Below are 71,589 nucleotides of genomic sequence, written 5' to 3'. Positions count from 1 at the left end.
CTGCCTTAAGTTTTTGTCAATGAAGGTTAATATATATCTTGGCTTAAAAAAAAAATTACAGATGATTTAAAAAAATAAAAACATATAAAAGTTTGTTTTTAATTTAAACAGCTTAATTCTTAAATCCAAACCCAAAGACTAAAGGTTGAATTCCAGTTATGTATATTCAAGAGAATGAATGTTATTAAAACTCTCTAACTGAGTAATTAAGTAAAAAGGAAGCAACTAAAATAGAAATTTTGAAATTGCATTCCCACAAAAAAAAGAAGAAGAGACAATTAATCAAGAAAAGATTAGTCTAGGAGTTTTGAACTCACTCTCATGATTTCAAGATCTTAGTACAATTGTAGGTTCTAGTTAGTTCAACTGGTAAAACCTCTGATGGTTTAATAAGATATCTGGGGTTTAATTCCCGCCTACACTAAAAACTGATTGGTATCTTGACCTGATGATAATCATCAGGAGTGAACGCTATAGGTTAAAACTCTTTCTCTTAAAAAAAAAAAAATCTTGGTACAAAATTTTTTATAACGGCTACTATTCAAAAATACAAACTTCAATTAACAACTAATCTTTACAGAGAAACAACATTGACCCAAAACTCCATATAACAAAAAACGAATTATATGATCACAAAATTAATCTTGAATTTCCAATATGATCAACATGCATTATTTGGCATTGGGTATCGGCACAAAGGACAGAAGTGACTTGTCTGCAACCACTTGCCGATACATTTTCCGTGATAAACATGTGAACACGGCATGCTAGTGACTTCGAAACGTATCTGAAACTCTTCCAAGCAGATGCTACATTCTTGAATTGAGTTTGAACTTGGCTGAAACCTAATCTTCTCCAAGGCCTCAATAGAAGATTTAGTTGCTGGAATGGACTTAGGCTTATAAGTCTCCATGGAGTCCAAGATTATGGTATCGTAATCGAGCACCAAATCCACAATAGGCGCCTCTATTTCCGTTAACTCCACGTATATTATGTCCACAACAATGGGCATCCTCGATGTCCCAGCCAATCCAGCAACTTGTTGTACCATAGTAGCATGATCTTCCACTGGGATCTCGAACTCTCTAAGCAAAGAGTACAAGCAATCACCATCGATATCTTGCGACATCACTTCATGTTTGGAAAGCCATAACAATCTTTCAATATCGGATGTAATTTCTTCGTAGGAAGACACTGGTTCTTGGCTGTTGCCGATGTAGTTCTTCTGTTGATTTACCTTAAGCATGTGAAATTCGATGCAGAAGACTTTGGACTCGTCGTCCACCTCAATCTGAGGTTGTTGCTGGTTGGTGGGTTGGCTTGGCCGCTGCCATATCTGGAAATCAAAAATTCTGAAGAAGTTGCAAGGCATGGTTGAATGTTTACTTGGAAAGCAACGAACAATAGGGAAAGGGAAAGAAAACGTATATAAGAGGAGGATGCTAATATGGTAACGACTTCAAGAATCTGAGAGTTTTTGAGACCCAATATATGCCTATGCAAGTATATATCGGTGTTGGGAAAACCGATTTGGTCTCGGAATAGAGTTCCAATTCCTAGTCGGATACCAACTAAAGTTACCAAGAAGGCAAGAAGCAAGAAATACCCACCCGATTTTCTAACTTTATGCTTAAGGAAATAAAAAAAAATTAAAATCCACCAGAATATATTTCCTATCTCTACTAGATTTAGGAAATTAATTAATATACTGTCTTTGTTTTCCATTTTTTTTTTTTTTTATAGGAAAAAGATAAATATTTGATTTAGATTTTATTATTATACTCAAGATTTTGAGTAAGGTTTAGGCCCAATGTGTAGCTGCATTAGACCTACTAAAATAATGACACGTGTTTAAAGATGAACACATAGTTTTGGGCATATATTACCATCATGATAGATTAGTGCAATTGGACACTAGATTTAAGGGAAGTCCTTGAAATTTTAAAATAAATAATTTAGAATCATAATAAACATTAACATCTTAAAAAAAAAAAAAAAGCTTGACTATGATCATTTTAATATATTTATTTAAATATTAATAATGAAACAAATTTAATTACTTGTTTTAAAATATCTAAACAAATTTTTAATAAAGTTACATTAAAATCATCAATACAATTTTATTTAAAAATAAAAATTTTATAAAGAGTACAACAAAAATTAATAGCAATTGTGGGGAGTGGAATAGTCACACCCCGGACTTGAAGCCCAAGGAGCAATTGGGCCATGGGAAAGAATTGGGCCTAACCTATGTTTAGAAGGAAAGCTCGGTGGACAGCGAATCATGCAATGAGAATAGTAAGGTCATCCCAAGCGTCATGGGAAAAATAAGTGAGGCAAAAGATTAGTTCCTGTGAAGATGATGAGGTGCTACATTACCCGAGGTGAGGGGTGTAGGTGGTCCACGAATGGTTACTTGAAGATTCTTGAAACCATGGGAAGGTTCAGGAATATGCAAGAAGGTTGAAGATCTTTACCTTCGCGTCAGTGATGAGGTTCTTACCTTACCTCTGCCGCCTTTAATGCAAGTGAAACAGCCTGAACAATAGCAACAACCCCCAGAAGTCAAAGTTCTAGGATAAGGGAGAGGAAGAATCCGATAAAGTGGAGAAAAATATCCCTGGGGTTCTGGTAAACAACAAGACAGCTGTAACGATAAGAGCAAGGATTGAAACTATAAAAGGAGGAGGAGAGGTAAAGTAAATGGGGATCAGAAAAATCTTCTGGGAGAGAGAAATAGAAAGAGAGAAACAATAGCACTAAGGGTGTCACCACAGGAACAATATAGTTTCTAAGTTTAACACTTGTAATTGTAATCCCGCCAAAAATGGTGATAGAAATCCATTGCTTGTGTTTCCCATTGTGGAGTGTATATTCCTTGTTGATTGTTTAAGTTGTGTTAACTATTGTTGTAGAGATTTGAGATAGCCTCCTCGGGGGAGGGGCCAAAAATCAGTGTCCCTATAGCAATTTTTACACCATAGCAAAAAAAAAAATTCATTGGGCTCATTTGTTTTTTTTTTTGGTCTAGTTAAATTTTTTTCACAAGTCAAGAAAAGAGAGCACGGATTTGTTGTACAATATCTAATAGTTAGGTGTTAGAAATTTGCAAAACAAAAGAATAGAGTTTTTCTTTCTTGTTCTTTTTTCCCTCTCTAGAAGCTCCCATATCTAAAGCCCACACATGACTCTGTCTTCTTCTATATTTATTCAAATTCCTGATTCAAAACCCTAAACTTCAATCTCCCCCAAAATTCTAGGGTTTTATTCTTCGAATTGATCAAATCAAGATCCAAAAAATGGACCATCACCACCACCATCAACAACAACAACAATGGAGTCCCATGCCAATCCCAAGTAACATCTGCCTCACCTGCTCAAATTCCCATTTCCCATTCATTTGTGTTTGCCTTGAGGGAGAGGGGAAAAAAAAAAAAAAACTTATTGGTTGGAGGAGCAGAGGCAAAAACAGATTAGTGGGAGGGATAGGGGCAGAGTGTGTGTTTGAAAGAGGGAAAGGGGTAGAGTCAAAGCCTCTAGTATCAGGGGAGGGAGAGAGTAATTTTTTTCTATTTTATAATAATTTAGTTTAATAAAAAATAAAACGAAAAAATTAAATACAAATAGTGATGTGGAAAATTGTAGAACTTCAAAGTTTATGTGGCACAATATAGAGAAGTCAATAAATAGTCAAAGGTTTCGATTATGTATAATTTATAGATAATGACATAAACTTTGCCCCTTCACATCTCGTTCTCTCTCACTCTCTCTCTCTCTCTAAAAAAAACACTTCTTTTGTTATACAACAACATTTAAACGCTTCTTTGTCCCTTTGAATGGATCAATGGCAAGAATGCAAAGCCTTAACAAAAAGAAAAGGAACACCAATACTTGAGAAAGTCATATTGTTGGTATTCTAAATCCAGTTAAATCTACATCAAAACTTTCCAAAATAATTTAAACAAAACAGTCTACCAAAAGTAATTTAAACTGATTAATTCTTAAATCTGAACCCAATGATTAAAGGTTCAAGCCAATTATGTATTTTCAAGAGAATGAATGCATAATAGTTCATTGGTTTTAACTTAAAATGCTTGATTCTTAAATCCAATTCCAAAGGTTCAAAGCCAACTATGTAATACATTCAAGAGAACAAATGCTCATAAAGCTCTCTAAGTGAGTAAGTTAAGAAGAAGCTACTTAAATACAATTTTTGAAATATTCAATCCAAAAACGAAGAAGAAACAATTTAAGAAAGAATTAATCTTTGAATTTCAATCCGACCACTACAAAAAACATTGCTATAGGCATATCTATAGCAACATTTTAAAACACTAGGCCTATAGTAGTGTTCTACAAATGCCACAATAGGTCTATTAAAAAAAAATATCTTAAAAGACAATTGAGGAAAAAAAAAAAAATTAAAAAGGACCTATAGTAGTGTTTTGGAAACACCACTATAGGTTTTGGTCTTACAATGGGCCTATAGTGGCGTTTGTAAAACGCTGCTATAGTCTAACCCTTAAAAAAAAAAAAAAAAAAATTGAGGGACCTATAGCAGTGTTTAATAAACACCACTATAGGCACTTTTTATTTTGGTTGTTTTTTTTTTTTTTTTTTTTTTTTGGGTTTGACTTATGAAAAAGAATTAAAAATGACCTATAACGGCGTTTTACAAACGCCACTATAAGCCCTGGTCCTACAGTGGCTTTTAGTGGCATTTGTAAAATGTTGTTATAGCCTAACCCCTGAAAAAAAAATAAGGGACCTATAGCAACTTTTAATAAAGGCCACTATAGGCCCTTGTCTTACAAGGGCCTATAGTGGTGTTTAGAAAACGCTGCTATAGCCCAACACTCAAAAAAAAAAAGAAAAAAAAAAGAAAAAAAAAGAGGGACCTATAGCAGCTTTTAATAAACACCACTACAGGCACTTCTTATTTTGGTTATTTATTTTTTTTTTTGGCTGAGTTTTTTTATTTATTTATATATATATATATATATAAAAAAGGACTTACGAAAAAAATTTAAAAAGGACCTATAGTGGCATTTTACAAACGCCACTACAGGTCTTGGTCTTACAATGTGCCTATAGTGGCGTTTGTAAAACATTGCTATAGCCCAACCCCCTCAAAATAAATTTTAGGGGCCTATAACAACGTTTAATAAACGCTACTATAGGCCTTGGTCTTACAAGGACCTATAGTGGTGTTTGTAAGACCAGGGGGGGCCAGGGCCCTCCCGAGTTTTGAAAAAAAATCCCATAATAATAGTACTAAAAATAGATTAAAAAAATACAAATTTAAGAAGAAACTTAATTACCAGGCCCCCAAATTTTTGTACAAAAAATACATATAACAATCCAGTTTTAAAACTGAGCCCATTCTTTGTTCCATAAACAATTTTGGTAAAAAAGAAAAAAAAAATCACTTGTTAGTTAGATTCTTATTCCGAATTAAATTAGGACTTCAAAATCTAATTAAATTAGGACTATAAAATCTAAATAAATACACAAAAATCACAACATTAAAGTCACAACACATGATAAAAGAAAAAATAAAAAACTTCACAAATACAACCCAAACCTCCCAACCCGGTAATCCCAAAGATCTAAATTTCCTTAGCCACAACAACCACCCAAAGCAGCAAGTAGTCAAGCTATCTTCTCCTCTGTTGCTCGATCTATGTTCACTATGGACGTGTGGTAAGTTTCTCACTAGTCTCTTTATTAGAGTCTCTGTCTATCTTTTATCAATTTTTGTAGACAAGTTTTTTGTTGTTAATGGAAGAAGATAAAAGATTCTACTATCTAGACTAAAATATGCTTATGTTTGTGCCTTTGCATGGTGTCCAACAAATATTTGAGTCAAAAAAAGAGAAAAGAAAAAGACTAAACAAATGTTTAAAAGCTTAAAACACCTATACACTTTAGGGTTAGGTCTATAGTGTATACTACTATATTAGAGTCAATAGAATTGGCTTTATGACTAGAGTCAATAGAAGCTTTATGTTTGTTAGAGTTTGTGTTTCCAGCAAATATGGTTTTAGAATAGTAATTTCAAAAAATAATTGTTTTTTTTTTTTTATTCCAATAAAACAGAACCAATTACAAAAGATTTGGGATAACCCTGCTGTGATGTCCTGGAATGGTTGTTGCTAGATTAGCTATATAGTAAACTAAGCCCAAAATGGCTCTAGGAACACAAAAAGTTTTACATACAATACCCTGTTGTTGAAAAGTTCTAAGGTCTACAACCATAGCCATATCTTGCCATCTGTTAGTACATTGAATTACAAGCCTGCACTACACTACTGTTACTACATTGAAACAAAATTCTACAGAAACCCAATCTCTTTGCTGTCAATGCTGCCTCCACAAGTGCCTCCTGTATTGCTGCACTAGTATTTGTTGTTGTTAGGGAAATAGTTAGTAGAATGTGTGATTAGGATTGTAATTGAGTAGCATTGTAACTAAGTAAGGCTGTGTGGTTGTGCTATGTTAGTTAGTAACAGTTTTGTTAGTTAGTAGTATTTGGGTTGTTATCAGTTAGTTAGGTTGTTAGTTTTGGCGGGAAGATTAATGTGTTGTATAAAGATGTGGGATGATATGAAATAAAGAGGAGGAAGAGTATTAATCAAATTTCCCTTTCAGTTCCATTCTAATTTCTCTCTCTCTCTCTCTGCTAGGAGGTGGTTACCCTCGAAGTAATTAACAATCTTTTATTCAATTCTTCCTTTCCTTTTCCTTTCTCTTTCCCATTCTTCCTTCTTAATTTTCTAATTAACCAAACACCTAACAATTGGTATCAGAGCCAATTTTCCTGCAACCATGACTGAGACGAGGTCCTCTTCTTATATCAATGAATCTTTGTCTCTTCTCAAAACCACCATGCCCATTCCTTACAAGAGATCAATCAACAACTAAATGCCAACACTCAGCAATTGAATGCCAACACCCAGCAATTGAACGCCATTAGCTTAGCTCTGCAAAAACTCACTAAAGTTGAAGAACAGAGGCAACAAGTTGCATCTCCAAAGTCTTCATCTCAATCCCCAAGCACTCTAGTGTCACATGCTGTTTCTCTGCCTCTCTCAAATTTATCAAAGAGTGTGAAGCTTGATTTTCCTCGATTTAAGGGGGATGAACCTGCATTATGGTTGTACACCATGGTTTTAAAAACCGATACGGTGAAAGAACCGGAAAAGAGACTAGTTACCGGTTTTTTTGGTCGGACTCCGATAGTCAAACCGGTGGCGTCATAAATAATTTAATTAATAATTTTTTAAATTATATAAATAAATAATAATTTTTTATACTAAAACTAATTAATAATTTATGAATACACATGTAAACTAAAATGCTTTGTAAACTATAATGCTCTATAATTCATTAACTACTAATAATTGAAAAAATAATTGAATATAAAAGTTACTGTGGGGCCCAACAATTCGTGGACCAGGCCCATTTGCCCTTAGAGAGTCCGAAGGCCCAATCCGAGGAGAGCTGTGGCCCAAGCTCTACAACGCAGAGCACAAAAGAATTTTGGGAGGCAGCCGAGGACAGTGTAGTCCTCGGCAGATCCATAGTCCCACCAGAACAAAGGGGTGAAACTGGTATAGGGACGAATTCGTAAGGAGATCCAAGATACCTTGGGGAGGTTATCCTTACTACCCTTCCAGATAAGACCAAGCGCCTGACAGAACCGTACTCTGCAGCTTTATCAAACCATCCCCAACAATTCCGGGATTGGACTGATGGGACAAATGTCAGTGTTTGTAAAGACTGACCCTACACGTGGACGAAGGATAGCGAATGCAAGCTAGTATAAAATAAGGAAGTAAGTAAATCACGAGGGAGAGCCCAGCCTCAGAAAAAAAAGAGAAAGATTACGTGGGGAAACATCTCAACAAGACTGGACTTCACGGAAGAAAGCCCGTCGTTGGGTAACCGGGATAAGATCTCAAAAGGTCCTCGGACCAGCTCCGAGGAGCTCCTTCCCACGGGGTACTACGCCTTAGAGCTTCCTCTAAAGCCATGACCGGGCATCGCCACTTGGCCAGCGGCTAGCTTTTCAAGCCCACTCTCTACAAATCATATTGTGAGGGACCTTTATTGCGTGAGCCCAAAAATGTTAGTGGGCCGCAAAGGAATTGTGTCCTTACAATTGGCGCCATCTGTGGGGAGCTTGCGCGCTGGCGCAGGTGGCGGTGGAATCGACTCATGGGCAAGCAGAAGTTTCTGGGATCTCCTCCGTCTCCGACGACATCTAGTTGTTGCTCCGACGTAAGCTTCTGCTAGGGGCTACGTCTCGCAGTGCTGAGGGCGCGGATGTCTCTAGGGGCTTCCAGCCTCAGACCAACTTTCCCCGTCCTGGTGTAGGAGCTTGTGGTCGAAACATAAAAAAAAATCTTCCAAGTTTTGGACAGAACCAAGGCCTTGCATGGTCCTCGGACTCAAGCCTATGGGGAAACCAAGTACATAAAAAGATCCTAAGTTTTGGACAGAACCAAGGCCTTGCATGGTCCACGGACTCAAGCCTATGAGGAAACCAAGTACATAAAAAAAATCTTCCAAGTTTTGGACAGAACCAAGGTCTTGCATGGTCCTCGGACTCAAGCCTATGGGGAAACCAAGTACATTAAAAAGATCCTAAGTTTTGAACAGAACCAAGGCCTTGCATGGTCCACGGACTCAAGCCTATGGGGAAACCAAGTACATAAAAAAAATCTTCCAAGTTTTGGACAGAACCAAGGCCTTGCATGGTCCTCGGACTCAAGCCTATGGGGAAACCAAGTACATTAAAAAGATCATAAGTTTTGGACAGAACCAAGGCCTTGCATGGTCCTCGGACTCAAGCCTATGGGGAAACCAAGTACATAAAAAGATCATAAGTTTTGGACAGAACCAAGGCCTTGCATGGTCCACGGACTCAAGCCTATGGGGAAACCAAGTACATAAAAAAGATCTAAGTTTTGGACAGAACCAAGGCCTTGCATGGTCCTCGGACTCAAGCCTATGGGGAAACCAAGTACATAAAAAGATCGTAAGTTTTGGACAGAACCAAGGCCTTGCATGGTCCTCGGACTCAAGCCTATGGGGAAACCAAGTACATAAAAAGATCTAAGTTTTGGACAGAACCAAGGCCTTGCATGGTCCACGGACTCAAGCCTATGGGGAAACCAAGTACATAAAAAAAATCTTCCAAGTTTTGGACAGAACCAAGGCCTTGCATGGTCCTCGGACTCAAGCCTATGGGGAAACCAAGTACATAAAAAGATCCTAAGTTTTGGACAGAACCAAGGCCTTGCATGGTCCTCGGACTCAAGCCTATGGGGAAACCAAGTACATAAAAAAATCATAAGTTTTGGACAGAACCAAGGCCTTGCATGGTCCTCGGACTCAAGCCTATGGGGAAACCAAGTACATTAAAAAGATCATAAGTTTTGGACAGAACCAAGGCCTTGCATGGTCCTCGGACTCAAGCCTATGGGGAAACCAAGTACATAAAAAGATCATAAGTTTTGGACAGAACCAAGGCCTTGCATGGTCCACGGACTCAAGCCTATGGGGAAACCAAGTACATAAAAAAGATCGTAAGTTTTGGACAGAACCAAGGCCTTGCATGGTCCTCGGACTCAAGCCTATGGGGAAACCAAGTACATAAAAAGATCGTAAGTTTTTGGACAGAACCAAGGCCTTGCATGGTCCACGGACTCAAGCCTATGGGGAAACCAAGTACATAAAAAAAATCTTACAAGTTTTGGACAGAACCAAGGCCTTGCATGGTCCTCGGACTCAAGCCTATGGGGAAACCAAGTACATTAAAAAGATCATAAGTTTTGGACAGAACCAAGGCCTTGCATGGTCCTCGGACTCAAGCCTATGGGGAAACCAAGTACATTAAAAAGATCATAAGTTTTGGACAGGCCTTGCAAAAAGGCCAAGTACATGATCATAAGTTTTGTCCTTGCATGGTCCTCGGACTCAAGCCTATGGGGAAACCAAGTACATTAAAAAGATCATAAGTTTTGGACAGAACCAAGGCCTTGCATGGTCCACGGACTCAAGCCTATGGGGAAACCAAGTACATAAAAAGATCATAAGTTTTGAACAGAACCAAGGCCTTGCATGGTCCTCGGACTCAAGCCTATGGAGAAACCGAGTACATAAAAAGATCATAAACCTCAAGATCCATCCGAAGAGAACTTCTCGTTAACGGTTGGGTCAATCCCTTAATCGCACGGGTTCCCCGGTCTACCCTTGGATCCCCCGTGCCAAAGGGAATGATGCGATACGGTACAGCATATTACCCAAAAAGCACAAAGTCCTTCGCTACTCAACTATCATCTCGGACGAATTGTTTAGAGTTTATCGTTCTCGGGAATGGGTCTAGCGTGCGTCGCACAGCACTCAACAGCTATCTCGGTTAGTTCCATGAATTTAATCTATTGAGGATTACCATTGTTATACTTGATAATATTTGCGAGTTTAAACTAATAAGGATTTGTGTTAAGGTATTCCTCTGCCCAGAATATTGTTAAAGGCAGGCTTAGACTTAATATTCAGGCCCAAAGTGGTTGTTGCAAAAAAGTATGTATAAAGAAATAAACACATCTTTTATTAAGACAAAAGAACAGTACAGTGTACAATAAAAGCTGAAACAAGCTTACATTAGAGTTAACTGCGTAAGCAAAAGAAAAGTACAAAAGAGTGAGGATGATGCCGAGGAGATATCTCAGAGAAGAGGTTGGCTACTGTTCCAAGATGTCGTCTAAGGAAACTATTCCTCGACGCTTCTACATGCCCATAACTCAGGCAGCCAAAGAACCTGACCTCAGGCTAACACCATCTACAGAAAAGATGTAGGGAGCCAGAAGTTGGGAAGCCCCCGCAGAAATTTGCCTGCTACAAGGCAGACGGCGCTGATGGCGGAAATTCCTTCTTCGGACATACCAAAAATCTGGCATGACCAGAACCTGCTTCGGATTTTGACTAAAAGAGGGAGAAACATCCTTTCCCCTCTCTCGAACTGAAATATTCTCTTGAGTCTACGCCTCCTTGGCCCGTACCTCACTATCTGGAGTCTCAGGAAGACACGACGCTTTTGTGGCGGAGAGAGCTCCTTTGCCCCAATCCTCGCCTCAAACATGATGTACTAGGAGAGGAGACTGAAGAATTTGTGCGAAGGCAAAGCAACTTTCTCTCCTATTTATTTAAAAGATGAGGTGATGGCATTTAATTCACGCAGCGTCCCAAGGAACGCTACAGACAAAATGTCTCCGGCTCGATTTCCAATGCCGTCTGCAACCCTGAGATTAAAGGAGCCTCGTGAAGGCGCACCTCGAACACTGGGACGCCAAAAAGTACCGCGTGACCAAAGACTACGGAAATGCCTCTAAAATCTGTGGGCCTAATAAATTCGCAGCCCAGGCCCGTTCTGCATGGAAGCCCACGGACCATGGCCCACACCAAGGAATAACCTTTGCCGAGGACAACTTCCTGCTCGGCAGCTTATGAGACACCTGAGGAAAGAGCATAAAGTTTTGGACAGAACCAAGGCCTTGTATGGTCCTCGGACTCAAGCCTATGGGGAAACCAAGTACAAAAATTATTAGTATTACAAGTTTTGGACAGAACCAAGGCCTTGTATGGTCCTCGGACTCAAACCTATGGGGAAACCAAGTACAAAAATTTTAATTATTACAAGTTCTGGACAGAACCAAGGCCTTGTATGGTCCTTGGACTCAAGCCTATGGGGAAACCAAGTACAAAAATTTTAATTTTTACAAGTTCTGGACAGAACCAAGGCCTTGTATGGTCCTCGGACTCAAGCCTATGGGGAAACCAAGTACAAAAAATTTTAATTTTTACAAGCTCTGGACAGAACCAAGGCCTTGTATGGTCCTCGGACTCAAGCCTATGGGGAAACCAAGTACAAAAAATTTTAATTTTTACAAGCTCTGGACAGAACCAAGGCCTTGTATGGTCCTCGGACTCAAGCCTATGGGGAAACCAAGTACAAAAATTTTAATTTTTACAAGTTCTGGACAGAACCAAGGCCTTGTATGGTCCTCGGACTCAAGCTTATGGGGAAACCAAGTACAAAAATTTTAATTTTTAAAGCTCTGGACAGAACCAAGGCCTTGTATGGTCCTCGGACTCAAGCCTATGGGGAAACCAAGTACAAAAATTTTAATCATTACAAGTTCTGGGCAGAACCAGGGCGTTGTACTTTCCTCGGACCCAAGCCTACGGGGAAACCGACTGCTCGGATAAAAAAAAGTTTGGACTTCGCAATATGGGCTACTGGATAAAAAGGTCAGGTCATTTCATCCACGGCTTAAACACCCTAAAGGGTTAGGCCCAACGAAGGAGCAAGGAAGGTGGTGGAACGCCCCAGTATACAATGACCTAAGAGGTCTGTTCATTTAGTGGGTGGTATGTTTTGAAACGGTTATTCCTCACACGGCATCAAGCCTTCATTTCTCTCCTCGGCTAGCAGGGGGTAAGTATTACTTTTTACTGGTCTGCTTTATTATGCCGAGCACTTCTATTGAAATTATGGCAACACCTTTTTATTATTAAGTATTTTGGTCTTAGTCGTCATTGATTTAAATGCGATATTATTGAGCCGAACAGCATTTGCAAATTTATAAAAATAAAGAGACAGAACATGCAGAGTGAAATAGAAACAACTTTTATTAATATGAAAAATTATTACAACGTACAAAAAGGGGCTTCAATAAGCCTATACAAAAGAGGGGCTGCCGAAGTAGCACTAACATCCACAGTACAGATAAGCAAACAGTCAAGCGCCTTTTAAACTTGTCTTCGAAGTCTCTCCAATCTCTGCCACATTGTTGCTCATGCTAAGAGAAGAACTCACTTTAAAAAAAAAACGAAGAAGAAGGAAATAGTAAGGAAGAAATCAATGAAGAAGATGGAGGAGATGAATGAAGAAGATGGAGGACATGAGTAAGGAAGGAGGAGAAGAAGAGAGAAGAGATAAAAAGAAAGAAAAGGAGCAAAAGAGGGAAAAGAGAAAGCACCAGAACGGAACTGGTGCTGGGAAGACTATAAGAAGAGGGCGGGGGAGGGCACCAGGGAGCAAAAGAGGGAGAAGCAGAAGCACTTAACCCCTGCCTCAGCCCTGACTCCTAACACGCTGGTGCCATATTAGGTACGCTCGTGAGGAGCCGGGTGGTGCTGGTCTTGGTTGTTCTCGACTCAGTCACGCCGAGAAGTCGACATGACGAGCCCCTGCTTCGGATTTTGGCTAAAAGAGAGGCGGGACAGATCTTAAGTCTGCGCCACCCTTGCCCTGACCGAGCCATTTCAAGTTTTGTCAGAATATGGTGTTTTGAGGAGGAGCGTGTTTCCTTCATCATTCGTTATGGAGGGCGTATGCGGATATGATGTATAACAAACGGGCTAAGTGGACGCTAAAGGGGGATGCGGATTTCAAATTTTAGAAGGAAGGAGAGGAGTCTGTACGAAAGTCACTGCCACCTGCTTGCCTTCTTATAGGAAGGGCAAAACGGATGGAATTAAATGCGTTCAGAGTTTCCAAAAGAATCTGAAGAGAAAAGAGGCGCCCGTTCCGTTTCCCCACCTTATCAGATGAGCCGCCGGACATAAATGTGCCTCGTAAAGGGAATTCATTTAAGGGCGCGTCTGGGACATCCAAGCGGCAGGAGTAGATCACGAGCGGATTAAACGGAATCCCTTGAAAACCGGCTGACTTCCTGGGAAACCGCTCATATAAATGCGGGGTCAAACTAAATGGGCCATATTGAGGGCCCGGGTTTGCCAAAACTTTCCTTTCCAACCCGGAAGTCGGACAGAAGGGTTTTGAGGGGCTATTGTGGGGCCCAACAATTCGTGGACCAGGCCCATTTGCCCTTAGAGAGTCCGAAGGCCCAATCCGAGGAGAGCTGTGGCCCAAGCTCTACAACACAGAGCACAAAAGAATTTTGGGAGGCAGCCGAGGACAGTGTAGTCCTCGACAGATCCATAGTCCCACCAGAACAAAGGGGTGAAACTGGTATAGGGACGAATTCGTAAGGAGATCCAAGATACCTTGGGGAGGTTATCCTTACTACCCTTCTAGATAAGACCCAGCGCCTGACAGAGCCGTACTCTGCAGCTTTATCAAACCATCCCCAACAATTCCGGGATTGGACTGATGGGACAAATGTCAGTGTTTGTAAAGACTGACCCTACACGTGGACGAAGGATAGCGAATGCAAGCTAGTATAAAATAAGGAAGTAAGTAAATCACGAGGGAGAGCCCAGCCTCAGAAAAAAAAAGAGAAAGATTACGTGGGGAAACATCTCAACAAGACTGGACTTCACGGAAGAAAGCCTGTCGTTGGGTAACTGGGATAAGATCTCAAAAGGTCCTCGGACCAGCTCCGAGGAGCTCCTTCCCACGGGGTACGACGCCTTAGAGCTTCCTCTAAAGCCATGACCGGGCATCGCCACTTGGCCAGCGGCTAGCTTTTCAAGCCCACTCTCTACAAATCATATTGTGAGGGACCTTTATTGCGTGAGCCCAAAAATGTTAGTGGGCCGCAAAGGAATCGTGTCCTTACAGTTACCAATAGAGTAGTGGACTGAATCTAATAATATATATATATATATATATATATATATTACTTGAATGTTTATAAAATTTAATTTTTGGTAAAAGTCCATATAATATGTTATGCATCTTTATAAATGATAATAGTAACTAGTTAGTTTATATTCAACAAAAAAAAAAAGTAACTAATTAGTTTATATCTAACTCAATGAAATTATAAGTTATATATATAATTATAAATAAATAAATAAATAAAGGGAAAGAAAAGACTATGAGACAAGACAAGAAAACATTAAATAAGAAATGGTAATGATGGTCAAGCTGGAAGAGTAAAAAATGATTAAAAAAATTAGAAACTTGTGGATTTAGAAACCCAAAACTCAAAAAGCTAGCCTTTTGCCGTTGGAACCATAAAAAAAGTCAGCCGCTGTCAGTCATTTTTATGTTTCCCACATCTTCCAATATTTTATTAAAAGATTTTTTTTTTTTTCTATATCACTTCTTCCTAGTTCCTTGTACCCACTTCAGGTTTTTAAATTTTAACTCTTCATTTTTCAGATCTCTAAAGTCTAAATACACTTTCTCTCTGTTCAAGCTTTCAAGTTTCACGCTTTCAACATTTTCCTCTCTGTTCAAGCTTTCAAGTTTCAACATCTTCCTCTTTGTGTTCATGCCTTCAACCCCAGTTTGCAAATGTCAATGAATCAATGGTGCCACCCACCTACCAACGCTGTCCTAGTGTTAGGTTGAGAACCTAGCAATGCCGTCCCAGTGTTAGGCTCTCGTCAGTGGCGTAAAGACAAAGTTGCCAATAACTGGTTCAACCATACCGGTCCTGGTTTTACGGTTCAACCGTCTGGTTTTCAGTACGTTCTGTTTTTTGTTATTTTTCGGTTTTTGATCATAACCGGACCGGATTAATGACCGATTCTCGGTTGAACCGGTCGAACCGGCCGGTCCAATCTGGTTTTTAAAACCATGTTGTACATAGCCAACCAATATTTCAATTTCTATCAAACACCACTGAATGAGAGGTTATTAATGGCTTCCTTCCATATGGAAGGAGATGCCCTGATCTGGTTCCAAGATACTGATGAGACTGGGTGTTTGCAACTTGGGAGGGATTTGTGGAAGCTTTGTTGACAAGGTTTGGAAGTATTGCATATAAGGATCCTATGGAATCACTCACAAGATTGAAGCAAACAACCAATATTGTGGTTTACAAAGGGCAATTCTAAGCTTTATCAATCAGGATCAGGGGTTTGTTAGATAGCCATAAATTGAGTTGCTTCCTAAGTGGTCTTAAGGATGAGGTGAGGTTACCTGTGAAGATGCTCAATCCCAAGAATCTTAATGAAGCTTTTGGATTAGCCAAAATCCAAAAAGAATACTTGAACAGTAGCCGTAGAGGTCAGAGGTCTTCAATTGATTACACTAAGCCTTCAATTTAGGTCCAAAACTTGAGGTGAAGTTGGAATCCAGATTTAGGCTTCCCTTGCAGAGGTTGTCACTTGCTCAGATGGAGGAAAGAAGAAGAAAAGGGCTTTGTTTCAATTGTGATGAAAAGTTCCAACTTGGACACCGACGTAAGTCTGCTAAACTTTCTTGTTAGAGGGTTTATTTCCTTTTCAAGAATCTAGTTCTAATGTTCAATTAGCGGAACTTGATGATTCTGAGGCTACTTTGTTACCATTGGATGGAGATAAATCTAATGATAGTAAATCTGATATTGAGAAGGGTGTAGCTGAAATCACTTTATATGCTTTGTTGGGTAGTCCCTCACCTGGTACCATGAGAGTTAGGGGTAAGATTAATGGTCACTAGGTTACTATCTTAATTGGCTTTGGTAGCACACACAATTTCTTGAATATTGCCATCCTAGCTATTTTACAACTATCATTAGAACCTATCTTAATATTTGAGGTGAAAGTGGCTAATGGTGCTACCATTCAGACTCAAGGTATGTGTGCAAATGTTAGAGTTTCTATGCAAGGACATGCCTTTGTAGTGGATTTGAATGTTCTGCTCCTAAGTGACAGTGAATTGGTTTTTAGTACCACAGTGCCTTTGGTAGGACTGCACCCTACTGATCACTCTCTACAAGAAGGCAAACAATTCTTTAAACAACCTGTGAGAAAGGGCATTCTTTTGTAGATTATGTCCTTGAGGTCTGTCACAACATCTTCCAAACCTTGTGACCCTGCTATTGAGCAACTTTTATCTGAGTTTGCCTCAGTATTTGCCACACCTACTAGTTTATCTCCTTGTAGAAGTCATGAGTATCAGATTCTTTTGAAGGATGGTATTGCCCTATTTGTTAAAGACGTTATAGATACCCACATTTTTAGAAAGTTGAGATTGAGAAGATAGTAACTGAATTGTTGGAAGTTGGTTCTATTAGACCTAGATAGAGTCCATTCTCTTCTCCAATGTTGTTAGTGAGGAAAGCATATCGCTCTTGGAGAATGTGTGTTGACTATTGGGCTTTGAATTAGGCTACAATCAAGGACAAGTTTCCTATTCCAGTGGTGGATGAGTTGCTTGATGAGCTTGCTTGTTCCACAATCTTTTTTAAATTGGACTTAAGGTTTGGAAATCACCAAATTCGTATGAGAGAGGAGGATGTTCATAAAACTGCTTCTAGGACACATGATGGACATTATGAGTTTTTGGTTATGCACTTTGGCTTGACCAATGCTCCATCAACATTTCAATCTTTAATGAATGATGTATTCAAGCCTTTCTTGAGGAAATATGTGCTGGTTTTCTTTGATGATATTCTTATTTTCAGCCCATCCTTGGAGTTACATCTTCAGCATCTCAAAATTGTATTGGAGTTGCTGTTGCACCATTAATTGTATGGCAGGAGAAGTAAATGTGTATTTGGCAGTTCAGAGGTGGAGTATCTTGGTCACATCATTTTTGGCTAGGGTGCGAGTACTGATCCTTAAAAAACTACTGCCATGGTGTCTTGGCCTTTCCCTACATCTGTTAAAGCCTTGAAGGGTTTTTTGGGCTTAATAGGTTACTATAGAAAGTTCATAAAGCATTATGGACAGATAGCTGCCCCACTCACTACATTCTTGAAGAAAAACTCTTTTGTTTGGTCTGATCAGGATGAGGCTGCCTTCCAACAACTTAAGGTTGCAGTGAGTTATCCTCCAGTTTTGGCTTTACCTAATTTCAATCTTCCTTTTACTATAAAGTGTGATACTTTAGGTTTGGGTTTAGGGGCTGTCCTGATGCAAGATCAGAGGCCTATTGCTTTTCATAGCCAATTGCTTAAAGGAAAAGCCTTACAACTATCAACTTATGAGAAGGAGTTACTTGCTTTGGTCATTGTTGTACACAAGTGAAGGCCTTATCTCTTGGGAAGGCCTTTCATCATCAAAACTGACCAACAAAGTTTGAAGTATATTTTAGAGCAAAGTATTGTTACACCTGCTCAACAGAAGTGGTTAACAAAGCTCTTGGGTTACTTGTTTGTGGTGGAATACAAGTAAGGGTGTGAGAATAAAGTTACTGATGTTTTATCTAGGAGATCAGATTTAGCTTTTGTAGACTAGTCCATTGCTAGTGCAAACACTCCTACTTCATTATGCTTGATCTCTTTTCCTTACCCTTCTTGGATTGATGAACTCAAGACAAGTTATCAGTTTGACCCAGCTATGTTGTCCTTGCTTCAGCAGTTACAAGATGGTTCTGATAGGCTTAACTTATTTTCTCTACATAATGGTTTGATCTTGTATAAAGGTAGGGTGTATATGAGCCCTTCTTGTGGATTGAAGCTTAAGGTCCTTTAGCAGGTTCATGATAGTCCCTAGGTGGCCATTTAGGATTTCTGAAGTCTTACCATAGATTGAAGCAAGATTTTTATTCGGTTGGTATAAAGGCAGATTTGAAGAAGCATATAAGGGAGTGTGGGGTGTGTCAGCCAATGAAGCATGAAACTTGCCATCTTGCTGGCTCGCTCCAACCCTTGCCCATACTTGATAAGCCTTAGACTGCAGTGAGCATGGATTTTGTGGTGGGCTTGCCTAAATCCCAGAGATTGGTTGTAGTTACGGTAATGGTGGATAGGTTAACCAAATATGTTCATTTTATCGGGTTGTCCCATCCTTACTCAATTGCTAAAGTGGTTGCTCTATTTGCTCAGCATGTCCTCAAGTTATATGGCATGCCTACTTCCATTGTGTCTAATAGAGATCTTGTGTTTACTACTACGTTTTGGGCTTAAACTTCAAGGTGTTCAACTTGCCATGTCATCTGCTTATCATCCTCAATCAGATCGGCAAATTGAGGTTGTAAATAGGGCTGTCTGGATTGATCCGGTAACCCGACCCATCCGAAGAACTGACAGGACCGGACCCGAATCCGGCCGACCCGATTGCTTCGGCGGGTCGATGGCGGGTATTCACCACCAGAAACCGATTCTGGCGGGTCGGTTTTGGTTTTCCTCCTCAAAAACCCGAAAAACCCAAACCGATCGAAAGATTTCCAGATTCCGGCAAAAATTTCCAAATCCCGGCCAAAATTTCTAGAATTCGGCGATCATTTTCCATAATCCGGCGAAGAAACCCAGATTCCGGCGATATTTCCCTTAGATCCAGTGAGATTTTGACAGGATCTGGAGAAATCTCATCAAATCCAGTGAGATTTTTGCCAGATCTAAGGGAAATCTCGCCGGAATCTGGAAAACTATCGCCAGAATCTGCGTTTATTCGCCGGATCTGTGTTTTTTCACCGTTTTCTCGCTGTCTTCTCAGATCTATGACTCCGACAGACCCGCCCGCCACTTGTTGATGGTCTGAATCGTCCGACCTGATTACTCCGGCGGGTCGGCGGCGGGTGCATTTTTTTCTCACCCGATTCCGACGGGTCGGTTCCGGGTTGGGCACAAACTCGACCCGGACCGACCTGTGGACAGCCCTAGTAGTAAATAAAAGCTTGGAGTAGAGTGATCTCCTTACAAGTAGCAGTCTATTGCTATAGGGGGTATAATAAGCTTTCCCCTCGGTTTTTGGTCCTTACAAATTTTTGGAGAGGATTAGAGAGGTTGCTTATAGGTTGGATCTCCTTGTTGAGTCTACAATTCACTCTGTGTTCCATGTGTCTTGCTTGAAGGCCAAATTAGGCAATCACAACATTTCAATTTCTATGTTACCTTCTGTCAACTCTCAAGACATCCTCACTCTTGAGCCTGCAGCTGTACTTTAATCCAGATCTCATCAACTTGGGAGGAGGACAATCACTCAGTTACTTATACAATGGCAAGGAGGTTCAATTGAAGATGCCACTTGGGAGGACTTGTTTTGTCTTCAACATCAGTTTCCTCATCTTGGGGGCAATATGTTCTAATGGGGGGAAGTTATGTTAGGGAACTAGTTAGTAGAATGTGTGATTAGGATTGTAATTGAGTGGCATTGTAACTAAGTAAAGCTGTGTAGCTGTGCTATGTTAGTTAGTAAAAGTTTTGTTAGTTAGTAGCAGTTGGGTTGTTATTAGTTAGTTAGGTTGTTAGTTTTGGCGGGAAGATTAATGTGTTGTATAAAGATGTGGGATGTTATGAAATAAAGAGGAGGAAGTGTATTAATCAAATTTCCCTTTCAGTTCCATTCTATTCTCTCTCTCTCTCTCTCTCTCTCTGCTAGGAGTTAGTTACCCTTAAAGTAACTAACAATCTTTTATTCAATTCTTCCTTTCCTTTTCCTTTCACTTTCCCATTCTTCTTTCTTTATTTTCTGATTAACCAAAAGCCTAACAGTTGCTGCACAACTGGTACCACCCGAGAAAATGACAAATCCTTGGAGATTGATGGTTTCATAAGCAAAAGCAATTCTTCTGGTCCTTCTTTTCTAAGTCTAGCAATTTTGATTAACTGATCCCAAAGTCCTCCATCGTTTTGGTTTTTAATTGTTTGTTTAATTGATAGTAATGACTTGGGTAATTAAATTAAATTATTATATACTTGTTTATTCTATCAATTTGAGATATTGAGATTATAAAATTCAATTTGATTAGGATTTCATATTGCAAATAATTTATGAGGAAACTATCTACAATTGATGCATATATATATTTAAAAAAGTGTTCTAGACTTAGAGGTTAATGCTCAATCATCTGTCTCAAATGTTGAAACTTCAAGTGCTGGAACATTGAAATAAAATTTCAAATGCTAAAATTTCAAGTGGTGAAACACCTAGAAAAGGAAATTGCTAAAACCTAATCTTCTCCAAAGCCTCAATATAAGATTTAGAGGCTGTTTGGATGTGATGGAAACTGAGTTATATAGCTCAGTTTTCATCACCCATAATCCAAATATTGTGGGACCTACAGAATAAAGAATGTTTGGCTTGGTTTTTTAGTATTGTTTCCATCACTCAAAATTCAAAATTGATTTTCAGTGGCAGTTTGGTAAATAGAGTGACGAAAACTGGTTTTTTGTTCTTTTTAATTAATTTTTTTTGGTATTCTACTTTAAATGTTAAAATGAGTTTTTTTCCTGTGAACATCAGTTCTGTTTGCTCCATGTGAAAATCGAAGGAAAATAAACTCAAATCTCAAAACTTATATATCTTTCCTTACATACCTTTGTTTGATTATGTAGAAACGAAAAATTAACTCAAAAATTTTCTGTTTTCTCTTTTAATTGACTAAAGTGAACCCTTTTAACTTCTAATGTAAAGGCTTAGTCGCTGGAATGGACTTTGGCTCATAAGTCTTCGTGGTGTTCAAACTTAAGGTATCCAGCACCAATTCCTCAATAGTCACCTCTATACCTGTCCTCATTACCATTAACTACTTGTATATTATGTCCGTGGGCATACTTGATGATCCGACCAATCAAGCAACGTTTTGTACAATAACCTATTAACTTTTTTTGTTATATGCAACTACCCAATTAACTTTACTTATGGGTTATACGACTCATTAAATTGGGAGTTATTTTATTTTATTTTATTTTGTTTATACATGTGTAGTACTAAAAGATGTCTATCCATGCATTGTATTAATTTATGAAAAGATTAAGAAAAAATCAACAAATCAAGAAAAGATTAATCTATGAATTTCAAACTCAGTCTCACGATTTCATGATCATCTTGGTACAAAATTTTTCAATCAACGGCTACTATCTTAAAAAACAAACTTCAATAGCAACTAAGAAGATTGGCACAAAACCATATATAACAAAGAAACGAAAATTATCTAGAAATTATTGGTGATTAATTTCCAATCTCAACAGTCATGTGGGCATTGGGTATCGGCACAAGGGACAGGAGTGACTCGTCTTCAACCACTTGACGATACATTTTCCGTGATAAACATGTGAACACGGCATGCGAGTGACTTTGGAACCGTTCTGAAACTCTTCCAAGCAGATGCTACATTCTTGAACCGAGCTTGATCCTTGTTGAAATCTGAACTTCTCCAAAGCCCGAACAGAAGACTTAGTCGCCGGAGTGGGCTTAGGCTCATAATTCTCCATGGACTCCAAAATTACCGTATCAAGCTCCTCATCCACATGAGATGAGTACTGAGGCATCACCATCACCCTTTTTACCGTGAACGTGTTCAACAAGTCCACAAAAATTGGCATCCTTGAAGTCCCGGCAGATAATGCAATAGTTGCTATTAGTCGTAACACGGTACTGTGAAATTCCTCTGGGATGTTGAGGCCGCGAAACAAAGAACACAAGACAGCACCATTATCATGCAACATCAACTCATGTTTGGTCAGAGAGAACGAATTTCTCAGAACTGGTGACGCTTCTTCGAAAGTCAGTGGTGCTTCGCTGTAGCCGACGTAGTTCTCCGTTCGCTTCACCTTTTGCACACGAAATTGGACGAAGAAAACATCAAACCGGCAGTCCAACGTCGTTTGAAGTAGTGGTGGCACGTCCCCGAATTGGCTTGGCTGCCATACCCGGATATCATAAGCTTCGTTGCAGAAGGGACTGGTTACTGAATGTGATTGAGACATGGTTTGAAAGTGATTACTAGGAAGTAGGAACGAACGAAATTGGGAAACAAAAAAGAGAATTGCTAATACTAAGGCTGTGTATGTTTATATAGCTGCGTGTTGGGACTTGCCGACTTGGGTTACCGAATTGGTTGCGGAATAGAGTTTCCATATTCCTAATAGGTCTAGGAAAGAAAATTTTGGAAACTGTTTTTTATTTTATTTTTAAAAATTTAGGAAACAAATGAAATTAATGAATACTTAAACTAAGTACTTAACAGTTTCTTGAAAACTTTCTCTACTTTTTCTTTATGTGTATTAAAATAGTTAGTATTAAAAAAAAAAAAAAAATGATAACGAATGTCCTTAGAACACTGGTTAAGAATCCAGTTAAAGAAAGTTTTTATGGGAAAATGAAAAAAATAATTAATGTTTTGACAGTTTTTTTGATTTCCTATAAAAATGATGTCAAAATTTTTTTAAAATAAATTATTAACGAGTACCGGTACTTGTTAGCATGAACCAAAAAAGAAAAAGAAAAAAAGTACTTACAGTTAACATAGCCCCACACAAAAATAATTTAAAAAAAAAGAGTATTTTTTTTGGTTAATTCTTTTTCTATTAAGGGTGAGTTTGGTTTAGTTTTTTGTAAAAGTGCATAATGAAAAAATGGAGTTTTGTTAAAAGTGCATAATGAAAAAGTGGAGTTTCAAAAAGCTGAGTGTTTGGTAAAAACTGTTAAAAAGTGCATAATGAAAAAGCTGAGTGTTTGGCTAGCACTTAAAAAAGTGGCAGTTTGAGGGATAAATTACCAAAAATGACAATGTATATATAAGAGAATTTATTTCATATATATATATATATATATATATATTGTAAGGACACAATTCTTTTGCGGCCCAATAATGATGTTGGGCTCGCACATGAAAGATCCCTCACAATATGATTTGTAAAGAGTGGGCTTGAAAAACTAGCCGTTGGTCACGGGGCGGTGCCCGGTCTTGGTTTTAGAGGAATTCATGTAGAAAAAGGAGTTGGGCTTGAACATTTAAGCCCTATGGCGTCGCACCCTATGGGATGGGACTCCTCGGACTTGATCCGAGGACCATTAAGGTCTTACCCCGGTTACCCAACGATGGGCTTTTTTGGTGAAGTCAGGTGTTGTTGAGGTGTTCTCACCCATGTAGTCTTTCTTTTTTTGGAGGTGGGATGGGACTCCCCTACCAGATTCACTTACTTCTTCTTTTATACTAGCCTGCGTTCGCTGTCCTTCGTCCACGTGTAGGGTCAACCTTTACAAGACTGACATTTGTCCCATCAGTCCAATCCCAGAATTGTTGGGGATGGTTGATGAAGCTGAAGAATACGGCTCTGTCAGGTGCAGAGTCTTATCTGGGAAGGGTAGTAAGGGTAACTTCCCCCAAGATATTTTTAGATCTCCTTACAAATTTGTTCCTATATCTCTTTTTTACCCCTCTTCTCAATGGAGCTTTGGGTCTGCCGAGGACTAGACTGTCCTCAGCTGCGTCTCCGGGTCATTTTTGCCTTATATTTTTGAGCTCGGGCCATCACCTTTTTCGGCTTGGGCCTTTGGACTCCCCATGAGCAAGTGGGCCTGACCCATAAATTATTGGGCCCCACAATAGCCCCTCAAAACCCTGCTATCCGACTTCTTGGTTGGAAGGGAGGGTTTTGGTAAACCCAGGCCTTTAGTATGGCTTATTTAATTCAGCCCTGCATTAATGTGGGCGGTTTTCCACCTGTCTAAGAAACTCACCGGTTTACAAGGTATTCCCTTTAATTTGCTCGTGACCCGCTCCTGCCGTTTGGCTGTCCAAGACGCGCCTTTAATGACTTCCCTTTACGAGGTTCATTTACGTCCGGCGGCTCATTTGATGAGGTGGGGAAGCGGAATGGACACATCTTTATTCTTCAGATTCTTTTGGAAACCTGAATGAATTTAATACCTTCCGTTTTGCCCTTCCTATAAGAAGGCAAGTAGGAAGCCATCACTTTCGTGAAGACACCCTTCCATCTTTCTGAGATCTGAAACCCTCAACCTCCCTTAACGTTCACTTAACCCAATTGCTATTCCCCACATCAGAATACGTTTACCATAACGAGTGATGAAGGAACCATACCCCTCCTCAAAACATCATGTTCTAATAAAACTCGAAATGGCTCGGTCAGGGCAAGGATGACGGAGACTTAAGATTTGCCCCACCTCCCTTCAACCAAAATCCGAAGCAGGGGCTCGTCACGTCAAACTTTCGTCGTGACTGAGTCGAGAACACCCACTATCAGCACCACCCGGCTTCTCACGAACATACCTAACATGGGACCAGTGTGTTAGGAGTCAGGACTGAGGCAGGGGCCAAGTGCCTCTGCTTCTTCCTCTCTTTGTTCACTGGTGCCCTCCTCCGCCTTCCTCTCTTAGTCTTCCCAGCACCAGCTCCGTCCTGGTGCTGTCCTTCTCCCTCTTTTGCTCCTCTCTCTTTCTTTTCATCTCTTCCCCTCTTCTTCTCCTCCTTCTCTTACTCATGTCCTCCATCTTCTTCATTCATCTCCTCCATCTTCTTCTTCCTTCTCCTTCAAATTCTTCTTCCTTCTCCTTCATCTTTTTCCAAAGAAGGTTCTTCTTTCGATATGAGCAATACTGAGGCAGAGATTGGAGAGACTTTGAAAACGAGTTTAAAAGACACACGGCTGTTTACTTATCTGTACTGCGAATGTTAGTGTTGCCTCGGCAGTTCACCTTTTGTATAGGCTTGTTTGAGCCCCTTTTTGTACGTTGTAATAATTTTTCATATTAATAAAAATTGTTGTTATTTTACTTCGTATGTTTTGTCTCTATGTTTTTACAAACTTGCAAACGCTGCTCGGCACAATAATATAGCATTTGAATCGATGACAACTAAGGCCAAAATACTTGCTAATAAAAAGAAGTCACCACAACTTTAACAGAATCGCTTGACTTAGCAATGCGTACCTGTGAATAACGATACTTGCCCGAAACAATGCCGAGATTAGAACTGGATGATCTATGCGGTGTAGGAAGTAATCGTTCGAAGACATATCACCCGCAAAAATGAACAGCCCCCTTAGGCTACCGAATAGTGGAGTGCCCCACCATCATCCTAACACTTTTATTGGCCTTAACATTTCAGTATCTGAGCCGGAGACTTTTCCCATCCGAGCAGTTATAAAACTTGTAACTTTCCTCTCTTTCTTTTTTTTTACTTGGTTTCCCCATAGGCTTGAGTCCAAGGACCATGCAAGGCCTTGGTTCTGTATAAGACTTGTAGGATTTCTTTATTGTACTCGGTTTCCCCATAGGCTTGAGTCCGAGGACCATGCAAGGCCTTGGTTCTGTCCAAAACTTGTAATTTTCCTTTTTTGCACTTGGTTTCCCCATAGGCTTGAGTCCGAGGATCATGCAAGACCTTGATTCTGTCCAAAACTTGTAGGATTTCTTTATTGTACTCGGTTTCCCCATAGGCTTGAGTCCGAGGACCATGCAAGGCCTTGGTTCTGTCCAAAACTTGTATTTTTCTTTTTTGTACTCGGTTTCCCCATAGGCTTGAGTCCGAGGACCATGCAAGGCCTTGGTTCTGTCCAAAACTTGTATTTTCTCTTTTTTGTACTCGGTTTCCCCATAGGCTTGAGTCCGAGGACCATGCAAGGCCTTGGTTCTGTCCAAAACTTGTATTTTCTCTTTTTTGTACTCGGTTTCCCCATAGGCTTGAGTCCGAGGACCATGCAAGGCCTTGGTTCTGTCCAAAACTTGTATTTTCTCTTTTTTGTACTTGGTTTCCCTATAGGTTTGAGTCCGAGGACCATGCAAGGCCTTGGTTCTGTCCCTGGGCCCCTATGCTGAACGGGCCTGGGCCGCGAATTTACTGGGCCCATAAATTAGGAGGTATCTCCGTAGTCTTAGGTCACGCGGTACTTTTTGGCGTCCCAGTGTTCGAGGTGCGCCTTCACGAGGCTCCTTTAATCTTAGGGTTGCAGACGGCATTGGAAATCGAGCCGGAGACATTTTGTCTGTAGCGTTCCTTGGGACGCTGCGTGAATTAAATGCCACCTCCTTATCTTTTAAATAAATAGGAGAGAAAGTTGCTTTACCTTCGCACAAATCCTTCAGTCTCCTCTCCCAGTACATCATGTTTGAGGCGAGAGTTGGGGCAAAGGAACTCTCTCCGCCACAAAGGCGCCGTGTCCTCCTGAGACTCCAGATAGTGAAGTACGGGCAAAGGAGGCATAAATTCAAGAGAATATTCCAATTCGACAGAGGGGAAAGGGTGTTTCTCCTTCTTTTAGTCAAAATCCGAAGCAGGTTCTGTTCATGCCAGAATTTTGGTGTGTCAGAAGAAAGATTCTCCGCCTCCAGCGCCTCTGCCTTGTCGCAGGCAAATTTTTGGTGAAGGCTCCTCAGCTTCCGGCTCCCTGCATCTTTCCCTCAGCGGTGTGAGGCTTAAGTCGGATTCTTTTGCTGCCTGAGTTATGGGCGTGCAAAAGCATTGAGGAGGAATAAGGTATCGAGGCAGTAGCCAACCTCTCCTCTGTGCTACCTCCTCGGCTTTATCTTCACTCTCTTGTATCTTTCTTTACTTACGCAGTTAGCTTCAATGTAAGCTTGTTTCAGCTTTTCATTGTACACTGTACTGTTCCTTTGTCTTAATAAAAGATGTGTCTATTTCTTTATACATACTTTTCTTCTCCGCAACAACTACTTTGCGCATGAATATTAAATGTAAGCTTGCCCTCAATGACATTCCGGGCATAAAAATGCCTTAACACAGATTCCTACTGGTTTAAACTCACAAATATTATCAAGTATAATAATGGTAATCCTCAATAAATTAAACTCTTGGAACTAATCGGGATAATCGCTGAATGCTGCGCGATGCATGCTAGACCAATGTCCGAGAACGATAAACTCTAAATAATTCGTCCGAGAGGGTAGCCGAGTAGCGAGGGACTTTGATTGTGCTTTTGGGTAATATATTGCACCGTATCACATCAGTTCCTTTGGTGCTGCAGATCCGAAAGCAGACTTGAGAATTCTCACTATTTAGGAACTAACCCAATTGTTAATGGAGAGTTTTCCTCGGATAAATCCTAAAGTGCATGTAATGTAGTTTTTCCTTACAAGTAGTTGGTTTCCCCAAAGGCTTGAGTCCGAGGACCATGCAAGACCTTGGTTCTGTCCAAAACTTGTGATTTGATTGATTGATTTTTTTTATGTACTTGGTTTCCCCATAGGCTTGGGTCCGAGGACCATGCAACGCCTTGGTTCTGTCCAAAACTTGTGATTTTTTTATGTACTTGGTTTCCCCATAGGCTTGAGTCCGAGGGCCATGCAAGGCCTTGGTTCTGTCCAAAACTTGTGCTTTTTTTTTTATGTACTTGGTTTCCCCATAAGCTTGAGTCCGAGGACCATGCAAGGCCTTGGTTCTGTCCAAAACTTGTGCTTTTTTTTTTTATGTACTTGGTTTCCCCATAGGCTTGAGTCCGAGGACCATGCAAGGCCTTGGTTCTGTCCAAAACTTGTGCTTTTTTTATGTACTTGGTTTCCCCATAGGCTTGAGTCCGAGGACCATGCAAGGCCTTGGTTTGTCCAAAACTTGTGCTTTTTTTTACGTTTGGTTTCCCCATAGGCTTGAGTCCGAGGCAAGGCCTTGGTTCTGTCCAAAACTTGGGTTTCCCCATAGGAGTCCGAGGACCATGCAAGGCCTTGGTTCTGTCCAAAACTTGTGCTTTTTTTTTTTATGTGCTTGGTTTCCCCATAGGCTTGAGTCCGAGGACCATGCAAGGCCTTGGTTCTGTCCAAAACTTGTGTTTTTTTTTTTATGTACTTGGTTTCCCATAGGCTTGAGTCCAAGGCCTTGCTTCTGTCCAAAACTTGCTTTTTTTTTTATGTGCTTGGTTTCCCCATAGGCTTGAGTCTGAGGACCATGCAGGGCCTTGGTTCTGTCCAAAACTTGTGCTTTTTTTTTTTATGTGCTTGGTTTCCCCATAGGCTTGAGTCCGAGGACCATGCAAGGCCTTGGTTCTGTTCAAAACTTGTGTTTTTTATTTTATGTACTTGGTTTCCCCATAGGCTTGAGTCCGAGGACCATGCAAGGCCTTGGTTCTGTCCAAAACTTGTGCTTTTTTTTTTTATGTACTTGGTTTCCCCATAGGCTTGAGTCCGAGGACCATGCAAGACCTTGGTTCTGTCCAAAACTTGTGCTTTTTTTTTTACTTGGTTTATTTTTTGACCATAAGCCCCTATACCAGGGCGGGGAAAGTTGATTTGAGGCCGGAAGCTCCTAGAGATACCCATGCCCTTGGCACTGCAAGGCGTAGCCCCTAGCAGAAGTTTATGCTGGAGCAGCAACTGTATGTCGCCGGAGACGGAGGAAACCTCAGGAATTTCTGCTTGCTAGAGAGTTGACTCCAACGCCACCCGCGCCAACGCGCAAGCTCCCCACAGACGGCGCCAATTGTAAGGACACAATTCTTTTGTGGCCTAATAATGATGTTGGGCTCGCACATGAAAGATCCCTCACAATATGATTTGTAGAGAGTGGGCTTGAAAAACTAGCCGTTAGTCACGGGGCGGTGCCCGGTCTTGGTTTTAGAGGAATTCATGTAGAAAAAGGAGTTGGGCTTGAACATTTAAGCCCTATGGCGTCGCACCCTATGGGATGGGACTCCTTGGACTTGATCCGAGGACCATTAAGGTCTTACCCCGGTTACCCAACGATGGGCTTTTACGGTGAAGTCAGATGTTGTTGAGGTGTTCTCACCCATGTAGTCTTTCTTTTTTTGGAGGTGGGATGAGACTCCCCTACCAGATTCACTTACTTCTTCTTTTATACTAGCCTGCGTTCGCTGTCCTTCGTCCACGCGTAGGGTCAACCTTTACAAGACTGACATTTGTCCCATCAGTCCAATCCTAGAATTGTTGGGGATGGTTGATAAAGCTGAAGAATACGGCTCTGTCAGGTGCAGAGTCTTATCTGGGAAGGGTAGTAAGGGTAACTTCCCCCAAGATATTTTTAGATCTCCTTACAAATTTGTTCCTATATCTCTTTTTTACCCCTCTTCTCAATGGAGCTTTGGGTCTGCCAAGGACTAGACTGTCCTCGGCTGCGTCTCCGGGCCATTTTTGCCTTATATTTTTGAGTTCGGGCCATCACCTTTTTCGGCTTGGGCCTTTGGACTCCCCATGAGCAAGTGGGCTTGGCCCATAAATTATTGGGCCCCACATATATATATTTTTTATGTGAGTTTGTTTCATACTTAAATCAATTACTTCATCATACTTAAATCAATTTTTCTCTTTCTAAAAAAATTATTTTTTTCTCATCAATATTAGCTAATAATAATCTACCACTTAAGATTTATTACGAAAGTATTGTGAAAATATTGTGATAAAAATTGATACTAATTTTAATTTTAACATACTATTAAAATTATTTTTTTCTCTCTCTAAAAAAATTATTATTTTTTTCACCAATATTAGCTAATAATAACCTACCTTAAGATTTATTGTGAAAATATTGTGATATAATTTCTTCTTTTTTTTTCTCTCCACACACATGGGCTCTCCTTCCTCTTTTTTCTTTTTTTTTTTCCCTCTTTTTTTCTCTTCCACACACGTACCCACACTCTTTTCTTTTCTTTTTTCCTTCTTTCCTCTTTTATTCCCTACCATACCAGCACTTCAGTCCATAGCATTCCACAGCTCTCCTTCTTCTTTTTTTTTTTTTCCCTCTTAGAACTTCAGTCCAGAACATTCCATAGACAGCTCTCCTTCTTCTTCTTTTTTTTTTTTTCCTCTTAGCACTTCAAAACGAACGAAGGAATTTTTTTTTCCACAGTCCTTTTCTTTCCAGAATTTTTGTTTTCCTTCGTTCGTTCCACAGTGAGCTGAACCAAACTCACCCAACTCATCCAACTCCAGAACGTAACCTTAAGTGCTTGGATCGGGAAGATTGGATGATCGGAACCAACTCCAGAACTCATCCTTCTTCTTTTTCTATTTTTTTTTTCTTGTTCTTGGATGATCGGGAAGATTGGATGATCGGGAAGATTGGATGGTCGGTAAATCTCCCCCTCCCCCCTTTTTTTTCGTCAGTCTTCTTGATCCGCCAGAGGGTCTTGATCTGCTATTGTTCTAATTTTCTTGTTGTTGTTGTTGATCTGCTGTTGATCCGAAAGAGTTGTTGTTCTAGTTTTTTTTTTTCTGTTCTTGATCTGCTGTTTCCGAAAGAGTTGTTGTTCTATTTTTTTTTTCCTGTTCTTGATCTGCTGTTGTTGTTGTTTTGATTTTAGATTTGTTGTTTAATAGAGGGTAATTTGGTAATTTCCTGTGAACCCAGCGGATATATCAAAACGCCCCATTCACGTTTTGATTTATGGACCTCGGGAGGTCCATAAATTTTGCGCGTTTTGGACGCTATTTTTGCCTAAGTCCAAAACGCAGCTTTTATCAAAAAGTTACGTTTTGGGCTGAGCTAAACACAATTTTTCTACAGCTTTTTCTAATATGCGCGTTTTCAACTCCTAAAAGTGCAAACAAATGCACACTAATTCTTTATTGAAGAAAAGTATAACATCTCCTATATTCCAACCATAAAATTCTTAAACTCTTGGTCAAATCCTTTAAAAGGCAAGTGGGTTAGATTTTATTTCAACGGCAATTATTTTTTTTGAAAATTATTGATTATCATCATTAAAATATATTTAAAAAAAATATTGATGATAAGAAAAAATTTAATTCACTTAAAATAAATGAATAATATTTTAAGTACCAAATTAGTTTAACACACATATAAAAAATTACTTTAACAAAAACAATGTTGTGTTAAATAAAATTGACCCTGGTTAATTAATTCAATTACCCAAGTTGATTAAAAAAGTCAAATTACATGTAATTCGTGGAGCCATCAACAAATGATCAAATAAACTAAATGCAGCGGAAATTAAATTAATAGAGTAATTTATTGACGAATAGGGAGAACCTCTCGATAGGCAAAAATCGCACTGAGGGAAATTCAAGTCACCACTCACAAGAATACACTAATCAATAATCAAGCGGTTACAAGTATGAAAAATCTTACACTACCCTAACTTATCTCAAAATACCAACCTACAGCTGAATATTTGCTCCAATACCCAATTGAACTTGATCTTGTAGTAAACTTTTTCACTTTGCACAAATCTTTAATTTGTGACTAACTCCTTTACTCGGATCCTAGTATGCGACTAACTCTAACAACTTGATTGTTCGTTGTTGGTTGCAAAGTTCTTCATTTTATAAATAATGAAGATCATGAAACACTTGGTTACAAAACCCTAAGGCATATAAACGCAGTAGTTTCTCACAAAGTATATGGGTTATGGATCTCTTTTCCACATTTGATGACTTTTAAAATAAGCCTTTTATATTATTAGGGTTGTAGAGAGAGAAACCCTAATTATTCAAGTCATCATGGGCCGAATTTCAGATCTAAGAATTCTAAAATCGTAATTATCGATAGATCAAGCTTGTATCTAGCTTCTTCATTAATCCTCGATAGCAACTAGAGTCGAGCTAGTGTTGAGCTTTATTGAAACAACCTTTTTTTTCTTTCACTTGTTTCTTAGATCAAACTTCATGTCTTTAATGATACCACTTGATATATTTAAACAACATACTTTTTGATACATTAAACCTTACTTAAATCTATCTAATTACAAGTAAAAGGTGCGTTTTGTCAAAAGATTAGCCAATTATATAGAAAATATGACCCTAACAAACAACAACAACAACAACAACAACAACAACAACAAAAACGACAACAAACAAACTCTTGGTCTCAAAATTTTTAAGTCAACTATGGATCTTCAGTAAATTAATTAGGGTTGACTATATTTTATATTTATATATATCCCCATTTTATTATATCTAGAGTCATTCTCTCTATTAATCCCTTAATTGATATATTTTTTTTATTACTTTTAATAATGTGATTTTTGGTATTCCTCTTTTTTTTTTTTTTTTTTGCTTCCTCAACTTAAGATCAACTCACTTTTTCTTACTAGTGTATTAGTTGCTCTTCATTGAACATGACTAAACCATCTTAAGTGACTTTCCCTCATCTTTTCATTAATAAGCACTACTCGTATGACTCTATCTTTAAGTGAATTTCTTTATTTTGAATCTTACATTTCTGTGTATTTCTATTTATCTATCTTAATATTTTCATTTTAGCTACACTCATTTTATAGATATGTAATTTCTTAACAGCCTAATGTTTGGTATATAGCATAGAGCATGCTAAATAAAAAATAATTTTTTTATAAGGGTTAAAAAGAGTTAATTTAAAATCTTTAATAAAGCTATAATCATGATAAAAATTTACCCCAATTGTACAATACCCTTTTTAACTTCTAGAGTTTCATCTTAAGAAAATTAATCTAATACTACAACTTCTACCACATATTTTCTCACAATTATTTTATGTGGAAGACTATGACTAGTTGTTTCACTTTCATATGATTCCACTATTTTTTCTCTACCACTCATAGTTTGCCATATTAGAGCTATCTTACACGGCAAATTGTCACCATTTACATGAACCCACGATTTTTTCTCTATTGCTCACTGTACCGTTTTGTGGCAAAGTGTGTGGTACTATCATCATTGATATTATAAAACAGTACAACACTACAAAATCATGAATACTTTCTTTCTTGTTTTTTTTTCCTTGTCTATAATATTCCATTTGTAGCTCACACATAATTGTGCCTTCTTCTTTGTTTCTTTAGTTTCTTTATTCAAAACCCTAACTTCAATCTCCTCCAAAATACTAGAGTTTTATTTTCTCCAAATTTGCTAAGAGAAACGATCCAAAATGGACCATCAATATCATCATCAACAACAACAACAATGGTGTCCCATGCCAATCCTGTACTCAAATTCTCACTTTTTATTTTGCTCTCCTTTCAATCAAATTCAAAACCCTAGAACCCATTTGACCCGCACGTTTGCCCCATCCAATGTGGCATAGAGACCCTAGCTTAGCTAGAGAACCCTATAATCAATTACAGCAGTCTTATAGTAATGGATTCACAAATGGTGGTTTGATAAGAACTCTAAGAGACCTAGGGTTGATGATATACAAATTAATAATCAAAATTCAGTTTGGAAAAAAATGAAATTAATGAATACTTCTAAACTAAGTATTTAATACTCACGCATACCTTTAGTGTGATGGTCACTACTCGTATATATATATCCCCATTTTATTATGTCTAGAGTTATTCTCTCTGTTACTCCTTTAATTGATATGTTATTTTTTTTATTACTTTTAAAAATGTGATTTTTGTTATTCCTCTATCATTTTTTGTTTCCTCAACTTAGATCAACTCACTCTTTCTTATTAGTGTATTAGTTGCTCTTCCTTGAACATGATTGAACCATTTTAAGTGACTTTCCCTCATATTTTCATTAAAAAGCACTACTCATATGACTCTATCTTTAAGTGAATTTCTTTATTTCGAATCTTACATTTACATGTATTTCTATTTATCCATCTTAACATTTTCAATTTAGCTACACTCATTTTATAAATATTTAGTTTCTTAATAGCCTAACATTTGGTAGCACTGAGCATGCTAAATAAAAAAAAAAAAAAAAAAAAAATTATAAGGGTTAAAAAGAGTCAATTTAAAATCTTTAATAAAACTATAATCATGATAAAAATTCACCCCAATTGTACAATACCCTTTTTAACTTCTAGAGTTTCATCTTAAGAAAATTAATCAAATACTACAACTTTTACCACGCATTTTCTCACAATTATTTTATGTGGATGACTGTGACTGGTTGTCTCATTTTCATATGAATCAACAATTTTTTCTCTACCACTCATAGTTTGCTATATCAGAGTTATCTTACGTGGCAAATTGTCACCATTTACGCGAACCCACAATTTTTCTCTATTGCCCACCGTACCATATTGTGGCAAAATGTTTGGTACTATCATCATTGATATTATAAAAAACAGTACAGCACTACAATCTATACAAAGCATGAATATTTTTCTTTCTTGTTTGTTTTTTCCTTGTCTAGAATATTCCATTTGTATCTCACACATAATTGTGCCTTCTTCTTTGTTTCTTTAATTTCTTTATTCAAAACCCTAACTTCAATCTCCTACAAAACACTAGAGTTTTATTTTTTCCGAATTTGCTAAGAGAAAAAAAAAAAAAAAAGAATCCAAAATTGACCATCAACATCATCAACAACAACAACAATGGCATCCCATGCCAATCCCGTACTCAAATTCTCACTTTTTATTTTGCTCTCCTTTCAATCAAATTCAAAACCCTAGAACCCATTTGACCCGCACGTTTGCCCCATCCACTGTGGCATAGAGACCCTAGCTTAGCTAGAGAACCCTACAATCAATTACAACAGTCTTACAGTAATGGATTCACAAATGGCGGCTTGATGATATACAAATTAATAATCAAAATTCTGTTTGGGTTTCTTTTGAAACTGATGGTGAGCTCACTTGTATTTGTGGGTTTTGAATTCCAACCCATGTAGCTAAGAGAATATAGGCCGAACATAAATGGGCTAAGAATTATTTGAGTCCATTATTTATACCCAATAATTATTTATATTTTTCCAACCCAATAAAATAACACAAAGGCCAAAAAATAGCCCTCAACGCCAAATATACTTCCAACAGAGGCGAATGAGTATCAAAATGAATTCAAATTGCCTATGGGGCCATTAAGTCCAAGGTTAGCTCGATAAACATAGTTGGCAACCAGTAACTTAATTTGCCTTGGTACAAAGTGAATTTTTGAGGGTGCAATTTTTAAAGAGTACTCAACAGGCTCGGGGATACTAGTTAGAGATGAGAGAGAGTTATTCTTTCTAGCCATGAGTGCATGCACAAGGGCTAAGAAAACAGGATCCTCTTGAAGATGAATTAACATTAGAGACATTATTTTGGAAGGTGACTCATTGTAAATATTTATGATGCTTCAGTCCAAGTGCCCATGGTTAGGGGCACTTGGTTTAAGAAGCTAAATAAAGATTACATTATTTTTGGTCTTGGAAAACCTGTCACACAAGATGCGAAGCAAACCGGGCAGCCCATACATTAGCTAGGCATTCTCAGTATGTTTTTTTTTAATTTAAATTGCTTAATTCTTAAATCCGAACCCAAAAGGTTCAATTCCAATTATGTATATTCAAAAGAATGAATGTTCTTTAAGCTCTCTAACTAGGTAATTAAGTAAAAAGAAGCAACTAAAATAGAAATTTTGAAATTGCAATCTCACCAAAAAAAAGGGACAATTAATCAAGAAAAGATTAGTCTAAGAGTTTTGAACGAACTCTCACGATTTCAAGATCTTGGTACAAAGGTTTCAAAAAAAAAGAAAAAGATCTTGGTACAAAATTTTTCATAACGGCTACTATTAAAAAATACAAACTTCAATTAACAACTAATCTATACAAAGAAACAACATTGACCCAAAACTCTATGAGGCATAATGTGGCATTGGGTATCGGCACAAAGGACAGAAGTGACTCGTCTGCAACCACTTGGCGATACATTTTCCGTGATAAACATGTGAACACGGCATGCGAGTGACTGCGAAACCTGTCTGAAACTCTTCCAAGCAGATGCTACATTCTTGAATCGAGTTTGAACTCGGCTGAAACATAATCTTCTCCAAAGCCTCAATAGAAGATTTAGTCGCTGGAATGGACTTAGGCTCGTAAGTCTCCATGGAGTCCAAAATTATGGTATCGTAATCGCGCACCGGATCCACAATAGGCAGTGCCAATATTTCCATATAACTATTAGGCACCAATATTTCCATTAAGTACACGTGTATTATGTTCACAACAATGGGCATCGTTGATGTCCCAGCCAATCCAACAATTTGTCGTATCATAGTACCATGATCTTCCACTGGGATCTCGAACTTTCTAAGCAAAGAGCACAAGCAACCACCATTGATATCTTGCGACATCACTTCACGTTTGGAAAGAAATACCAATTTAGTATCGGATTTAGTGTCTTCGTAGGAAGACACTGGTTCTTGGCTGTTGCCGATGTAGTTCTTCCACTGATCTACCTTAGTTATGTGAAATTCGATGAGGAAGACATTGGACTTGTCGTCCACCTCAATCTGAGGCTGTTGCTGGTTGGTGGGTTGGCTTGGCCGCTGCCATATCTGGAAATCACAAGTTCTGGAGAAGTTGAGAGACATGGTTGAATGTTTACTTGGAAAGCAACGAGCAACAGGGAAAGAAAACGTATATAAGAGGATGCTAATATGGTAACAATTTCAAGAAATTGCGAGAGAAACTGAGAGTTTTTGATTGAGATTTGAGACCCAACCTATGCCTATTCAAGTATTTATATATAGCCTTGTTGGGGAAACCGACTAGAGTTCAAATTTCCAAATCCTTCTCGGAGACCAATTAAGTTACCAACACGTTTTTTTAACTTTATGCTTTAGGAAATAACAAAAATTAAAAACCACAAGAATATATTTCCTATGTCTACTAGGTTTAGGAAACCAATTAATATACTGTCTTTGTTTTCTAAAAACAAAAAAGGGAAACCAATTAGTAATATTATTTAAACTTTTCTTAAAAAAATAAAATACCCCAATTTACGCTTATAATCAGCCTACTATTAATTGTCACCTACACCGCCACACTAGGGATGGCAATGGGGCGGGGCGGGGCCGAAGGATGGGGTCTTCGTCCCCGCTCCGCATGGTTTTATCTTACCCCATCCCCGTCCCGCCCCGCATGACGATGAATACTTTCTCACCCCATCCCCGTCCCTTGGGGCCCCGCGAAGCCCTGCCCCACCTCGTAATACTCTACTTTTTGTTAATTTGCCCTACAACTAATACAATTTTTTTAATGAAACTTATTTCATTAATAAAAATATACTTGAAATTACAAATTTATCCCATCAGATCAAATCAATTTTTAGAAAAAATTGAATAATCTATCCAAGTGTTTAACAAGACAATCATAAAAAAAAAAAAAAAAAAAAATCTCATAGTATAACACATAACAAAATAAAGACAGAGAATTACATTGGATAGAATAAAATATACTAATATTAATATGTTTTTTTAAATAGTAGGGTTTTAGGGTATGAAAAATTTGCAATTATAACCCTTAGTAATGCGGGGCGGGGCGGGGTGGGGCGGGGCGAGGTGGGTCTAAAAAGTCTAAACCCATCCCCGCCCCGCCCCGTGGTATGGGGCTAAAATCTTGCTCCATCCCCGCCCCACCGCCTTTGCGGGGTGGGGAAAATCCGCGCGGGGCGAAGCTGGGAGGGGCGGGGAAAAATTGCCATCCCTACGCCACACCTAATTTCCCCCCCCCCCCCCCCCCTTTTTATGGAATAGAAAGGTATAAGATCCTAGCTCTTAAAATGTCTATTTATTTAAAAATATTTGATCTAGATTTTTAGTATTCTAAATTTATTTTATATGTACTTGTAAATATGTGTTAGATAGATCAATGCAACTTGACACTAGATTCAAGCTAAGTCTTTTAATTTTAAAATAAATGATTTGGAATTATAATAAACATCAATATCCTAAAAAAAGGTTGATATTATCATTTTAATATATTTATTTAAATATTAATAATGAAACAAAATTTAATAAAAAGCCTCCGCACGTGCGATAAGACTTTTTATTTTTTATTTTGAGTTTAATATAATTTTTCAATGTAAATTTATTTATTGTTAGTGAGATTACAGAGGAAAGGAATTCTAAGAAATTAAAACTTAAGATTTGAAAATGAGTAAACTTATGGGTTTAGTGTGTGTTAGTTTTTAAGAAAAAATGTATCAAACATGTGTGAGATATATTTAAATAAAGAGTGTGTTAATTTTTAGGAAAAAAATTTCTCGAGTAGTTATTTTTTGTTTTTAAATTTTGTTGAATTACAATTTTAACCTTATTTTTTTTTATTTTTTAAGAATAAAGATTATCTAATTAGATTAGAGATATTTTTGACATTTTTGAAGTCATAATTATTTTTTTTAATCTTGTTAATATATAGGGATAATGAAACAAAATTTAATTCACTTGTCTTAAAATATCTAAATAAAATTATAAGAAAGTTACCTTAAAATCATCAACACAATTTTATTTATAAAAAATAAATTTTATAAAGAGTACAACAAAAATTAATAGCAATTTTTACACCACACCCAAAAAAAAAAAAAAAAAAATACTATGCTCATTTTTTATTTATTTTTGGTCTGGTTAAATTTCTTCCCCTTGAATGAATTTAATTAGTGGGCATAAATTCTATCACAACTCACAAGACGAGGACTGTACAGTTAGGTGTTAGAAAAGGAAAATAGTGCACTTTGAAATGCAAAAGAACAGAGTTTTTTCTTTCTTGTTCTTTTTTCCCTCTCTAGAAGCTTCCATACCTATAGCCCCACACATGACTCTGCCTTCTTCTCTGTTTCTTTCTTCAAATTCCTGATTCAAAACATTAAAACTTTCAATCTCCCCCAAAAATTCTAGGGTTTTTACTTTCTCCGAATCGGTCAGATCAAGATCCAAAAATGGACCATCACCACCATCATCATCATCACCATCATCATCAACAACAACAACAACAACAATGGCGTCCCATGCCAATTCCAGGTAACATCTGTCCCACCTGCTCAAATTCCCACTTCCCATTTTGCCGTCCTTTCAATCAAATTCAAAACCCTAGACCCCCATTCGACGCGCACCTTTTGCCCACGGGTCCGCCCCGCCCGCCGTGGCATAGAAACCCTAGCTTAGATAGAGAACCCTACAATCAATTTCAGTTACAACAGTCTTACAGTAATGGATTCGCAGATGAGTATGATAGGAACTCTAAAAGACCTAGGGTTGATGATATGCAATCTAATAATCAGAATTCTGTTGGGGTTTCTTCTGATATTGAGCGTAGGTTGAAGCTAATTCGTGATCATGGTAGCTCATTGGGTGGACCGATGCTGGGGATGAATAATCACGAAACCAACAGATATGTTCAAGAAAGTTTAGGTTTTGATGGGAATTATGGAAAATTTGATGGTTCTTGGGAGAGTAGGAGTGAATTGGGACCAATGGGTGTTAGGAATATGGAGATGAATAATTTCCATGACCCAAGGTTTGGTCCCGGTGATAGAGTAGGGCAACCATATATGCAGAGTAATAGGAATGGGTTTCTCAATGAAGAAGAATTTGTGCATTCTTCTAGATATGGGATTAATAATGTGGATCAGGCGCCTCCTCCTCCTCCTCCTCCTCCTCAGCATATATCTCAGTGCGTGCCACCTTATCCGGGCTCTGAAGTTCCTAATGATCATTATCATAATACCCATAATCCGCAATGGCGGCAAGTTAGTGATTCTGTGCCAGAAAGTGAATTGAGGTATTCTCATATGAATAATTGGCATGGACCAAGTGTTATGTACCCTGAACAAAGAGGCAGTGTTGCAATGGATAATTATGGTCCTAAAAATCAGCAGCAACAACAACCCTATGGAATGCAGTATCCTGTTGATACGAGACAGCCACTTGATGTTGGTTTTCAATCAAAAGATGGCAATCGTGGTCCAATTCGGCATCATAGTATGCCTGGAGTTACTCAACATGGTGCTCCAAATCTGAATGAGCGTGGAGGATACTTTCAATCACCTTCTGGTGGTAGCATGGTTTTTGAAAATACGGGTCAAACGGAGGCTTCTCGGTTTTATAGTGGGCAGCCTCCTATTCCAGCTTCTCCACCACCACCTCTTCCTTTTGACCCGACATTTCGCCCTTCTTCAGAGTTGAAAGCATACTCTTCACCACCTAAAACAACTGCTTCTCTTTTTCCTGTTGCTGTTAGTTCATCGGCCATGGTGCCTACATCTTATCAACCCATTCCCAAGGCCCACTCTTTGAGCCCACCACCCTATTACCATAATAAACCTCTTATGCATGCTTCCACTGGCTTTTTTTCAGAGGTATGGTTGCCTTGTGACATGTGTTTTGTATTTTCAGCACTGCCCCTTGACTCATCTCTTTACTCTTTACTTCTAAGAAATCTCAAACGATCCACTGAATTTTTTCTAAGCAGGCTGTGGGGGATGGGCAACCTTTTTCTCTAAAGCAATTATCTTCAGATAAGCCAAAAGTTATTGATGCTTCCCACTTATTTAAGCGGCCACATCGAGCTACCCGCCCTGATCATATTGTGATAATCCTTCGAGGGCTTCCAGGTATCTTATTTTGATTGTGCACTTTTATGCATCTTTTGCTAGTTTCATTACTAGACTTTGAGGAATGATGTTGCTGTAATTCTGTAAAGTTAATAATGATTAATATACTCTGTAAATTTTGTGAATACTTGTTCTTCATCTGTAAACAAATGTTGTTTTAATCTTAATCCTTTTTTTTTTTTTTTTTTTTTTTTTTTTTTAAATTTTATTTTCTTCTGTATTATTTAACAAAACTCATACCTCGTGTGTGTGTGTGTGTGTTAGAAAATTTGTCTTCATTTCCAGTCAACCAAGTCTCCAAGTTTATGAATCATATTATGGAAAACTTGTTGCATTTCTCATACTTTCAGGTAGTGGGAAGAGCTACTTAGCAAAGATGTTACGTGACCTTGAGGTGGAAAACGGTGGTCATGCTCCACGTATTCATTCTATGGATGATTATTTCATGACTGAGGTTGAAAAGGTTTGTTGTTGGCTTTTTTTGTCTGTTTGATTATCAATATAGAATCATTTGAGTTCTAGCTTGTAATTATTTAGGAGTGGTTCAAATGCACACATGGTACATTTGATATCTCTCCTCTTTTGAATAAAATCATTTTCTTAACTTAAAACAAGAAGGAGTCCCTTCATGCCTTTTGTTTTGTAAGGTTTAAACAACATAGAATATATACTTACCAAAATATATAATATATTAGTAAGATTTTTTTTTTTTCTGCCCTGAAGATTGAGGAAGGTGATGCTTCAAAGAGTTCTGTTAGAGGCAAGAAACCAATAATGAAGATGGTGATGGAGTATTGTTATGAACCTGAAATGGAGGAGGTATGCATTTTGTTTCGTCTGGAACATTGTTTCAACATGTAAAACTTACCAATGCATATGAATAGATTGGCAAATCAAGTTCTCTGAGGTTTATTTTTAACTATTACCATTGTCATTTCTTCCCCCAATTCCTTTTTTTCCCTATCATGAGAGATGGTATTACTTGGTGTGTGGCAATCGCTTTTGTTTTATTTTATTACTGTATTTGGGCTTATCAAGTTACGTATCGTATATGTATCCTCAAACTGTTGATATTTTCACTTGTCTGTTAATGCAAGTAATCACTGATATCTATTAAGCATTTGCCTCCAAATGATGTATTGTGTATATGCATGTGGGTTTGTGCGTCTAAATGTATATTTCTTTATATTTTCTCAAATACTAATGCAATATACGACAGGCATATCGTTCAAGCATGTTGAAAGCATTCAAGAAGACCCTTGAGGAGGGGGGTTTCACCTTCATTATTGGTAAGCATTTTCTATTCTAAATCTCTGATTAATTCGAAGATTAAATAATTATAGCATTGTTTAATTTTTTTATCACTTCCATTCTTTATGGTATGGGTGTCTCTAAGTTTAGTTGCTTTATTGAGAGTTTAGAAGATGTAATTACTTCATTTTCTGTTTTAAATCTTGTACTCAATTTGGTGACGTCATGTCCTCTTATTTAATTATGTTGACGTGTTTCCTACTAGTCATATTAAATTACTTGGTTTTGATGCTAGTGCTGGCACCAAGCCATAGGCTTTTATGAATTTATCTCCTGTAGAGCACAGGTGTATATAGAATGCCTAATAATTCAAGAAAGTGAAATATTTTTCTATTTTCTTTAAAAAAAATTTCAACCTTCGGCATAGATATAAGATAAAGGAATTAAAGGTATAAATGGTTCTGCTGGTTATGCTGGCTTGTTTCAGCATTCAATAAGTTCAATAATATAGTTTGATTATAGATAAAGTGGTGATGCAGTGCCCATGCACTGCCTTCATTTTCACTAACAACGGATGCAGTTTTCTTCGGCTATTGACCCTTTTGTTGGTGGTATGTGTGCTTCGTCTTAGTGGATGACCGCAATCTGCGGGTAGCTGATTTTGCTCAGTTTTGGGCAATTGGAAAGGTATACCCTCAATTCTCTCTTTTTAACAACCTCTGCCATGTGTTCTGAAGTGAAGACTCAATAAAATTGAAATACACCCAACATAGCGTGGATGGTAGCTTATGTTTCATGTACCTTAGCTGATTTTACTGTTGATATATACTTTCTTACTTTGACTTTATCTGGAATGGTTGTTAGAGGAAATTACTGATGTGCCCAGTCTGTGAATATGGGCTGTTTTACTTTTATTTATTTTTATTTTTTATTTTGGAAATTGGTCAAAGTGAGTTTATTGTAGTTATGGTTGTGTTGATGTTTTCAATGCTGTAATATTCACAAGTTCTGTTTTCTATCAATGGTCTTCCTGGATAAATCTTTTTATTATACTAAAAGGTTTTATTCAAGTTAAATAGGAGACTTACATTCCTGTTTGGGGACACATAAAATGAGCCTTATATGGTTTGTCCCGACCTCAAGTTTTGCATCTGATCCATAATTTTCTGCACAAAATAATTCTTTGCATAGTTCTGTAAAAACCATACCTGAAAATCAGTGCTTGCTCTCAGCAATTCTTCTCCTTCTTAGATATTTTCCCCAATGACTAATTTTCAGCCACTAGAAAAATCACACATGCCTTACACTTCCATTCTAGAAGTACGTGTTTGAGATGTTAGGAATGACTTATGAGTGAGTTATGAAAAGTCCCTGTGGCAGTGTGTCAGGTGTAAGGTGGATTGTGCTGGTGTCACTTGTTTTGCCAAGCTTACTTGTGTAGTTTTCAGTGTCTTGTTTGTGTGTAAGGTCTCGGTGTGCTTGTGAGCTGTCATATTTTGAGGAAGGTGTTCTTGTATGTTATTGTGAATTGCTAATTGGGTGCTTTTGACTTTATAGTAAATAGTGCATTTTGTCTTTTGGCATTCTTCACAGTCTTACACAACAAATCATATTGTCCAGTCTTGATATGGTGAATTGTAGTAGATGAAATTGTTTGGTTACATTTTAAACGAGAAGTAATAAAAATAGATTTTGTATTGCATTGTTGCATGGTGTTGGGTCTTGTTATAATTAACCTAGTTATTGGTATTTTGCTGTGCATGAATTTGTTTTGGCTCAAAATTTGCAATGCCTAGCTGCCCTTTGGCCTTTTTTTTCTTCTTAAATTTGGTGTGGCTAGTCAAAGATTTGGTTCAATCTGATAACTATACTTTAAGAAAAATTGATGACAAAATTTCAATGGTTTTTTGTCCCTTGCCAAAATATTAGAAAATTTGGTTGAATTTTCATACAAAAGGATGCATCTTCCTGTACATATCTTCATGCTATTTGATGCAAGCAGCTACCTTGAATTCTGTTTCGCCTAATGTTTTATTTCTTTTCCAAACTATATGATAATGCTGTTTGCATGTTTTGTTTATTAATCATAAGATGGTGGGAGTTGGTGAATATTCAAGGAACTATTGTCTATGTGAATATCTTTGCCTGTTTTAAGGAAGCTGATCCATGCAGGCACCAAATATGAGAATTTTTCATTTACTGTTTCCATCTGGAAACCAATGTTCTTTCTACTGCTATTTCCTACTAGTGTGTTTCTATGTCTTTGAGGATGGTTGAAGCAGTGGTAGCTTGTGGTGTTATTATTTTATTATTTGCTTCACTCATTGCTCCCTTTCTTCTTTATTGCCAGAGTTCGGGTTATGAAGTTTACATATTAGAAGCTACATATAAGGACCCTGCGGTAAGTTTGTGTTACTTGACAGTTACTAGTTTGGTTTATCACCATTTTAAATTATCCTTCATTCACTGCATGCTATTGTCATTCAATGTTTGGTTCTATTATGTCCAGTGCAAGAATTTCAGTTCGTATTCTTGCCAGTCAAATTTCCTGTTGAAATTGGCATACATTTTATTAGGTGGCATCCTGCATGTAAAATCTGTTTAAATGATGCTCTAGCGCAAGAATGGTCTAGTGGTTCAATTGTGTTGCTTGCTTTTTCCTGGTCTTGGTAAAAGGTGTCTTTTTGGGGGTCCTAATGATGGCATTTAGTAATTCTCTGTATGAAGTAGAAAAACTTATCTCGAAATTGAGGAATGATTTTATTTGTATTTTTTTTGTTTTTGGATTTTAGGGCTGTGCAGCTAGGAATGTGCATGGTTTTACCCAAGATGATGTTGAAAAAATGGCCAGGCAATGGGAGGAAGCTCCATCTTTGTACTTGCAACTTGATGTCAAGGTTTGTTGTAATAATGGTCTTAGTTTTTGTTTTGGGGTGGGTAAAAATATTTAATGGAATTCAGATGAACTTAACTAGTTTGGTCATTTTTAATAGAAGAAAATGCTGTATTCTGTTAGTTAGTGCACTAACCGAAGAAGTTTGAAGATTTTTAAGAAACAATTTGTGGTTGCTTCGCTACTTGGATATTGATGCTGTATTTTTGCTGTCTTTACAGACATTATTCCATGGGGATGACCTGAAAGAAAGTGGAATTCAAGAGGTAACTTAGTATTACTTACCTTCTTTTATTCTTTATTAAAAATATAATTTTTTTAGCATATATTCTGGTGTGAAATGCTTGAATAGCTAAAACATGCCCATCAATTCTACCAAATGTAAATGAAAATTTATTTTCATTAGTTTTGTCGGTTATTATATTTTCAAGTGAAACACCATACAAGGCACGATTCTCATTATAATACACACATTCACTGAGCTTTGGGTCTCCCCACCCCCCCTCTCTCCCTATCTATTTCTATACTTGTTGCAGGCTGATGGAGGTATATTATTGTCAAATTCTATGAGAGATATATCAGAGATGGGTGGCCAATTATGACTTTCACTTTTATATTGGGATATTTTCCAATGAGCTATAGCTCAAGTGGCACTTCCTCCTTTCATAATTATGGGATTGAGGGTGAGGTTATTGGTTCAAGAACCACATGTTGCATGTGCAACTTAACAATAAAGAAGCCTTGAGGCCCTCAAACCATGTAGCATGGACTTTTAAAATTATTATGGCCTTTAGGCTGTTATAGTCATCTCAATCCGGACCAATCAAAATTAGTTTCCATACCACTCAAGATTTGTCAGTATGAATTTAAAGCTTTCTTCACTTTTATTTATACAGAATAGTTGGTGCTTATATTCAGTGCAATCTTTCTGACAGATTATTTGTTTTGCTGTATAATTTATAGGAATAGTTTAGCCTTTTAAGGAAAAAAATTGTAAAATCTACTCTGTTTTTGTATCTATATATGAGCTATAGCCTCTCATTGTTTAGTGTTGTGCTTCTTATTAATTAATTTCCTATGGGATAGGGAACTTTTTAGTCAGTGTTTTAATTGCTTTGATCTAAGATTCATTTTGCATGTAATTCTGGCAGGTAGAAATGGACATGGAAGATGAGGATGTTGATGGAAATTTATCTGGACTGCAAGAAAGAATGCCTGAGAATAACATAGTACCTCCTCTAGGAGAAGATACACCTGATGGTATGCATCAATCCTTGGCTTTATACCTTACATAATATTGATTTTATCTGATATGGTTTGACTCGGGGGTTGTATGTATCTCTATTTGTGTGTTTTCCATAGTATTACTGCCTCTGCATTTATATGCATTTAGCAAGTATACTTTTGTATCTTTAACGCCACTCTTTGCTTTACACTTAGAATCCTTATAATAGATTCTTTAAAAGTGTGTCTATTTCTTATGTGCCTTTTTCCTGTATAATGTTTGAGCTTGCATTAAGGCTGGGTTGGATTGATCCGGTTAGGTAAGAATGAATTTTACACAAATGTTCCATAATTTTTCTTTCGTGACTTGTTTTCCCTAAAAAAATTCGCTTTTGTTAATATATCTCTAACCACATTTGACATAAGAAGAAATCAAGGAATGTGGATGTGGAAGATCTGCAATTAAAATTGAAAAGGATAAAAAGGAAAAAAAAAAATAAAATCAAGACACTCATTGAAAACAAGGATTGTGTCATGCCAGTTGGAGTTAGCATTGTCTATATTGATTATTCTTTTTTTCACCTCCCCTTTTCCTTTTGTTTTTAATGTTTAAGCTTGGTTAAGGCTGGGTCAGCTGGGTAAATGATGAACTTTATACGTCTAGGTATGATTTGATCTCTAATGAGTGTGCTTGTTCATTATTCTATACTATCAAATTTAAATTCTAATTCCTTCTCAAAAAAAAAAAAAAAAAAAAAAAAATCTAATTGTTTGTTGTTTACTTTTTAGAATGTCCTCTAGGCAAGTACCAAATTTTTTATAGAAGAAATATCTAATACTAATATTGCAAAATCCTTCTCCGCATTGTACAAATACAGAAGTCATTGCTTAATTCATTGTTCGTAAATCCATTAAGGACTGACTGTGATAAAAAAATATTATTAATGTGCTTGAGTATTTTAATCTTTAGATTCTTCAAAGGATGGGAATAGATGGGACTCTGAAGGAGACCATCTGACGGAAGAAGTGAAAGAATTAGGTAGGAGTAAATGGTCAGATGATTTAGATGAAGAAGATACTGAAAGAACTGAACGTGTGAAAGGTAATGTAAATGCTCTTTCTGGATTGATTCAAGCATATGGCAAGGGTGCAAAATCTGTACGTTGGGCTGACAAGGTATTTGTTTTTAGTTAGTGCTATTATTTTTTACCACTTTAGATTACATATGAATGTTCATGTATTTTGCTTGATCATAATTTTAAACTGATTCTCGCTATTTTTAATATGCGCATGTTGGTATCTGGTGCATTTGTTATGTGTTTGAGAGAATTGAGAAACAGACATGGAAAACTTCAAATTTCTTTGACATTGTATCGTAACGCAATTAGGCTCTCATAAGTGAGTTGTATATTGTTTTGGGTGAGTTAGTTAAGTAATATGCTAGTAGGTTTCAATAGTCAGTGGGGATATATGTTAGTTATTTACGCTTGAATGACTGTCATCTAAACTACAAACAACAGTTGGACATATCTATGCCTATAAAATTACATCGTGAAATCAAAAATTAATTACAACTTGGGTGCTGAATCAGACACACGGTGTCTCCTATCTGATAGATTTATGACAAACTGATTTCCAGAAGCATCCAAATCAATGACTGCAGTGTCACCAGGCCGGTAATCTCCATGAAGGATTGCTTCACTCAAGACATATATCATGGTATATGTATCAAGATTACTGCCACCCAAATAGTGTTTTCCTCTATCTGGTCCCTGTCCGCACCAACAATAACTGTATGATGCATATGTGCAGATATAAGATATGATTTCTCTCTGGAATCTAGTTCTTGAGTATCTTTTGTGATATGATAGGTAGAATACGTTTACATTGTTGATTATCCATGGTTGTTCATGGCTACCACCTTCGATTGCCTAAACATTTTTGATTATCTGTGGTGGTTCATGACTATCACCTTCGATTACCTATGCCATAGAGGCAGTCACCAGACTATATAGATCCTTTTGGATTTTAATTGGACATGTAGCAGTTCTATTGATGACAGTGTGGGTCAGCAACTAAATGGTTTTTTGTTGAGAATGAGATGCGGAGAAGAGATCAGTATGATTAAATTATGTACTGAGTTGTAATGTAACTAAATGGGAGTTTTATCTTCTGTGATGACTGGGTTAGCAACTAAATGGTTATTTTATTGAGAATGACATGTGCATGAGAGATCAATGTGATTAAATTAGGTACTGAGTTTTAATGTAAAGCTCATAACCATATGTTTGTATTGATGAATAAAATCATGATATGTGGCTAAATGGACTTTGTGGTGGAACTATGTGGTGAGAGTTTACCCAAGGCACTTCAAAAATGAGAAATTAGTTGTGCATTTGATGAATTGAGTGATTGGAGACTACATGAAGTGGTTAACTCGGAGGAATCTTAAGCATCTGAAGGCTTGTTCTCTATCTTCTTGAATTCTGCTGGATGACTTCTAGGAACTGCAGCTATATCCCATTTGCGAATGTGAAATTTCTATGCATGTTTTGGGGGGAATTTTGTTTGTTAATTGTGGCTCTGCAATTTTGATTGCCTCTGTATGTATAATTCTTTTGGTAAGTCTTTTTTATTAGGCATTTTATCTTTTTTAAGTGTCAGTGAGAGATGTTTAACAAATGGGATTGATAGAGACCTATTTGAGGGATAATAGTGTTACTCTGTTCTAAGAGGTGAATATGTTATTTCACTTAAATAAAGGAATAAGGTTACAAATGTTTTGATTTTGATTTTGCTTGTGTGCTTAGAAAGTAATTAGCCTCCTATCTGATTGCTTTGCATAATCCTGGTGGCTATCTATCCTAACAGCTGAAGGCTTCTTCTAATTACTTTTGGGTTGGGTTTAGTTGCATGCCTACGCTTTTTAATTTTGCTGCTTGTATCTTTTGTTGCCCCACTACCCCCTCCACAGGTAGGCAACACTGGATTTTCTTTACATGCAACCAAGAAGGCAGATGTGTCATCTTTAGTGATTGGACCTGGCACTGGATACAACTTGGTTAGTGACTGTCTGGATTTTTTAGAAGACTAATTTAAACTATATATATATATATATTTATTTATTTATATTCATATTTTTCTTTCTTTCGGGATAAGTTACTTTACTCCGCATTCTATCATGAAAATATCTGTTTTACACGAATGTGTACTTTTTGTGCTTGTAGCATAGAATATTTTTTTTGCCATTCTTGTGTGTATTTTCTCTGCAAAAATAAATTACTATTTCATTTCTTAATCGTAATTAGTTGTAAGCTTGCCATGTTTGCTTTCAACACTTGCAGAAGTCCAACCCATTACGTGATGAAACCCCAGCACCAAGCTCTGGTGCTGGTGAGTCAAAGAGGCAGAGCATATTCCAAGAGCGATTACGTGCAGAGCGTGAATCATTTAAATTAGTTTTTGACAGAAGACGACAACGGATTGGACTTGGTTTGGAGGAGGAATAAGTACATTTAATGATGCTTACCTAATTCACCTTGTATCATAATTTTTTTTTCTTTTTTTCTTTTTTTTTTGGGGGGGGGGGGGGGGGGGGGGGGGGGGGTGTTGGTGTGGTTAGTGCAGAGGTTGAGGAAAGGGTGGTTCAGTCCCATTTCTGTAATCATATAGTGTCACCGTCAGGATGGGGACTGTTTGATTAGAAGTTGAATAGTTTTCATACACAATCTTTTGATTGCGAGGATTTGTATTTCATGTTGTTGTAATAATAATTTTTATTAGGATAACTAAATGAAAAATTTTGCAGAGTAAAATTGTCTGTTCGTTGCTTGTTCTTACATATATATATATATATATATATATATATTTGACTTTTTGTCATTTTGAACTTTTGGGGTTTGGAACACCGTGAGTCTTTGCAACCGAACAATTAATATCAGTGATGTTAGGCGTAAGGGTAGATCAAAACACTAAAATGTGGGGTTTGTAATTGGAGTGAGGGTTTGGTTGAATAGCGATTGTGTTGTATTCTCGTCCGCATTCTTTTGTTGTAACTTGTTAGCCAACTATTGACAGATGAGTGTAGCCAAGGATACTATAAATTTCATTATGTAATTCTTACAAATTGATGTGCATCAATTAAAAAAAGAAGTAATTCTAATATTTATTTATCATAAATTTGAAATTCACTAATTATATTTATTGTTACATTAGTTTGTAAAAGTGATGTAATAAAATTTATATTTTTTTTTAGCATGTTCGAGTATTAGTTATTTGAAGTTTTGAATATTGTTTTAGAGACTGTTTTAGATTGGTTACTGGAACAGAACATTTTAGTACCGGTGTTGTTTGAGAGTACACACCCGATATTAAGTGATGTGCAATCTTATTTGTTTGTGATTTTTCCTAGGTTAATGTTTTTTTTTTAATTACTATTTTAAAATATTTCTTTTCTCTTTCCTATTGTATTATCTTTATTGACATCAAGTGCAATACTCAATTGTTATCAAGGTTGAGATTAAGAGTTAAAAAAACAACTTTTAATCTCAGTCCTTAAATTAAAAAAAAGTGAAAACAGTTAAAATTAAAATGTAAAAATAGTAAAAATGTTTGTGTGGGGGAGGGGTGAATTGCACGGGTACAATTTCCTATCCATATCCCTCTAACCTACCCACAAATAACACTTTTTAAATGTTCTCTTTTTTCTTTCTTTTATTTTGGTAAAAAAATGTTCTCTTTCTTTAATCTCTCTCTGTGACCGAATGGAGATCCAGACAAGTGCTTCTACAACCTCCCTCCTATCTTGCTACTGCTTGACATATGAACTTATGAAGTAAATATGGTCGAATAGATACAGAGATAATTTTGCCATTGCTCAACAATCTTCTTCCTATATCGCTGCTACCTAACAGTGGCACAGTAAACCTTCTCATTTCCCCAAGACAGTCTAATTCTCTTGTCCATAATCTAGCACATATCTTGTAATGTCTGGGGTTACCCATCTCCTTTACCCTCTTGGGTTTTTGTTAAAGAGTGAGATATGCGAGTCCCTTATGGCTATTTTCTTTTCTTTCAAAGAAATCATTTACTAAGAAAAAAAAATTTATGGCCATTAAGGACTTAAAATTACTTACCTAAAGAAAAAAAGGGACATCAAATTTTTACGTAGAGAATGATGGATTACAGAAAGTGAAAGACCTATCACGTGTCACATTAACAACCGTGCATATGTATTTCATTTTAATCCTCCCTCTCCCTATGATTTGGTATTATTATTACACATATCCTATCATATCGGATTATGCCATCAAAAAAGTAGTATAGTCCAAAAGCTCTCTTTCTTTCTCTCTCTCTCTCTCCATGGCCACAGCTTGTATTTCGGGGCACTTTCTTGCACGTTTCATCGATCCAGAACCAGCAAAATGCAGTATTTCTGCCTCACCAATTTCCTGCAGTAGACAATCATCTATTCATTTCTTTCACCATGTAAGCCACGCTTTTTATCCCCAACAACATGTTATGGTTATGTCTGTATATTTCTTTGTATCTTACAAACTCAGCTTTGACACACACACATATATATATGTATGTTTCTTAATGCAGAAATATCAATCATGTTCATTGTCCATGAATGGCTGCCAAGGAGACCCCAGAGCACCAATCGGAACCATTGAAACGCGCACTTTTCCAACAGTTCCATCACCTGCATTGGCTATGGACACCCTCAACTCGGCCATTTCACAGTTGAAATCAGACCCACCGCCATTTACATCTGGAATTATTCGTCTCCAGGTAAACTTCTATATTTCGTGTAATCCAATGAGCTCTGCCACTACACAGTATGTATTGTAACTTGGAATTATCTGTAGTGGCCTAGTGAAAGATAAATGGATTCTGCCACGTGGCTGGCTGGTGCGCTATGAATATATTGTTCCTTATCCTGCTATCCTATCTACAGTGCATAGGTTAGGCCGACCATAAGTGGTATGGGAAAATACCGTCGTGACTGTGGACTACAATTTGCAACGAAATCATGACTACAAAATGTGTGTATATTGTTGCGTGCGAAAATAATAGTATATTATTCCTCTCACGTTTATAGTGAGCTTTACATATTAAATTTACGGTGAAATTTATTATAAATGTGAGTAGAGGGAGTATAATTTCACTATACTTTGAAAATACTTAAGCATTTTTCGTGAAAGAGGCATTGTACAAAGTTGTAATTATTGTATGTCATGCAAGAAAATTATCCCCAAATAAAAAAAAAAATTAGGCCCAAGAAGATGGTACTAATAGTAAATTAGAAATAGTTAGAGTGACTTTTAATTTTTTTTAAAATTTTAATAGTGGTAAATTGTAATCGAAAATAGAATAAGTAGTACATCCATGTGAACATTAATTCTATATATTTTTCCTTGATCGAAAGATATTATTCACAATTTAAAAATATAATCCATTTAAGACATGAGTATTTACTATATATCATAGAAAATTTTCTTTTAGGCATTAAAAACGATACTTCCAACTAGCAATGAACACAAATTAGAAATAAAACTAAAATGTACTTTATACCCTTTATGTTTGGGTCATATTTTTAAATCTTTTAAATTTCAAGATTAAACTTGAAATTTATATCCTTGATTATTCAAATAAAATCATTATCAATGTGCCTATTTTTTCTTTTTCTTTTTTCCATTCAAAATGAAATCCTTTTGGGTGGCCGTTAACGGTACAATTTTTAATAAACATCGCACAAAGAGGGCACATTAAAATTGTTCTAATACAAGTATTATATTGCCACTGTCAAATTATGAAGGAGTTTCCCATGGTTTTACAACAAATAATACAAAACTCCGGCGGGTACTTTACTCCTTTCCCGCGCACATAACTAACGTAACTTCCAGTCTATTCATTCCTGGCTCCGATTCAATTTTTGTAAACCCTTTTGATTGTGATTTGTGAGTGAAGGTACCAATCCAACAGAAAATCGAAGCCATTGATTGGCTCCACGCCCAACACTACCTTCTTCTTCCTCGCTGCTTCTTCTCTGGTCGAACTCGAACTGGCAATTCCGATATTTTCAACGGAAATGGCCACAATTCAACCCCAAAAACTCACAATTTGGTCAGTGTCGCTGGTGTCGGCTCCGCCGTCTTCTTTCGCCACATCAATCCCTTCTCATATTCCGATTGGAAGTCCATTAAGAGGTATTCTTCTCATTTTATATATATTTTTGAATAATTTTATGGGAAAAGTTAAGAGATAGATTAGTTTAGGAGATTTTTTTTTTTTTTTTAAAGTAGTTTATTACCAAATGCACTAAAAGCACTTGTTCATAGTTAGGAAGTACAAGGACATGGGTACAGGTACGACACTAGTATGATTCGAGTAATTTTTGAAAAATTATAATACGAGTTTGACACTAGTACGACACGGGTGGGTACGACATTAGTATGATACGGGTATGATACCCCAAATGCAGTGTCTGTGCTTCCTAGGTTAACATGACCATAATTTTATTGCAAGAAATTCTTTCTTTTTCTTCTTTCTGTTATAATTACATTAATGTTTTTGTTTTTACCAATCGGATTCTCGTTATTTACTATCCAACTCATACACTCTTATCTCATGTGATTATTTACTTATTAAGTGCTAATAATTAAATTTGTATTACACTCTATAAATTAGAATAGCAAATTGGAAAATGTGATAAGTGTAGACTAGAATAGGCCTTATTTCAGCAACCACCTTACCGTATTTATTGTATTGTTTTCTTTTTGAACACATGAAAGTTGTTTTTGTAAACGGTTCATTAATTGCATGCATTCTAACTGATTTGGAGAAAAAAACAGCCATCCACATGAACTTTAGTTACATGATTTATTTAATGTGTCATTTGATTTAACACATGTAAATGGTTTTATGAATTGCCATATAATGGTTTGGAGGAATCCTTGTCGTTCGTAAGCTCAAACTTCATATTTCTAAAGAATTAGCAATGAAGACTCCGAGTAAATTGTTAGCTACTCATCTCCATGTTACAAAATGAAGGGTGTAAATTTCTGTTTTTTTCTTTTAGAAGAAGTGTTGCTAGTGCTTGGTGCATGCAATGGTCAAGTAGTTAGTTTACTTGGACAAGAAACATAGTAACAACTAATGCAAGTCTATTTCACGGACTAATTTTAAGGTGAATGATCAATTTTATATTGTTGGTGTTTCTGCATTTTAAAAGCCAGCATATAAATGGGAATCCTGATTTCTCTTTTCTTTATTTGAAGGTTTCTTTCAAATAAGTGCCCTTTAATCCGTGCTTATGGGGCTATCCGTTTTGATGCACGGTCTAACATATCATCTGAATGGAAGGATTTTGGTTCATTTTACTTTATGGTCCCTCAGGTAGAGAAGTTGTATTCTTTCACGATGTAGTTAGTAACTTTAGGTCATGTTTCTTGTTAGTATTAATACTATCTGCTGCTAGATACTGAATGACAGGTTGAGCTAGATGAGCTTGAAGGAAGCTCAATGCTTGCCACAACTGTTGCATGGGACACTTCCCTTTCATGGACATGGGCAATGGCTATTGATGCACTTCAGGCTACAATGTGCCAGGTCCATATATTTGGTTTGACGATGATTAGATATTGGGTGTTTGTCTTTTACACCATCCTGTTTATGCATTCTTTAATGAAGCAGGTTTCTGCCATTGTTGTAAAGTTGCGGAAAGAAGTTCCTAAAACATTTATTCTAAGCAATAATCACATTCCCAGTAAGACCTATTGGGATCTTGCTGTTAACAGAGCTTTGCAGCTGATAGACACAGGAAACTCAGCACTGATTAAGGTGCTAAATAATCTCTCTGCTGAGCTTCTCTTTAGTATTAGTTTTTGAGGATTTCATTTTCTTTACTTGTGAACATCAATCTTGTCTTGAAAATTCAGGTTGTACTTGCACGAAGCAGCAGAGTGGTAACCACTACTGATATTGACCCTATAGCATGGTTGGCTTGTTTACAGGTACTATTTTTTTTTTTTTTTTGGGGGGGGGGGGGGGGGGGGGGGGTTTTAATCTTTCTTCACTGATAAATGGATTACTTCTGTAAAAATTGTAGTAACAAATTAAGATTAGCATACATGAGCTAAACTTGCAGGTTGAAGGGGAAAATGCTTATCAGTTTTGCCTACAGCCACCTAATGCAAGGGCATTTATTGGAAACACGGTAACTGGGTTACATGTCTTATCTCACATTAATTAAGCTTATGTTTTTGTACACAGCTTTTCTGTTATTCTCTATACAGTGTTGCACAATTTGAAATTATTGCTGATGAAATAGATTTTGCATGGTTTCCTTTTTCTTTATTCATACTTTGATGGTAGCATGACTCAACTTTAAGATAATATGCTGAGGCAGAGGTTCCTTGTGAGGATTCATTGTTACTTTCTTACCTTATATCACTCCCTAAGGATGGGATACATATTATCAATGCCTTATGTTTCTAACAAGGCAGTCAGTTTCTTCTTAGATCATGAAGGAAGTATTCTTTCCTTCATTTTAATTTTGCAAAAAGGAACTATTTTTTTTATTATAGAATTTTCATTTTTCTGTTCAGCTACCAGCTACATTGCTTGTTCCCAGAACTGGGTGATACTTGACAATCATTTCACTTTCAAATTCCTTGGACTTGATGCCCAGCATTAAACTTCATTTCCTATCCTTCTTGGGATGTTTAATATCGATTTCATTCAAAGAAAGCATAAAATTAGTAGTTTTAATTTATATGATTGTCCATTTGGAACATTTTTAAGGGTAAAATTATGTGGAACAAGTTACGCTTTGATACCAAAACTGATGCAGAACAGTGAGTGATCTAATGCAAAAAAATTGATGCAGTGAATCAAATAGAACAGAAAAATAAAAATAGAATCTAGAAATAAGCACCTAGGGTTGTTTGGAGTTAGCACCAAGTGGGGGCAGAAATCTAGGAATCAGCACGAAGGCATTGAAATAATTCCAATAGAAATGTTTCTCGTTATAAACTTGTCTCCGTTGGAGTATAATAATGCACATATAGATTACCATGACTAAACCCTTAGCTAATAAAATCCAATGAACCAATTAAATTAAACTAAATTTGTCTTTGCCCGTCCTACAAAAGTTCATTAAATTATACTCAGTATTAAGCTCCCTCGCCCTCTCCCTCTTTTCTTGGTCTCTTCCTCTTTTATTTTAGTTTAACTTATATCAAATTTGTGAATAGCCAGAGCAACTATTTCACAGAAAATGTCTTAGCATTAATAGTGAGGCTTTGGCTGGAACCCGTGGTAGAGGTAGATCAACAACTCTAGATCTTCAAGTAGAACTGGACTTGCTTTCCAGGTTAATATTTCATTACTTTAAACTTATTGGTTGTTCATTTGAAGGGATGTTTATATCATTGTCAATGATGGATATAATTTCAATTGCGTGTGACTAGCTAACATCCAACTTGTATTAAATAACTTATTCTTGTATTGATTTTGCAGTCCCAAGGACCACCTTGAGTTTACAATAGTGCGAGAAAGCATACGAAAAAAATTAGAGGCAAGTTTCATTTTGCTGCCAATTTAACTGATTTGTTGCATAGATTTTTTTTGTATATTGTCCATTAGTTGTATGTAATTGAACTACTTGAAAAAAACATAAAGGTTGTTTGTAATTGATCTATTATTCTCGGCCCTTTCAAGTTCATGTTCTGTGTGTGTGAGAGAGAGAGAGAGAGAGAGAGAGAGAGAGAGAGAGAGAGAGAGAAAGAGGATATTTTTATTTTTCCTTGGACAGAGTATGGCTAGTATAGAGTAAAAGAGTTTATCTCATATTGTCATTCCACCTAAAACTCAAATACTCTACTGTAATGATCTAGGTATGTGGATAGTAAGCCTATTAATTGTCCATGTTGAGTCACATGCCTTTTCTATGGCAATGGACCAGTGCAGTCCATATGTGACCTGCTTATCTCTTGCAGTCCTTTTGGCACTTTTGAGTTTTTCTTTGTTGTCTAAGCAACCACCATCATTTTCTTCATATTATGGCATTTTGATAATTATGATACCATTCATAAATTGCCTTTTCGTTTTGGCCTTTAAACCTAGAACATCTATATAAGCAGATTGCCATGTGACATGGCATTAGCAGCTGACACCAGCACCCTTGTAGTGCACACTTTACACTCTTATTCTGTTGAATTCTGCTTTGCAGGCTGTATGTAATGGGGTTGTGGTTGAACCAAAGAAAGCGATAAGGAAACTCCCAAGAGTCCAGCATTTATATGCTCAATTGGCAGGCAGGTTAAGAAGCGAGGATGATGAGGTGAAAGCAATATAGTGCTGTGTCCAAAATAATAAGTTCCCTTCCATCCTGTAGAACTTAGATTCAGATTCAATTTGCATATTTCGCATCCTGCTTGTTTACTCTCTTGAAACCAAATTACATCACAGTGCAGTTTCTTTACGTTCACAAAGTTTTAGGACAAATTACATTTTAGATCCAATTGTTTAAGGGTGATTGCAAATCAAACCATGGAATTTCAAATCTTGCATTTAAAATCTTAGGCTTTCTCAGTCATCCCTAAACAAAAGATTTAAGGAAATTTTGTTACAGTTAAGAAAGTCTGAGGTTTTAAATGCAAGATTTCAAAGTTTAAGGTTCAATTTGAAACCATTAATATAAAGTTTAAAATGTAATTTGGCCAAAAGTTTTAAATATTGATTTTTAATATATGGAAGATACAATAGTTTGTTTGGGAGGGGATTGTAGGGGCTAGGGTTGGATCAGTGTGTAGGTGGCCATGTGGCTTTTTTGTTTGTTTGTTTAGGGATCAAAATGATGTTTTTGCATAATTTTTTTCTTGTTTTAGGCACGTGTTTAGCAAACAGTGTGAGAGAAAACTAGATGGAGGGGGTGAATTGAAATGTATGTAAAAACTCAAGGTTTTAATTGGAACTTTCAAATGTTTAAGGTCTAAATTTGAAACCACCCCCACACTATAAGGTTTAAAATGAAGTTTTCCTTTCATTCCCCTGTTACCTGTATTATTTAGAGAGTTCTACTTTTTTGTCTTTCTATTTTCCAGTTTGACATCTTGGCTTCTCTTCATCCAAGTCCAGCAGTTTGTGGGTTTCCAACAGAAGAGGCACGTCTGTTTATTGCAGAAACTGGTAATTGCTATTTTACTGTAGTTTTTCAGTTGCACTGTCCTAAATTTCTTTATTTTATTTTTTTGGTTTTTTAAAATAAGACATTCCATAATCCTTTGGCTTAATGATCTGTATTGTTTGATTGTGTTAGTTTAAGAGAAGAGAATTTTGTCTTGAGTTGACAACTAAGGTAGAACATGATAAGGAAACCAAGACCTCAAAAACTGTGTAGACCTTGTATAAAAGACCATGGAAGTGTATAATGTTTGGAATAGCTGGGATATGCTAGTAATACTGATAAGTGATGGGTGTGAAAGGGAAGGTGGTGGTTGTGTTTGTGCTGGTTATGCTATTTGTGGTGATGAAGTGGTTTATGTGGTGGTGGTGGTCCTAAAGAAAGTCTGTCTTGTTGGTGTTGGTTGGGGCAGTGGTGTTGGAGGTAGTGTTGGTAGAATTTGTAAATTGAGCGCTAGATTTTTCTAAATTTGGAACTGTGGTGTGGTGTCATACAGAGTTATGGCTTTAATGTAGTACTGCTGTCCTAGACCTTGGAGCCCAATTTGTTGAAAGGAGAGGATGAACCTACTTTCAAAATGGTTTTTGGATACCCTATGCACTTGCAAGAACTTGATTCTAAGAACTGGGATTGAAATAGAAAATGTATAATAAGTGAGAGTATTAAGAATTGAACCATATACCTCATGGACCAAACATAAAGTACTCTTAATCGGGCTACATAGCATGTAACTTAAAGAAAAAGTTAAAACACACACACTGTGGAGGTGCTCCTGCTCTGCAGATGGGTCACCTAGGTCTGGACAGTGCAGGAAACTTTATTGTATAAGCAGTTCAGCACCTGTTTTGATATCTGTACTGTACGTAGGCAGATTGTCTCAGGTGCACTATTTGGAGGGAACAAAATAAGCGAGCCTTTGAAGATTCAGAACGGTGTACGACAGATTTGAAGCTGATCCTTTTACATTTCTGTTTGATTAGATGGTGGTGTTACCAGGCCATGCCTTTCCTACCTCTATTTATTTTCTAGATTGCAGTGACTTTGCTTGAGTTTGGCCATCTTAGTATAAATCTAGTGTACTGGGAGGCTCTTTGATTTTCTTTAATAAATTTTCTAACTTATACCCAAAAAAAAAAAAAAAAAAAAGATTTGATATGCCTTCTAAAACCTACTTTTTAAAACCAAAGAGCGTTTTTGGTTGCTAATGTTTGTAAAATTGTGTTATATATCTTTTTTAGAAGTATTTGACCGAGGAATGTATGCTGGGCCTGTTGGTTGGTTTGGAGGAGGAGAGAGTGAGTTTGCTGTTGGCATCAGGTCAGCATTAGTGGAAAAGGTGAGCTAAGTGAATTCTTCTATTTATTTATTTTTTTCTCCCTCTCTTTTAGCTAGTAGGAACTACATTCAAAACTTATGATGTTGTTGTTAGATTGAGTAGTGGTTCCCCATTTTTTTAAGATGGGGCAGAACTAATAAGAGAAATTTTATTAATAGTAAGCTTTTAGTAGTAGTAAGAATAATTTATCTAGGGTCACGCTGACCTAAGTTAATTCTATTGCTGTTTCCTACTTTTTTTTTTTTGGATAAATACCTCTCCCACGTTGATGTTCATAAGAATTGTATTCATGCTGTTGCCAACATCTTACTGCTTACCAACTTGGAACCTAGGGTCTTGGTGCATTGATCTATGCTGGAACAGGGATAGTGGAAGGAAGCAATCCATCTTTAGAGTGGGATGAGCTGGAACTCAAGACATCTCAGGTATACCTGTGCATGCAATTGCATATGGGTGGGTGGATGGGGATGTATATGGATGGGTTTTGCATGGGTGTGTGAGGTGTGTTTGTTTGAACGTGTGTCGTTGCTCTTTATAATCTGGTTTATATGTATCCAAGTTTATGCGTGTGAAGGGCACAAACTTTGTTAAGAGCCACTGTGTTTGTGTTTGCTTCAACTCTTAAGAGCCCATGTTTTTGCATCATCATCAGCTCTGTTGGAACACGCTGCTGAATGCCATTTATATATGTCTGTTCTGCAGTTTACCAAGTTGCTTAAGCTTGAAGTGCCTCTGCACCAAAAGTTGATAACTTGAGGAGTATAGACTGAAAGGTTAGTCGCTGTGACATAGTCTTTTTTGATTGCAGCATTCTCTGAACATAAGTTTGTTTCTTTCTCTTTCTTCTTTGTATGAATCCGCAATGAATTCTACAGAGAGAGAAGTTTGCTACTGAGTTGATGAGACATATAGATTACAGTTCATATGTTCCAAACTAGTTGTACCCTATATTTTCCTTAAAAATTCTTAGAACTTATTCTGATTGTTCAATTTGTCCAGATTGGTGTAGTAACCAGTGGAAAGCATTAAAACAAAGGTCAAGTTGCTGGAGAAGTTACAATAATCATAGGCAAACTGTATATACAGCAACTCTGGCTTTGCAATATTCATGGGGAAATGAGGTTGCAGGGTGGTAGATTATGTCATCGCAGATCTTCTGAAATATAACTTCAGTCTTATGCAGCATCCGGAGAACTAGTCTTATCTCCATTACATCTATTTAATTTGAATGTGTTAAACATCTACATGTCTTATACCTGTTCAAATAAGCTGTGACCTTGGTAGTATTATTTCAGTATCCTTTTGGCTTCAAATATAGGAGGGACATGCCTTAAGCAAAACATTCTTGCAGAAATTGCATCTCTTGGAGGTTGTAAATTTGAGTGGTTTTGTGTTAATAATTTACCACAAATTAGAAATTTAAATTTATGTGGCGACTGATGTCCTAAAGTGGAGACTGGATTTCTTTATTGAAGAGTGGATTGTTCCTGCTGGTTGATTCCTATTTTGAGTTGCATTGCGTAATCTTTCACTCCAGCGTAGTTCCATGAGCTAGTGTTGTAGGTTCAAATTGTTGACTTGGCTTTGTTTGAAATGGAAACTGCCAAGTTTTTTCATCTTTGGCTGGTTGACCGTCTTTCCACATTGGGTTCTGTTGAATTTTATTTCAAGTTCATTTTTAATTTGCTAAGCATCTCTGAACCTGGATGTTTTTGAATGAATTTAGCAGAAATAATAATCTAACTATTGCGTTGCTAATTTAAGTTAATCTTTCCCATGTGACTGACTACTCCTGTATTAGCAGAAATATAATCTGAGAATTTATTTCAGATGCTTATATTAAGTAGTCAGAACTACTCCTGTATTAGCAGAAATATAATCTGAGAATTTATTTCAGATGCTTATATTAAGTAGTCAGAATTAATTATTTTTGGGTATATAGCCCATGGAATAGATGATAAAGCTACTCATTTTAGTTCCAGATTGGCTTATTTATGCCCATTAAGCAACCTAAATAAAATCATCTTCAAGCTCTATGGCTTGGCTTAGCTGCCATGATCTGGAGTCTATTTTGGGCAATACCTCTTTTAAGTTAGATTGCCCTTCCATTTAAGCCCTTTCAAATTTAACCTGTTAAACAAAAGCTCCATGCTATTGCTTAACCAGAACTCTTTCTTGACCATACTTAAAAATTCTATGAAAAGACCCTTCGAATATTAAAGAAACATTTTTGCTATTTGACTTAGTAAAGGAATACGTCTAGCAACAGATCTAGTTAGTCAATTTTTTTAAACAACTTGTTGAAGTGCTAGGTTGTGAGTGGCATTAGTATTCATGTAAATGTGATGTTAACCATCACAATTTACCACAAGTTATGAAAAGAGAATAGTCCATGTCAAAGTTGCTTAATAAAGTACTATTAGCCAAAAAACAGGAAAATATTATTCTATCAAGAATGCAAATCTTCTCTCTGTGTCATCTCTCAAACATTTATAGAAAATAGAAACAGCAAAACCAATTAGAAAAATGATATTCTTTCCTCTGAGTTGTCTACAACCTCTATTTTAACCACATGGTTTAGTTTTGTTTGAGATCCATATAGATATACATGTATACGTATCTCAACAAGGCTTATGCCCATCGCACTTGAGATGACCTGCAAAGTCTGTCGAGCTTACTTCAAAAGTCTTTGGTTTCATATCTTCTTTGTACATATTTCTAATTGGACCTCTAGATTGGAAAAAGAAGGCTCCATTCAACATCAAATCACCCTTTGAACTCCAATACCATGAGTTCCATTCACTCTGAGGGATAGAATTTAAGCAACCTAAATAAAATCATTTTCGTGTGCTTAGTTTAGCCTTCCATGATCTAGATTCTACTTTGGGCAATGATTCTTTTAAGTTATATTAGCTAAATTTCCGCACGATGTATAGTGCAACTTATTATTAGTTTTCTCTAATATTTCAATAAGTTTTGGTAAGAATCTTTTAGCTTAGCTGGTTGATATCTCATAATGTTTTTAATAGAGACATCTAGGTTTTAAATCCCCACCCTAACTATCGATGCATAAAAAAAAATTCAATAAATTTATTTGTAAGAAATTGTAATTTTAGTTATTTTTATAGACGAAATAGAAAAACATTATGAATAGTGTGATAATGATTTTATCATACTATATATGTTTTACAAATTGAAAATTGCATGATATAGTGGATAATATAGATAGGCATGTTTCTTGTCTACTAAAAAATGCAAATGTCCTTCAATAATTTTTTTACATTCTTGATTGTGTATAACTACTTTTTTTTTTTCCCCTTTTTGTTAGACATTGTTTCAATTTTTACAAAAACAAATAAATTTGAGCAAGAATAACATGTTTTAAATCAATTGTTTCTCACATAACAAAAAATTCAATTGTTTCTCGTATAAATCTTAGAAAAATGATATTAAAATTTTATTATGCTTAAAATAATTAATATAACACAATAAACATATTTAATCTTTCTAATTACATACAATAAACATATCTATATGAATTAACAAATATTTAATTTTTTATGCCTTTTGAGTCAATTATTATCAAAGCAACAAAACATGAGAAAGAATGTCATATTCTAAATTTATTATCATTATTTTAACTAAAAATTATTTCTTATATAGATTTTATAAAAGTAATCATATAAATTCATTTGATATAAATAATTAAAGCATAACTATAAATAATTAATATATGCATTTACTCTATTGTTTAATTCAATGAACTAATATTTTGATATAAATACAAACTTTGTTGAAGTAGAAGTCTAAATAAAGGTAATTTCAAGAAATTTGTCACATGATACAATTCCATATTCTCCTACATGAAATCTTTGCTTATATATATTGGTTGCCCACCATTTCAGAATTTAACCGGGTAATGCTCAAGCAGAATGTCAAAGAGCATGCAACCAACAAAAGATCAAAAGCTTCATGCTATTGCTAAACCAGAACTCTTTCTTGACCATACTTAAAAATTCTATGAAAAGACATCACCAAATATTAAAGAAACATTTTTGCTATTTGACTCAGTAAAGGAATAAGTTTAGCAACGAGTCTAGCTAAACAATTTTTTTTGCACAATTTGTTGAAGTGGTAGGTTGTGAGTGGCATTAGTAGTGTGTTTATGTGAAAATGATGTCCACTCAACCAAGTCCACCTCCACTACCGCTTCTCTAAACTCGATAATGAACTTACGGATCACCTTCTTTAGAGACATGGTCGGATTCAGAGCACTTTCAAGGACTTAGCTTTGTTACTTCATAGCTATGGAAAATGACGATAGAATGGAAGAAAAGAAAAGAAAAAGAGGGAACAGACAGTGTTTCACTTTCTTAGCTCCATTTAGTTTTGCTTCAAACATATGGAATTATAACACGTGCGTGGGCGCACAAAAATATTAGTGACTTTAATGTGTAGGCAAATAATGGAGACTTGGAAAGTGTTATGTCCATAACAATTTCACAACAATTTTTAATTGTCAAAGGTAAGGTGTCAGGCATTGTAAAAGAATTAATTTCAAACTATTGCAATGATAACTTTGTTGCAATAAGCTATTAGTTCACAATTTTCGTTGCAATAGTTTACAAAAATAATTGGTATCAATTTATTGCAATGATTTCTTCATTTTAAATTATTGCAACAATTTTTTCTAACATATTAAAGTTTCTATTCCATCTGAAATTATAAGTTATTGCAACTAATTATTGTTAATGCAATAATTTAGCATTTTTAAGTCATTATCGCAACAATTTTAACTTGTAGATGTGATATCTTGCCTAATACTACTATATATATATATATATATATATATATATATATATTTATATTGTTGTATTAACCCTTAATGTAGTAGACTTTTTTTGGTGTAGAGTATGGCCTATGGTGTTTTATGAACTTATCTTTTGAAATAGTGCTTATCCATGTAAGGTTGAGATGAACCAGATGTATTAGCCTTAGTAAAAGACATAAGTACCATTGACCCCAACCCTAGCGGCAGTACACCACTCTTTGCCATGTGTTTTCTTACGTTTCTATTGCTATTCTCTTGTCTTTGATCTCTTCATCAATTGCTGCGAGTTTCTTATCTCATTTTCATATCATGATTTGGTTGTTTTGTGTATTTGATGGTGAGAGGGGGCATTGTCTCATAGAGACGTAACAAGGGGTGGGGGCATGTTGAGATGAACACCCTGACTTGCAAAAGAAAAAAAAATTTCCTTGCAAAAAAAGAAGTATATAAATAATTATTTTTAAACTAAGCTGTCTCGACCACCCTAAAAAGAAGTTATTGGACACCTTAATTTGAGAATCCCAAAATTTTGGGTTCAACAAAAATAGTATTCCTTCTCAAAAAAAAAAAAAAAAAAAAGTATTGACCCCACAAATATAATCTTTAATCCCTTAAAAAAAATTTCAAATAAAAACAAATGAACAAAAATGGATGATAATTATGGAATATTAACCTCTTTGCAAGCGCTACACACATGCATGCTTAGAGACTTCTTTTTTTGATTTAATGTCAAAATTTTCATTTAGATTTATGCATTTGTCCAACCATGTTTATCATTTTCCAATCACTTATATAGTTAGGAGTGTGATGAGACCTAGTTCCAACAAATGAAAACCAAAATAGCATTGAAGAATCCATTAGTTTGTATGCGTGTGTTCAGTTTTTGTATAATTAATTAGGACAATTATAGTAAACTTAATTTAAAAAATTCTAAAATTTAAATAATTTTCAAACATATTATATAAGTTCGAAAAAAGAAAGAAAGAGATGATAATATAGACTAGCTTCCGAGCATGCGCTCACGCGCGTGCTCAGAGGCTTTTCTATTTTTTGGGTAAAAATTAATAATTTGTATTTATTATAATTTGGGATTTCTACTTTTTCCAATTACAAAAAAAAAAAAAAAAAAAAAAAAAAAAAACTAAGGGTGTAATGAAATTTAAAAAAAAAAAAATTGAAAAAAAAGGAGGTCAAAGAAACAAATACATCGTGATGAAGTAAAAAAAATAATAATAATACGTAGGGTGAGTTTTGTAGATTAGAGGAGTTTTAAAACTAACAAAAGAGTAATCCTATTTTGTAGGGAATTAGTGAGTAGAAGTAAGAATTTAAATCAACGTAAAAGTAGAAGTTTATTAGAAGTAGGAAGGCATTTCAATGTAGAAGTAGGAATTTATTATTTTTGTCAATTTACTATTTTAGCCCCATTTTTAAGTTTTAGATATGGGTATTTTTGATAGTAAAAAAAGCAATAACTAACTTTCTTTTTCTAATTTACTATTTTAACCCCATTTTTAAATTGTTGATTAATTAATTTAGGGATATTTTTGATAGGAAAAAAAGCAATAACTAATTTTCTGAATCCTCTTAATATATACAGATATATACAGATAATACTTCATGTACAATGGCATAATTGCATAGGCAACAAATAATTTCAAAAATTCCAAAGACATATATACTTTTCTTTTAGAGAAGACTACTTACAATAAAAATATACAATTAAAAACAATAAATATAGTAATAATAAAATTAAAATTAAAGTTTAATTATTTTATTGGTATACGCAATATTATAGAATGAAAAAAATTTGATCCATTTTATGATTCTCACAACAGTCTTTTAAAAAAACAAAAAAACTTGCACTCACTTTAGCATTTGTATTTAAAAAATTTTTTTTTATCAAAAATTAAATAAGTAAATTCTAGTTAAATAAACTGGTAAAACTTTTTTCAATGTATAAGAAACATAGGAGTTGAATCTTGTCTGCACAAAAAACTAATTGTAGTCTTGACCTTATGATAAAAAATAAATCATCATGAAACCGGATGTCATATGTTGAAATTTTATTGAATTTTAAGGCGAAAAAACCAGATAATATGAATGGGAAACGAAATCAACTTTTATTTTCCTTTCAACTTCAAAGACAAAAATCAACTACCTATACTAGAAATGTCAAAAAAATAAAAATAAATAAACTATATAAAAACCAAGGGTTAATCAAAACTTAATTTATTTTTTAAGACATACTGACATGGTCTTTTTTTTTTTTTTTCAATTGGATGACATTGTTGGTTTATTTCTGGAAAACCAAATAATTCAAAACAAATAACTGGAAAATTCAATTTTGTCTTATTTTATTTTTAATTCCCATTTGATCTCTTGATAAACCTCTAGATTTTGATGTAGTTGATTTTTTTTTTTCTTTTCATTTTAATTTTTATTGGGGAAAAAGAAATTTTAGTTTAGCTTTGTATTTATATTATATGATTCTTTATAACTTTTTTTTTTTGGTTGCAAATGCAAATATGGGAGAGGTTTAAAAAAAAGATCGTTGAAAGAATTGTAAAATAATTTTCAAACATATTACATGAGTTTAAATAAAAAAGATAAGTACATGGCATAATTACATAAACAAGGAAATAATTTCAAATTTTGAACCAAATATATATTTTATTTTCAAAGAAGACTAATTACAATTAAATTATACAATGAATATTTATAAATATATTAATTATGATAAAAATTAAAATGAAACTTTATTTATTTTATTGATATATTGTAACTAGTACTTTATGATGTTTTCAATGGAAATAGACAAAGTTTATATCCACCATCCATCACTGTGATAACTATTGAGATTTTTTTTTTATATATAAAAAAAGGACTTATGCTTTATTCGTTGAAAGTTGAAACATCAAATCCTATTAAGAATAAATATTTTAGCTTACAATTTCAACATCAAAATATGGAGGAGTATAGTGGTTAGCGTTGGCTCTTAAAGATAGTGTTGTAGGTTCAGATTGTTGACCTGGCTTTGTTTGAAGTGGAAAACCCGCCAAGTTTTTTTCATATTTGGCTGGTTTTAACCATCTTTCCACTTTGGTTGCTGTTAAATTTTATTTCAAATTCATTGTTAATCAGGCTACGCATGTCTAAAACCTGGTTGTTGGTGAGCAGAAATAATAATCTAACTATTGTTTTGCTAATTTAAGTTAATCTTGCCTTTGTAACTGGCCACATTCCCCACAGAAATATGATCTGAGAATCTATATCAGTATTAGATGCTTATATCATACAGTCAAAAATTAATAATTTTTGGGTGTATAGCACATGAAATCAGTGATCTGGGAGTCTATATTGGGCAATGCTTCCCATAACAGTTATATTGCGCACCATTTAAGTCTCTTTCAAAATTTAACCAGGTAATGCTTAAGCAGAAAGTTAAAGGCTAGACTATAATTTAGCCATGTACCTAACAAAATCTCCATGCAATTCCTAAACCGCAACTCTTTCTTCTTGCCCATACTTTGCAAATTTTATGAAAAGATATCACTGAATATTAAAAGTGCTCCTTTCATTCTCATCTTTCAAACATTCACAGAAAATAGAAACTACATGACCAATTAGAACATTAAAGTTATTCCCTCCTAATTGCTTACCCCTACAACCTCTGTTTTAACAACAGGATTCAGTCTAGTTTAAGATCCATATATGTATCTCAACAAGGCTTATTTTTGATGCACTTAAGAAAACCTGCAAAGCGAGTCAACCTTCTTACAAAATGCCCTGGCTTTGCACTGATCACATCGTGCTTGTGCTCCGTTTTAAGGCTTCCAGATTCGACAAAGAAGGCTCCGTTCTCCATCAAATCACCTTCTGATCTCCAATTCCATGATCTCCACTCACTCTCAGGTGCATAGTCTCTTTTCGTCACCTAAATCACACCCACATGAATATCATTATAATCTCTACATATACACTAAATTTTGTGTGTGCGCATGTGAATATTTTGCATGCCTACACTTGTGGTATGCTTACCTCTTTACAACCTGCCTTTGAAGGAGCAATAAACCGATTACCCTGGCTAATAATGGTCGGATGTTGGCTACCACCAATAGCATACATGAGCCAATGATTGTAGTCGTTGTTGACAACATGCGCAAACCCATATCGGCACCTTGGCATCCTTTGCACTAACCCGTTACCGAAGTGATTGAAAGCAAGAGTTATTTGCATGATTTCGTCACCAGAGAAGCTATCACTTGCACCAAAAAGCATCACCTGCATACATAAACACAAACTCATTACCATTAATAAATCCTTGAGAAAATAAAGTGTTTTTTTTTTTTTTTTTAAATTTTTTTTTTTGGTATAAGTTTGAATTATTATGGTTGATGTTACCTCGTTATGTCTGGTGAAGAAGCAATTGGAGATGGTAATGGCTGTGGATCCTTGAATGGCATCAATGATTCCGTCGTCACAATTTGACATGGAAATATGATCAATCCAAAGATTTGTGGCTCCAAAAATTGAGATCCCATCACCATCACTCCTCGAACGTTGGCCGTAATGATTCACTGAGTCCCTAATTAAGCCACCATTGCCTGACTTAATGTCATGGATGTGGAGGTTATGGATGATGACATTGTCCACATATTGAAGTGTAATTTGAGCACCATCACAAATGTGTACATCAGCACCGCGCCCATCTATAGTCTTGTTGCTTGTCATTATTAGCTCTTCGCTTAGCCTAATCCTCATGTCGTGAGCAAATATGATCCATAGTGGCTCAGGCTGGATCACTGCATGGCGTAGGGTTCCTCGTTTAGGTTTCACTAGGTGATCGTCGGATGAATCCCTCACCACATAGATTTTCCCATGCTTGCCTCCTGTTGTCTTACGCCCAAAGCCTAGGACACAATCAGCTAGCCTCTTACGGTGTTTAGCCCAATCATTTTGGCATCTCCAGCACCGATCAATTGGGTTTGTAGCCAAACATGGCCCTTTATATTTGCCCAAGTTTCTTCTTGTGCTATCGGTTCCATTCAAGGCTCTACATGAAAATTACAATGACAAACTAATTATTTAAATTTCTAGGAAAAGACAAAAAAGAAAAAGAAAAAAAGAATTACCAACCCAGCCATACAAAAAACACTATATAAAGAATGATTTAGTTTTACTTTTCATATAAATACGCCTTAAACTCTTAATATTTGTTTATGTAATACACTTATATTTAGTATAATTCTATGCTGATATTAATTCACTCAATAACTATCAACTGTACTAATATTTTTACAATCTTAACATTAAATTACATGTTCTTGTTATACCTAACACTTATACACAAAACTAAATTCATATGAATCAAATATCATGATATTTTACTAACATAAAGATAGAGAGAAAGTATAATCTAACAATAAATTTCTCAAAATTAATATTCTTCAAATGAAAATTAGTTAAAGATGTAATTTGAAATTCACCTATACATGCATAATTAGTGATAGACCATTCATGAAAATGGTCTTACTTTTAACATAATGATATAATTGGGAACTCAATCACCTTTACATCGTTGAACCATGCATGAAAATGGTCTTACTTGTGGACATGGTGGTTGAAATGATCAAGGACTTCCTGAGTATTTGGCTGATAGGCCTTGAGGGCTGCCTTTCTGGCTTCTTCAGCTCGCTCCTGCCACACCTCATCAAAATCAGCAATGTGAGCCCTCATGATTGTTGGAAACATTGCAACAAAAGCACAAAGTAGTAGCAATCTAAGCTCGATGGATTCCATGGCTGTCACTCTTTCTCTCTTGAACTAAAACTCTTAATTTGTGCTATGGAAACAGAAATAGCAAACTTGTATCAGGTTGAACCCATGTTCATTTGATTTTCACCTGTACAGAGATTAAAAATTCAAAAGCATTATTCAATGGAATGAAAAAAAAAAAAAAAAAATTGATACTAGAACCAGAAATCTAAATAAAGAAAATATACAAAATGAGAAGAAGAGAGGAGAGCCACCCACAGCGGTTAGTGTAATTTCTTTTGTCTAATAGGAGTATTTGGGTTAAGGGGCTTTCTATTTAAAAGCAACAAAATAATCTTATTGGTTTTAAAATATTTTAAACATGTTTTTTCAAAATACTAACTGATTTTATTTAGGTTTCAATTTAAATAATTGAAATATTATTCAAGTTTCAATTTGAAGAATTAAAATCTGATCTTATCAATAGGTTATCTTGTCTTAAAAACTGAATTACTCAAATCTGGAATTCTTTTGTTTAAAAAAAAAAAAAAAAAAAAAAAAAATCCAAACTCACATTTCATTGCACCAGAATGAAATTGAAAACATCAATCAAAAAAATTCTGATCTTATCCAAAACACTATCTTGTCTTAAAAACTCAAGCACTCAAATTTTAATTTTTAATCTTAAAAAAAAAAAATCAAACTCACAATATGCTGAACTTCAGCTATTACTGTTTTATTTTATTTTAATTCTGTTACTGTTCGCCCAATATGCTGAACTTCAGCCAATCTAAAATGGTTCAGAACTTGAATTACTCAAATTTTAAATTTTAATCTGCTTGGAAAATCCAAAGGGAATTTTTTTTTTTTTTTTTTGAGAAGACAAACCGAATAACTCCGTTTGTATCCTTTTCCACTGCCAAAAATAAGGTATCCTTTTCTACTGCCAAAAATAAGATAAAATATATCTACTACTATTACTAGCTAGGTAGTAAGTAGTATAATTAAATTTTCAATTAAATTTAAACATATAAAAATATAAATGCATTGAATTTAATTATCTTTATAAAAAAAATTGTCTTTGAAAAATATAATACTATTATTTGTGCTTTATTGATTAATAAAATCATATGTTTGTTCCCATAATTTTTTTTTAAAAAAATCATATATTTAAATTTATTTGGAAAAATTGTCTTATTTTTTGGGTAATTTGATAATTGAGGGGAGGTGGGGTGGGGTGAGGTCATTTAAACATTAAATATTCTGTTTG

General features: G+C 36.1%; 6 protein-coding genes across 7 annotated transcripts; 2 read left to right on the top strand and 4 right to left on the bottom strand.

Moving 5' to 3' along the window:
• Positions 1-661: 661 nt before the first annotated feature.
• LOC115964402 (E3 ubiquitin-protein ligase Praja-1-like) lies at positions 662-1,372 on the bottom strand. The gene has a single exon (XM_031083719.1). The coding sequence runs from the start codon at positions 1,370-1,372 to the stop codon at positions 662-664; it is 711 nt and encodes a 236-aa protein (XP_030939579.1).
• A 20,455-nt stretch (positions 1,373-21,827) lies between these two features.
• On the bottom strand, positions 21,828-22,565 carry LOC115964401. The gene has a single exon (XM_031083718.1). The coding sequence runs from the start codon at positions 22,563-22,565 to the stop codon at positions 21,828-21,830; it is 738 nt and encodes a 245-aa protein (XP_030939578.1).
• Positions 22,566-36,080: 13,515 nt separating this feature from the next.
• LOC115964400 (BRCA1-associated protein homolog 2-like) lies at positions 36,081-36,818 on the bottom strand. Its single transcript, XM_031083717.1, has one exon. It carries the CDS (start codon positions 36,816-36,818, stop codon positions 36,081-36,083), a length of 738 nt encoding a protein of 245 aa, XP_030939577.1.
• A 2,100-nt stretch (positions 36,819-38,918) lies between these two features.
• On the top strand, positions 38,919-50,020 carry LOC115965439. The gene is made up of 13 exons (XM_031084666.1): positions 38,919-40,582; positions 40,696-40,837; positions 41,188-41,300; positions 41,561-41,656; positions 42,057-42,126; positions 42,720-42,775; positions 44,439-44,489; positions 44,881-44,985; positions 45,203-45,247; positions 46,133-46,241; positions 47,176-47,381; positions 49,180-49,266; positions 49,550-50,020. Exons 1-13 carry the CDS (start codon positions 39,164-39,166, stop codon positions 49,712-49,714), a joined length of 2,664 nt encoding a protein of 887 aa, XP_030940526.1. The 5' UTR covers positions 38,919-39,163; the 3' UTR covers positions 49,715-50,020.
• A 1,484-nt stretch (positions 50,021-51,504) lies between these two features.
• Positions 51,505-61,235, top strand: LOC115963350 (isochorismate synthase 2, chloroplastic). The gene is made up of 16 exons (XM_031082315.1): positions 51,505-51,692; positions 51,810-51,998; positions 53,178-53,416; positions 54,488-54,605; positions 54,702-54,818; positions 54,903-55,049; positions 55,148-55,222; positions 55,357-55,425; positions 56,465-56,583; positions 56,730-56,787; positions 57,442-57,552; positions 58,316-58,400; positions 59,634-59,731; positions 60,064-60,156; positions 60,434-60,504; positions 60,731-61,235. Exons 1-15 carry the CDS (start codon positions 51,567-51,569, stop codon positions 60,485-60,487), a joined length of 1,698 nt encoding a protein of 565 aa, XP_030938175.1. The 5' UTR covers positions 51,505-51,566; the 3' UTR covers positions 60,488-60,504; positions 60,731-61,235.
• Positions 61,236-68,139: 6,904 nt separating this feature from the next.
• Positions 68,140-70,617, bottom strand: LOC115965275 (pectate lyase-like). 2 transcript variants are annotated; one of them, XM_031084446.1, is made up of 5 exons: positions 70,599-70,617; positions 70,171-70,467; positions 68,967-69,618; positions 68,604-68,846; positions 68,140-68,499 (listed from the first exon to the last, which is right to left on the bottom strand). In XM_031084446.1, exons 2-5 carry the CDS (start codon positions 70,362-70,364, stop codon positions 68,284-68,286), a joined length of 1,305 nt encoding a protein of 434 aa, XP_030940306.1. In that variant the 5' UTR covers positions 70,365-70,467; positions 70,599-70,617; the 3' UTR covers positions 68,140-68,283. The 2 variants fall into 2 exon arrangements, with proteins under 2 accessions (XP_030940306.1, XP_030940307.1); XM_031084447.1 differs by having other exon boundaries at positions 70,568-70,609.
• Between the last annotated feature and the right edge of the window lie 972 nt (positions 70,618-71,589).

The sequence above is a fragment of the Quercus lobata genome, chromosome 10 (genome assembly GCF_001633185.2).
Source record: "Quercus lobata isolate SW786 chromosome 10, ValleyOak3.0 Primary Assembly, whole genome shotgun sequence".
NCBI classification, from domain to species: Eukaryota; Viridiplantae; Streptophyta; class Magnoliopsida; order Fagales; family Fagaceae; genus Quercus; species Quercus lobata.
This window is presented reverse-complemented; position numbering and strand designations above follow the sequence as displayed.

Coding starts and splice junctions, on each gene's coding strand:
- LOC115964402 (XM_031083719.1), bottom strand. CDS start 1,372: ATGCCTTGCAACTTCTTCAGAATTTTTGATTTCCAGATATGGCAGCGG.
- LOC115964401 (XM_031083718.1), bottom strand. CDS start 22,565: ATGTCTCAATCACATTCAGTAACCAGTCCCTTCTGCAACGAAGCTTAT.
- LOC115964400 (XM_031083717.1), bottom strand. CDS start 36,818: ATGTCTCTCAACTTCTCCAGAACTTGTGATTTCCAGATATGGCAGCGG.
- LOC115965439 (XM_031084666.1), top strand. CDS start 39,164: ATGGACCATCACCACCATCATCATCATCACCATCATCATCAACAACAA. Junction 41,301..41,560: donor TCATGACTGAGGTTGAAAAG/GTTTGTTGTTGG, acceptor TCTGCCCTGAAG/ATTGAGGAAGGTGATGCTTC. Junction 42,127..42,719: donor GGGTTTCACCTTCATTATTG/GTAAGCATTTTC, acceptor GCTTCGTCTTAG/TGGATGACCGCAATCTGCGG.
- LOC115963350 (XM_031082315.1), top strand. CDS start 51,567: ATGGCCACAGCTTGTATTTCGGGGCACTTTCTTGCACGTTTCATCGAT. Junction 56,584..56,729: donor GAACTGGACTTGCTTTCCAG/GTTAATATTTCA, acceptor TTGATTTTGCAG/TCCCAAGGACCACCTTGAGT. Junction 56,788..57,441: donor GCATACGAAAAAAATTAGAG/GCAAGTTTCATT, acceptor TCTGCTTTGCAG/GCTGTATGTAATGGGGTTGT.
- LOC115965275 (XM_031084446.1), bottom strand. CDS start 70,364: ATGGAATCCATCGAGCTTAGATTGCTACTACTTTGTGCTTTTGTTGCA. Junction 69,619..70,170: donor TTCAACCACCATGTCCACAA/GTAAGACCATTT, acceptor ATTTTCATGTAG/AGCCTTGAATGGAACCGATA. Junction 68,847..68,966: donor TCTTCACCAGACATAACGAG/GTAACATCAACC, acceptor TTATGTATGCAG/GTGATGCTTTTTGGTGCAAG.